The sequence below is a fragment of the Mustela lutreola genome, chromosome 11, assembly GCF_030435805.1.
Source record: "Mustela lutreola isolate mMusLut2 chromosome 11, mMusLut2.pri, whole genome shotgun sequence".
NCBI classification, from domain to species: Eukaryota; Metazoa; Chordata; class Mammalia; order Carnivora; family Mustelidae; genus Mustela; species Mustela lutreola.
Window position 1 is genome coordinate 80997939 of NC_081300.1, and position 72089 is coordinate 81070027.

Genomic DNA, 72089 nt, shown 5'->3' on the forward strand with positions numbered 1-72089 from the left:
AAATATGTCATATTTTCTCCAAAAATTTTATATCATCTGATAGGTCAGATATATATAAAATTACATTTAAAGTTTTAAAAATATCAGCAAATATTTTCATTTAAATTCAAATTTCAAAGAAAATCTACTTTTGCAAACACGACTTTTTATCCTATTTTTTTTAATTTTGTCGACAACTGACAAATTGTTTAGTGAGACTTTAAATGTTAGATCGAAAAAATGATTAATAGAGGTAGGTTCAAAATATTATGTTCCATTAAAAATGATTTAGTCTTTGATGAACATCTGTTTGGTAATATGTTGTATCCAGATATAGTAAATTAATGACATATATAAAATTATAGAGAATTGTCACCTTCCATTTTATTATGAGTAGAGCTTTTAAAATGCTATTTGTCACAACCTGTCTTCTTGTCATTATGTAGCATTATGTAGCATTTTAAAAATGTATTCTCTTCACTTTGAAGCCTTTTAGAAATCTAAAATATGACTTTCTATGGTTTGTGTTTCCATATTCCTTTATTGCCAGGTTGAACAAATCCACATGCTTTGATTCAAAGGTAATAAATTCCTCTTATTTGGAAAAATGATGTTTATTTTTGTTCTCTCAGCCTTAGCAGGTGGTTTCATTTTAGCAAACTTCAGAGTTATAATTTCATGCTTATTAAAAACATTTATTATGATCTACATAGATGAATGGAACTTTTATTTTATTAAATTATTTGCCAAAAAATCTGTTATTTTTAAAAATGTATTTCCTTTGAAGGGTTATTTTAGAGCATTCAGAGAGGATCTAGGAGTGTGGTATTATGCAATTTTTAAGTAGGTATGAAATGGTTATTTATATGATTGTTTCTTTAAGGCTTATGTATATTGTTCATTATATGCTATAAAATATTTTGAAAGTAAATTTAAGGTATGTTTTACATAGTTTATTTTTTGGAAAAAAATATTGAAATGACTTATGAAATTCAGTATACTCTCAACATTAATTTATTCTGAAATTTACCAATTGTCTATTGAACCTATTATATGGCAGATATTACTTCAGACTACACTGGTAAATGAAATACTTGGCTTTGTAGAACTTTTATTTTAATGGGTGAGACAATTAAAAGCTATAAACCTTAATAAAAATTGCATAGTGCATTCAATAATGATGAGTACAATGGGGAAAAAGAAAAATTAGATCAGGGTGAGAAAAATCAAGGTTGCTAGGCAGGGGATGGGGAGATAAAAATTTTAATAGGAAGATCAGGGTAGTTACAATGAAGCTGACAACGAACAAAGGTATGGAAATGTGATGAATTTGCCCAGAATAATCAGCAATAAGGTCACTCCAGACAAAGGAATTTGCTATCTTGAAGGCCATAAGGTTGGATCGTGCCTGGCATATCTGAGGAATAGCAAGGAGGCCACTGTGAGTGACTGAAGAGTAGCAGGGAAAGAGGTCACAGAGGTTAAATGAGTGGCTAGATCATGTAAAAGCTTAGAAGTCATTGTAAAACTCTGGCTTTTATATTTGGAAACTTACTGTGTGATAGAATTTCTGCTAATAACTGAGAGTTCAAATGTCGATAAAATTTCAAGGATTCTTTTTCTTGTAAGACAGAATAAAGAAAAAGAGTTCATATTTTCACATGGTGTAACAAATGCTCGGAGATCCAAGTGTAGGAAGCTATGGGAGCACAGAAGAAGGCACTAAAATCACAGCAATATATTTGATGACTGTGACTATATATAAATTTGTATTTTCTAGATTTTTTATAGTCATGGAATCACACAGTATATACTATTCATTGCCTGGCTTTTCTTTCTCAGCATCATTACTTTGAAAATCTCCAATTGTAAATAGATCATTTTGATGTTGAATAGTAATCTCTTTAATGAATAGATCATAATTTGTCTTTGCTCTATTGATGGACATTGATGAACATTTCCACTGTTTTCAATTCTTAAAAATAAAGCTGCTATGAAATTCATATACAAGTCCTTGTACGAACATAGGGTTTGTTTCTCTTGGTTAAATGCCTAGAAGTAAAATGACTATTTGTAAAACTGCTACATATTTTGCATTTAAAAATTTTTCAAACTATTTTCCAAAGTGTGGTATCATGATATATGCCAACAACTGTTTAGATTTTTTGTTGCTTCTCAATCTAGCTCAGAAGAAGTACAATTAGCCTTTATAATTTTAGCCATTCTAATAGATATGTAAGCATGTCTCATTATGATTTTAATTTGTATTTCTTTAATGTCTAAATGTTGAGAAATTTGTCATGTGCTTATAAGCCATCCATATCCTTTTGGTGACATGTCTCTTCAATAATTTTCTTCACATGTAAAATTCGATACTCTGTTTGGTTATTAGTAAGGTTTTTTTATTTTTATTCATTTTTTAATAATAAGAGTAGATGTCCATTATCAGATATATAATTTGCAAATCCCTTCTCCATCTTTATGGTTTCTCAATGGAGCTTTGATAGCTGTGTCTTTCAAGAAATATGCTACTTCTTTCCTGGTACACGGAGATATGACTAGAACATTATCAGTGTTGACCTGTGCAAAGAAAATCATGGCTTAAGATATATGTAGTCTGCGGTTGTTGGGAGTGTTCTGTAATATCAAGCATATCTAGTTAGTTGATAATTATGTTCAAGTCTTACATGTCTTACCAATTAGATGATAATTTGTCTATATAATCTTAAAATAAAGGTATTGAAATTTTTTTCCATTTCTCTTCTAAGGTAGAAGTTATGATTTTTGTTCTTAGTTTTTCCCTATATATCCCCAAATCTGTTATTAAGTATTAAAAGTCAAGAATTATTATACTCCCTGAGGAATTCATCCTTTTACTCTTCTGTAATTTTGACTTGATCTTTATGTCTGATAATGAAATTTGCTTTAAAATCACTTTTCATTATCTTGATATAACCACCAAAGTTATAGCGTGATTAGTGTTAATATAGCATATTTTTTCATTTACTTTTTAAAGCACTTCTATATTTAATCCTGACAAAAAAACAAAACAGCTTTTTAGCTCTGGAAGCATCTTTCTAAGTTATCTCTTTTTTTTTTTTTTTTTTTAATGAAGCACTAGCAATTTTTGTTAAGGGACCTAAACTGAAAGTAGGTTTAGAAATTTATTTATTTATTTATTTATTTAGTAAAAGATTTTCTTTTGTTTATTGACAGCAAGAGAGAGATAGAGGAAGCGCACAAGCGGGGGGAATCACGTGCAAAGGGAGAGGAAGAAGCAAGCTCCTTAGGGTGCAAGTAGTCCCATGCACGGCTGGATCCCTGTACACTGGAATCATGACCTCAGCCAAAGGCAAACATCTGCTTAAACAACTCAGTCATCCAGGCACCCCTAGAAAATTTAAAAAAATTTTATAAACATTTTGTTTCTTTCTTTCATTTTTAATATTTTATTTATTTGATAGACAGAGAGACAGGAAGAGGAATTATAAGCAGGGCAGAGGGAAAAGGGGAAGCATATTTCCCACTGAGCAGAGAGTATGGTGTGGGGCTCCATCCCAGGACCCTGGGATCATGACCTGAAAAGAAGGGACACTTATGGAGGAAGCCACCCAGACCCCTCTTTTATTTGTTTTTAATATATGGCAACTGATGCTTCCCAGCCACGAGGATCATATTATCCATTGATTAAATCTTTGATAACAACCTATTTAAAAAGGTGTGTAAATATATACTTACTCAGATTTATACACTTTGTGTTTTCTTCATAGTTTGGGGCTGGACCCCATGGTCACAACACTGCTTCCAGTCTTTGCCTTCCCGTCTTTTGATACCCGGTATTTGGTCAGAAAAGCAAATTAGTATCAAAATTAATAAGCCCTTGGCACCATATCTCTGGAGCAGGGGTTGCTCTTAGCCATGGCCCAGAGCAGTTGACCTCCCCTCGCTAGTGCTATAGCCCCAAGGACTAGGAACCTGCCACCAGAACTCAGTCTTACATGTTATGCTAAGCAGACAAAACCAAAACAGGAAAGCTCCGACAGCTTTCACTCGCATGCCTCATCTCCCACTCCCTCGACGTCCAGGCAGTACCAGATGCCAGGGAGGGGACTTGGTCCAACATATGGGAGGGAAGGAAGTGGCCACGAGCAAGTACCTGCCTCCCTGTGCCTTTCTTTCATGAGCAGGTTGTAAGGAGGAGGAAGAGGTAGGGGAAGAGCGGTGAACTTAAGGGGTGAAGGCCTCAGGTAGGCAGCTGGCTCCTGCCAGTAGGAAAGGGAGAAAGGAGAAGGCAGTGAGTCTTGCAGGGAGGGTGGGGGTAAGGGTTACATCTTATGATGGAATCTGGACAGGAGTAACAGGGATACTAGTCATTTGAGTCCACCATTGGCAAGCTGGCCTGGGTGTCAGGGCAGATAGGCCTCTCTGGGCAACGGCACATGAGAGAAGGTGGAATTCTTCTCAGGAGCAGGTGAAGCTTTGGGTATTGGGAAAGCATAGACAGTATTGTTCCAGGGCCAAGGACAGGTCCGGGTACTCCTGGGTGGAGGTCAAGGCCACAGTATGATCCAGGTCTTCTACCAGCAGCTTGAAGGTACCACATGCCAGCCACCCCTCATTATTGTGTATACCTCTCTGGTGCACTTATTGGCTTATCCTTCAAATGATTCCTTCAGCAGCTTGAAAACCACGTCCACAGGCACTCCAGGTCATGGGAGGCTTCCAGAGTGAAGATTCTGCACAGGATCACCCCAAAAGACCAGAAGTCACTCTGGTGGATGTAGATCTGGTCAAACATGGCCTTAGGGACCATCCACTTCACAGGCAGTCCACTGTTGGTTGCCTTTTTATAGTAACTGATGTGTTGATATCTCTGGCAAGGCTGAAGTCTGAGATCTTCATCATGTTGTCCTTTGCCACCATCACTTCCCTGGTGGCCAGGTCTTGGTGTATGCACTTCTTGGAGGCAAGGTACTCCATGCCTCAGGCTACATGATAGGCACAGGATACCAGGTCCTTGGAGGAGAGTTGCTCTGCTGCCTTGTGGCTGATATTGTAACAGTACTCCCGGTCAGGAGGCCTCTGGGCCTGCAGGTAGTCCTGTATGTTGTCTTTGGAGGCATACTCCATGAGAGTGTATGAAGGACCGTCCTGTGTGCAGGACCCAGCAGGTTGATGGTGTCCTTGTGCTGTCTAATCATCTTCATCATCTCAATTTCTGAGATTAGGTTTGACAGGTCTTTCTCTGTTGCATCTGACTTCAACATCTTCACAGACACTTAGTCAAATGGTTGGATTTGTCTTTGTCCAGCCCAATGGCCTCCTCCAACACCACCTGCCCAAAGTAGGCCTGTCTTAGGGGTCTGCCTAACCTGCCTACAACCAGCCTGCCTCAAGGCAGTTATGAACTCTAGATTATCCTCAAAAACATTAAACCACAAGCTAAAAATTCTCTTCACTAGGTCTCTGTCGCAGGTCTCATTTTCTTATCCTTCATCATTTATCTTTATCCTAATTCTTATTTTCAGTATAGTTTATTTCGCTTCCAGGTGTTTCCCCTGGTTTCTGTATGCTGTTTCATAGGGAAGTGTTATCCTGTCATAAAATTATTTCTTGAGCATTCATTACATCTCTCAGTTAAAATGGGTTCTTTTATGGTATTGATTCATTTGAGTTTTCTCAAAATGGGAAGAATTTTCAAAATGTTGTTTTCCTCAAGGTTCAGAGTATGTCTTAGCCTCATCTTTACTCTTTTTGAAATTCACTGTTTAAAATTCTTGTCCCTCTTTTATCTTTTTAAATTAAAATATTTTATTTTTACTATTTTTTTATTTGAGTATAGCTGATATTCAGTGTTACATTGCTTTCAGGTTTTCAATATCTCCATACATTATGCTATGATCACTACAAATATAGCCACCATCTGTCACCATATAACCCTATTATAATATCACTGACTATATTCTCTACACTGTTTCATATCTCTTTTTAAAATCTCTGATTTTTATGTTTTCTGTTATTCCAATTTTATACCATCATTTTAATTGGTTACTTTAATAAAATATGCCTGATTACAAACTCTTCGCTGAAAACCATAGCATTTGATTTATAGTAGTCTTCTTCTTCTTCTTTTTTTAAATTAACATATAATGTATTATTAGCCCCAGGGGTACGGGTCTGTGAATCGCCAGGTTTACACACTTCACAGCACTCGCCACAGCACATACACTCCCCAATGTTCATAAACCCACCACCCTCTCCCTACCCTCCCCACCCCCCTGGCAACTCTCAGTTTGTTTTGTGAGATTAAGAGTCTCTTATGGTTTGTCTCCCTCCTGATCCCATCTTGTTTCATTTACTCTTTTCCTGTCCCCCAAACCCCCCACATTGCACCTCCATTTCCTCATATCAGGGAGATCATATGATAGTGTCTTTCTCTGATTTTCTTATTTTGCTAAGCATAATACCCTCTAGTTCCATCCTTGTCATCACAAATGGCAAGATTTCATTTCTTTTGATGGCTGCATAGTATTCCATTGTGTATATATATCATTCATTTGTTGATGGACATCTAGGTTCTTTCCATAGTTTGGCTATTGTGGATATTGCTGCTATAAACATTTGATGCACGTGCCCCTTTGGATCATATAGTAGTCTTCTTTACCTCTATCAGAACCCCAGGAGGCTTTATTTATTTATTTACTCACATAAACAGATGATCCAACACAACGTTTTTTGTTGTTCAAATGTATTATAATGTCTTACCGCTTAACACTATGCTTACTGTTCTCTTTCACTGTCTGACTAAATCCTCATCATCACCATGCCATTTAATCAGAAAGAACATTTGAAATCAGAGTTCTCTCCATATCAGGGAATGAAGACTCCACCCTTCTGTTTGTGCAGGTAAAATAAATGTTGATATTGTCTGTCCTGCACATACTCCATCCTGTTCACCAGACTATTCACCATCAAAATGTATACAAAATAAAAACCATACCTCACCACTTCTATTACCACCCAGCATGCTAAAAACACCCTCATATATTCCTGAATTATTGACTTGATTGATAGCCCCACTTCCACTGTTGTCCTTTCTCCCTGCAAATTTATTTTGGTACAGCAACTTAACCTAAAAATCAAGTCAGATGATGTTTTTCTGCTGTTGAAAGTCTTTTGGTATCTTCCCCTTTCATATTAAATAAAAACTGAAGGCGTTTCAATGTACTAGAAGGTCATGCATCAATATGTTCTTCCTCTCTCCACCACTATGAACTCCTCATTGGCCTCCTTGCTTTTCCTAAGAGTAACAGACCAGCTGTTCACACAAAGTCTATATACTTACTTTCTCTGCCTAGAGCAATCTTTTCCTTTAATATTTGTATAACACCCTCCTTCACTTCCTGGGTCTTTGTGCAAATAACATCTCATAAATGAGATATAACCACCCAACACAAAATAAAATTAACTTTCATCCCAGCATTCTCCAATGGCCTTTACCTTTCTTGTATTTCTTTTTAACACTTATTACCATCAACCATCAGTCTTTATTCTATTACTGGTTTCTTTTCTTATTTGAGACACAGAGAGAGAGAGAATTGGGAGGGGGGCGCAGAGGAAGAAGAAAACACCCCACTGCCTAGAAAGCCTGCTGGGGAGTTACATCCCAGGACCCTGAGATCATGACCCAAGCCAAAGGCAGTCACTCAATGGACTGAGCCACCGAGGTGCCCCTCTATTATTGGTTTATTTCACTATTATATTTCAAAAGAATGTAAGCTCTTTGTGGTCAGGTAATTTATATGTTTTATTAATTAAAGTATTCTCAGAAAGGTAGCTGGCAGATTGTAAGGGCTCACTAAACTGTATTTTGTTGTTATTATTGGGCTCCTTTATGGGCTTTACCTCTTACGCTAGAAGTCTATCCTTCAGATGTAAGCAATAAGAATAGAGCCGTGCTGCCTGTTCAAATGAGTAAAAAGCCTGTATTAAGTGGATATTTTAAAAGCTAAATGAATGGCTTAATAGTTGTATATAGGGGGAAAGGGAACATATTTTCCACAGTTTAGAAGTGGAGTTCTTTTATTGAGTTCTTGTACAAGCCTACACTATTGAACGATAATGGGCAGTTGTACATTACAATTATACAAACACTGTGGTAATTTATATCCTTTTTTTGTAATTCATGACTGGATCATTTAATTCCTTAGGAGCATTACAGCATTTCAACTTTTCATGTTCAATAAATTTATTGGGGTTGCTACCTATTTTATTCAAATGGAGAAATAGTCTTGATTTAATCTAAATAAAGTGTTATTGATTGTGTTATTTTCTAGGAATGAGTCGCACATGCTAGTTTAAAAGTTTTGTTAAATTCCCATCTTAACTCTATTTAAGACAAGTCATCGCCAGATGGCTTTCTGGCATTGATTGCATGATATGAAATCTAGTATAACTAAAAGTTTTTGGTTTTAGTAGCATATAAATCAATTTAGAAAAATATATGTATTTGAAGATAAGATAAAGTTTTAAATTATTTGGCAACAGTAAACTAAACCTTTTTTGTAAATTTTTATTTTCTAAAATTTCATTGAGCTCTTTTGCAATAAGAAACAAGTTACAAAAAATTAAGGTTTATTTACCCCAATTCAAAATTATTAGGAATATAATCATAGACGTTGAAGTATTTAAAATATTGAGCCCAAAATATTTTATTAGGTCAATTCATGAATGCTGAGCATTCCCTGTTAAAATGTACTAATACTATTGATAGACTGGTAGAAGCCTAAAATCAAATATTTATTAAATATTTATATCCATATCGTTTCATGGCTTGGTAATTCATTTCTCTAGCATTAAATAATATTCCATTGTTTGCATGTACTACACTTTATTTGACCTTTCACCTATGGAAGGATATCTTGGTTGCTTCCAAGCTTTTGTCAGTTATGAATAAAACTACTATAGACATCTTTGTGGGTATAGAATTCATCTTCTTTGGATAAATACCAAGAACTGCTACTGCTGAATCATCTGGCAAGAATATGTTTAGTTTTGTGAGAAACTGCCAAGTTGTTTTCCATTCTTTATTCTCAATAGACATGGAAGAACATTCCTGTTGCTCCACATCCTCACCAACATTTCCTGTTCTGTTGTCAGTGTTCTGGATTCTGGGTATGTATGGGTGTCTCTTTTTTGTTTTAATTTGCATTTTCCTGATGACATATGATGTGAAGCATCTTTTTATATGCTTATTTGCCATCTGTAATATTTTCTTTTGTGAGGTATCTGCTAAGGTCTTTGGCTCATTTTTAATCAGGTTTTTCCCCCATTGTTGAGTTCAAAGGGGTCTTTGTGTAGTTTTGATTAACAGTCCTTTGCCAGATGTGTATTTTGCAAATTTTTTCTCATAGTCCGTGCTTTGCTTTTTCATTCTCTTGGCATTGTGTTTCACAGAGTAGACATTTTTAAATTCAGTGCTCGTGTTTTGTAGCTCAAGTTATTGTCAAAACCAAGGTCATTTAAATTTTCTTCTATATTACCTTCTACATGTTTCATGTTTAGGCTTATAATCCAATCTGAGTTAATTTTTGTGAAGAGTGTATGATATCTGCCTGGATTTATTTTTATTTTATTATTTTATTTTATTTTTATTTTATATTTTTACATTTAGCTTCACCATTACTCCAGAACCATTTGTTTAAAAGATTGTATTTTGCTCTCTTGTATTGCTTTTGCTTTTATATTAAATATAAAATATAATTGATAATATATATTCTGTTCCTTTAATCTAGTCTTTCTGTGGTATTACAATATTTTGCTTACAATTATCGTTATGGTAAACTGTTTTTAAAAATTTTATTTATTTATTTGACAGAGAGAGAGATCACAAATACGCAGAGAGACAGACAGAGAGAGAGATGAGGAGAACTAGGCTCCCTCCTGAGCAGAGAGCCCAATGCGGGACTCGATCTCAGGCCCCTGGGATCATGACCTGAGCTGAAGGTAGAGGCTTAACCCACTGAGCCACCCAGGCGCCCCATGGTTATGGTATACTTTGAAGTCAGTCCTCAGTCTTTGTTCTCCTTCAACACTATGTTGACTATTGTGAGTCTTTGCCTCTCCATTTAAACTTTAAAATTAGTTTATTAATATTAAAAAAAAAAAAGAACTTGTTGGGGCGCCAGGGTGGCTCAGTGGTTTGGGCTGCTGCCTTCAGATCGGGTCATGATCTCAGGGTCCTGGGATCGAGCCCCGCATCAGGCTTCCCTCTCTCTCTCTCTCTCTCTCTGCCTGCCTCTCTGCCTACTTGTGATCTCTGTCTGTCAAATAAATAAATAAAATCTTTTAAAAAAAGAAAAGAAAAGTAAAACATTTAAAAAAATTTTAATTTAAAAAAATTATGTAATTTTTTAAAAAAGGTTAAAAATAGCAGAACCATTTTTCTTATAACTGGAAAATACATTGTATATATATCTATCAAAAATCACTTGTCATGGGGGCGCCTGGGTGGCTCAGTGGGTTAAAGCCTCTGCCTTCAGCTCAGGTCATGATCCCAGGATCCTTGGATCAAGACCCACATGGGCTCTCAGCTCAATAGGGAGCCTGCTTCCTCCTCTCTCTCTGCCTCACTCTGCCTACTTGTGATCTCTGTCAAATAAATAAATAAAATCTTTTATAAAAAAATTTAAAAAAATTAACTTCTCATGTCTGGAATCAGGAGCATATGGAAAAAAATAATATCTGAGGACAATACGTCTACCATGTTTTGTGCCTTGTTAATATTTTTAAACAGTCAGGCAACTTTTAGCTTTATTGAAATACCTGCTAAGATACCAGCAGTGCCTTTTGGAGCCCTATGACTATAAAAATTAATTGCAAATATTCAAAATGTTTACAATGGTGTCACTATATAGGGCCACCACCAAGTATGTTTCAGAAGTAAGCATAACTGTTACTCTTCTGTAAGGCAAAAGGGCATGTTTTCAGGAGTTCCATCTGCTGTACTAGGAGGTGAATCAAGTAATGATTTCTGTCTATAAAATAATTCACTTTTCAATCTAACATTCCTCATTCCACATTATAATAATAAAAACTAGGAGGAGACTAAAACAAACAAACAACTACAACTACAGCAACCAGCTTTTCCTTCAGTGGAATAGTAAATATAACCTTATGAGTAGTCTGAAAATTATTTTTAAATATTTTTAAGATAAATGTTTGGTTAGAAAACCATATATTTTATATTACTAAGAAATAACAGGTGAAGTTTTATTAACTTCTAAAAAGTCTAGTTACTTCTATTTATCTATTAACTCACCTCTTTATGAAGTAGAACATGATCACACCTATTGTATCTACCCAAGTTTGTATGCTTTGGTTATTTTATGTTTGCTACTTCCTTGCTTAATTTTTACAATATTTGATACATAATAGTATCTTTAAGTCCATCTATGGTTTCACAGAATTTGTTTGAACTTCATAAAAATGTACCATACTTTTTGCACTGTCCTTGTTTTACTTCTCTATTAACTTTCCAAGATTTATTCACTTTAGAGTGTGTAGCAATCATTATTTTTTATTCCTCCATAATGCTATGTTTACAAATTTGTATTTATCTGTACTTTTAAAAATATCTTAATTATATACCATTTCTCATCTCACGTAACACTCATGTTACTTCTACACTTATCAGATATTATGTAACTGAAAACCACAACTCAGCAACAATATAGCATCATTTTTCAAAATTAAATGGCTTACCAGAATTCCTTAATTCTATCCTTTATTTGTATTAGATGACCCTTTATTCTGGTATTTGGCATTGTTCATATGGAGGAAAGCTTATAAGTTGATATTCCATAAATAGAAGGATTTACTATGATTGATTATTTTCATTTAGAATGCATAGAATATGGTTGATTTAATATTTCTTTCTTACTCTCTGCCTGGAACATAGTGCTATCTATGTAATAGCCACTGAAATATTAAGTTAATTACCTAGACTTTAAAGTGCATATTAATAGGAATAACATACAGAACTCTTCTCAGATTGGGACACCTGGGTGGCTCAGTCAGTTAAACGCCTGAGCCTTTAGCTCAGGTCATGATCTTAGGGTCCTGGGACACAGTTCTGCAACAGATTCCCTGCTTAGCCGGGAGTTTGCTTCTCCCTCACCCTGCTGCTCCCCCTGCTTGTGCTCTCTCTCACTCACAAATAAATGAAATTAAAAAAATAAATTCTTCTCAGATAGCTAATATAGAATATCGTCTTTGTATTCATCAAAGGGAAAGGGCCATATAATAATGAAATTCAGACTACTTCAAATTCATTTTTTAACCAGTAAGAAAGTACTGGAAACAAGCCAAAAATGTCTTTAATGAGTTAAAGAAATAGATTGATTTTCAATATCTTAATGTTTCTAAAATAAATTGCAAGATTTTTATACTAGATATCAGTGTAAATATTCATTATACAAGGATATTCTAAAAATAAACGTGAGAAAACTACTTGACATATATGATGACAAAAACGAGTTTGACAAAAGTCAGTTTGGGTAAAACTTACAACACCTACCACCTGAATCTCTTGTTCTATAATTTAATTATTTTAATTTACAAAAATAAAAAAATAATATATCAGAGTAAGTCTATTGATAGCTTTGAAGGTATGCTCTGGTTGTGCACTGTTTACTAATTAAAGGGGAATCAAATATGTGATGCTTATGGTGTGACTATATTAAAATTCAACAAGTTCAGAAGCATACGAGGAATAGAATAAAGACAAAAGATGACCCTTACTTATCCTAAAGATAGACAATGGTATATATGTGCTAGTTGGGAAGAGAATCCAGTCAGTAGATGGAGGATGTGGTAGTGGAAAAAAAAAGACACAACGTTTTGGTTGAACGTTTAGCACTATATTTAACAAAGTGAAATTGTGTGTTAATAGCCTTGAATAAAATCCAAAAAATATTTTCAATTCATTGAAGATTATTTAGGAAAAACTTGAAAAGTACAACTTGATAAGGATTCCAATAAAAGATTCATAAGCAATACAAGTTTCAGAATTTTTAGTATATTTTCCCTAAAAAGCCATTTGATTTAAATTAAAAAGAATTCTATTTACCTGCCACTTAAATAAGAGGAAATTATTTGGTTTTGTAATAAGTCAATAAAATAAATTAACATATCTTTAGAAAACAGATATGCACACAAATTTAAAAATATTAGTGCTTAAGCTGTTCAGCAAACATTTGTAAAATTCCTTGCCATCAGCTAGCTCTGGAGTTCTGCTAGGTGAGTAAGGCCATGTATGTTACTGCTCAGAGTACTGACGCAAAGCAATTGTCCCCTTCACATCCATTTTTTGCTGTTGATATGTCATGCTATGTTGTTTAGAGATACATAGATGGCCCTACATGAAGGCCTTTTTTGTGTGTATATGGGTGACTGTGATTTAACTTTCAAGTAAGATGGCTCCTGATTTACAATGATTCAACTTACGATATATTTGGCAATGATGTGAAAGTGAAAGTGATTCAGAAGAAACTGTACTTTGAATTTTGAATTTGGGTCTTTATAAAAAGGGCCAGTGACATGTGGTATGGTGCCGTCTTGTGATGCTGGGCAGGGGCAGTGAGCCACAGCTCCCAGTCAGCTAGAAGGTTACAGGGGTGAACACCTGATATTCTTACAACCATTCTATATATAACCATTCTTCTTTTTTTTTAGTGTAATATTTAATAAATTGCATGTGATATTTGATACTTTGTTATAAAAGCGGCTTTGCTTAAGATGATTTTGCCCAAATGCAGGCAAATGTAAGTGTTCTGAGTATGTTTAAATAAGCTTAAGGTAAGCTATGATATTTGATAGTTTAGGGGTATTAAATGCATTTTCAATTTTTTATGTGTTTCTCTGTACATAGCCCCCTTGTAAGCTGAGGAACATCTCTATATGTATATGTAGCCTTGGTATGGCTTACATATTATTGGCATGAAACATCTAGAACAGTACGTGTACCATATAATTGTCTACAACATCAAACAAGTTTCTTGAAAACTTGTGCCAAAGGGGTTATGACTTTAAGGATTCTTATTTCAGAAGGGTTCTCTCAAACGTAGGATTTTTCAGAAGTTAAGTGAAAATCTGACCAAACTAAACATTTTTCCATTTTCCCTAGTGAGCAAAGATAGCTAAAATCTATCTGCCATTATCAACACTGTACTCAACGATTGTAATGCTAATTTAAGAACAGATTATTTATATCAAAACCATATGTTGGCCTAATCTTATACAATATTCATAAATCTCACTCAGAGCCTTGGACACTTTTATTTGTTGAGTCTATATGGTACTACGGACATTCATCTTTTTTGACCTCATAGCTTCATGTATGTCTATACTTTAGAAAATACATCCATCAGAGTTCCATTGTAAAATGTCTGGGTCATAAAATGTGCTATGCTATCAAAATGGTAAGAAGAACATACAAATGACCTGATGTAATGAACTGGACCAGATTGCCAGATATCACATTTCATACCAGAAAAATTCAGTGGTAAGTTTAAAATGGCCATCTATACTTCGACTGAATTATAACTCATTTAACTTCTTTCTTTGTGTACAGTATTATACATTAGTCAGTATTATAGTAAATAAGTACTTTGGACAGATGTAAATATGCTGTAATAAAAAATGTTTTTCTTCTTTCCTTTAGTCCTTTTTACTTGTAAGACTAGCCACAAATACCATGCCTCCCCCAAAATAAATTGCAATCCAAATTTATCTCTAAATGAATTTATTGCACAGAAAAAAAAAATATATATATATGTATACACTTACATTAGACATGTTCAAAATAGTTACACAACAGCAGGGCCCTAAATGTAAGCAGTATAGTTGTTTTGTTTTGTCTTGTTTTTTTCTTTAAGAAAAAAGAGGTTATGTGAAATATTGGAATTTTATTTTGAGGCCTAGTATTTCAAGACAGTTAACTACACTTACGGTGTCAACAGCCTCTTGTTGGCAGTATGATTTTATTGGCTCCATGGAATAACAGCAAGGATTTACTATTGCTTCTTTCTTTTATGACACACACAGAAAAAAAAATTGACACATTTGCTCAAGACCAACCAGAATCATTTTAACGTATCAAAATTGATGGGAGGCCTTCACTGCCAAAGTCCCTGCTGGGTTTTCACAATTCATTGCAGACAATCTGCTACTCCTATTATGATAAAGGAGAGAAGAGTCATAATCAGGGAAGAAAGCTAGATTAATACTTGTAATTATCATTGAATTATTTAGACTGCTATAGGATTATTATTATTAGTGTCATTTGATAATTTTCTCTCATTTTATTAAACACAACTGTGAGTAATAACCCTACCTAATATTTCTCTGTATTGGCTGACTAGCTAGCAAACATTCATGAAAATATCCATTAGCCACACATATAAAAAGCTGCATTATGATGCTGTGAATCAGAACATACCACTACCTGATCCTGTAGCTCTTTGAGGATTTGCAAACCAATTAATTCTATGTGTCTTGGATTCTTTCCATACAATTAGAAAATTTATAATAGTGTCCATGAACATTATTAGTTTTACCATTTTAAACCAGCAATCACACTTTGATTTTTACAACAAAAGCAGAAATATAAAAACACACATTTGGATCTGTTTTCTGTTAGTCTGTCCGGACTTCAAAATCCTATTCCTCAAGATAATGCACACCAAAGTTCTGGATTAAACAAGAAATTAGATGGCACCTGAACACGTGGTTTAATATTCTCAAAAGCACTATGCAACTTATTTCTTACATTATGACATTGTTTTACAAAGATCCACACTTTTATAATGTTAGTATTTTTAATAATCAATAAAGTCAATTAATCATGATTAAAAATCAAACATAAAAATTTCTACCTTTTGCTTTTGCCCCCTCCATTTAGAACTTATTTATAGCCTGATAATTCAAAGGTCCCTATGTTTATGAAAATCTGGACAGTAATAGCTCTAAGATCCCATTCAGAACTTGATATTAATCTAAGTCTTTTGGCTCCATTTATCCTGAGAGCAAAGAGTAGGACAAAGGATTTGAGTACTGTTAGTTTATCTGGGAGATTATCCAAGGTAGAAAAGAATGGGAAAGTGATACAGTGAAGAAGCAACTTTGTCAAAGAGGTACATTGTTGATATAATTGTTGTGGATAGAAAATAAAGGCTTGCTTTTACTGAAAGGTCCTGAGAAACTTCTTTAAGTTGTCCTCATGAAGACCTGAAAACTGACAATTTTATCTATGGTTCTTATTTCCACTTCACTGAGAGCTGTCCTCAGAGGACATTAACTCTCCTACACTTTTGGGTTGTGTTGGAGACATTCTAAAATGAGAGAGAGGACATGAGATGCTATCCGTGTTAAGTAACTGCAATTTCCCATGGAACTATCCACCACAGGTTTGGCTATAATCAGGTGTTGGGCCTTGATATCAGAGGGATTTGAGGCAGTATCATTTTAGGTTAATCATTATATCTGAAATTTCCAAAAACTTCAACTGATGAAACTTTGATTATAAATCTATAAATATAACAATAAATCTACAGTATTCAAATTATTTTCTAAGAAATACACAGACAAAGCATCAATTGATTAATATTTAAATGTTACAAAATACCGAACTGAAAGAATATGGTCATATAACAACGTGTAAGAAGTAGAACTTAGGTTTAGGTTAGAACTCAGGATGCATTTGAGACTCATTTAAGAAATTGAATGGAGGGACACCAGGGTGGCTCAGTGGGTTAAGCCACTGTCTTTGGCTCAGGTCATGATCCCAGGGTCCTGGGATCGAGCCCCAAACCGGGCTCTCTGCTCAGCAGGGAGCCTGCTTCCTCCTCTCTCTCTGCCTGCCTCTCTTCCTGCTTGTCATCTCTCTCTGTCAAATTAATAAATAAAATCTTAAAGAAAGAAATTGAATGGATGTCTGACTATCTTATAGGTTTGCTAAAAATCAGTGACTTTGTGTTCACGTGTGGCTATGTAGGAATTTTTAACTTTCTATAAGAAATTATTAGATTTGATTATATAATGGCAGTAAAGGATGGGGAAAAGCAAAGTACGAACCCCATAAAGGCAAAGACACTGAGTATGAGAAAAGAGTAATAAAGAAGAATCAATGCCTTTGAGGAAAATGGGAATTGAAATACACAATGATTGCTGATTTTTTTAGATGGAGAAAACAAAACTAGCTTGCAAGAAGGAAATAAGAGAAGAAATGTTTTGATGTGATACAGAATCCTGGAAAAGGCAGTAACGTGGAATAAAGGAGGAGGGAGAGCATATCAGGTAATTTGGATAGGAAGGAGTTAGGAGATAATTGCTTGATAAATTTTATATGGCCCACTTAAATGCACAGATTTCTCTTCTTTACTTTATATGGAGAACAGGGTGTCCTTTCTCTTCCCTTTCAGAGCACCAGAGGTGTACTCTTTCAGACTGAAAACCTGAAAAGCTCAGGACTCAGTTGCTTAAGCACAGCTGAGAGGACATATTTCAATTAAGATTTACATTTTGCTGTATAGTAGAATTTCAAAAGTGGTTTAACCATATTTTTTTTCATTTAATAAGAAGACTACAGAGAGTGTTTTCTGGTGTTAGTTCAGAGTCTTAAGAAAGTCAAGTGAACTATCTTAGAGGTTTTCATTGCAAAAATTGCTGTTGGAGTTCTCACTATTAAGCCCACATTTCTGGCAGAAAGATAGAGTTAAAAGAGAATGATATCTTGTACGACTGATACTTTGTCATATGGTTACAATATAACTAGAAAAGAGACAATAAAATATTTGATGTTGTTTTAAGTTTCCTTGTTGTCAATCCCTCAGTGCTTTCTGAGATTAAAGGAAAAAGTAGATGGATATTGACCTGGCAACTATCAACACCTGTCAGTCTCTCTTGGATAACCAGTATCTCTATAATCTCTTCTTCCCAGTAAAAAAAATATATATATTCATAACCCACACTGTGCCATCTCAAGTTACTCCACCAAGATAAAATTACAATGATTTTCAATTGTTCCAAATGGACAGAATACACTTCCTTATGATATCATGTCTTATAAGATAGATAATTGGCTTGCTACCAATATACCCAGAGGTGACTGTGGAAGAGACAGGAAAATAAATAATAATATTTATTTATTCCTTGGGTTGACCCTGTTTACACAGATGCATTACTATTAGAAAAGTTTGGTTTGGGACATTGGAATGAATTTACTTAATGGGTCTGTATGTAATTGGGTTGGAGGAAATTTTTAATTTCTACAAAAATTATTAGAATTCTATCTTATTCTCTTTTGTTAATTTTCACATGTTAACAAAGCCAACGCTTTTGTCTAGCAGACCAGATCTTAAATCCTAACAAAACTCAATTTTTTCCTTTATTTTTTTTATGTTTGAGAGCCTCATGTTTTCTCATGCTGCTTTAAATACAACTCAAAAAAAAATGGGGCAGTAAGACCAGACTTTATATTTTATTTTATTTATCTTATTTTTAATTAAAAAATTAAAGATTGTATTTATTTATTTGCGAGAGAGAGCATGAGTGGGGTAGAGGGAGGTAGCTGCAAGAGAGACTGAAAAGTATACTCCCTAATGAGCAGGAAGCCCGATATGGAGCTCAATCCCAGGATCCTGACTGAGATCATGACCAGAGACAAAGGCAGATACATGTGCAAAATCCCTTTTTTTCTGGGAAACAATACTTTACAAGAGATGTTTGAAAAAGTACTGGGGAATCAACTTTAATCGGAGATACAAAAATTTAATTGACTTTTGTAAAGCTACAGGGATCCAAATGATGGGAATCCCAGCCCATTTAGGTTGTGGACCACAGAGTATTCTTCTCTGTAATATTTTATTTTCTTCCATGTCTACTAACTCCAGTCCAAGTTCACTGATCTCTTTTTAGATAGTGAAAAACATGGCAAAGAATACCAAACGAGTGCCCAATATTCTACAATTATTCCATCATTTCTAACATATAGAAGTGTGTTATCAAGGCTGGTTTTGTGAACGAACATAGTTCTGCTAAAGTGTGTTTTGTTCTCCAAGAAATTAAATGCATGTTTATCACACAATTATAAAATACTTGTGTCAAGAATTTTTATTCAAAAATTAATAAGAGAAGCAGATATTAAAACTAGTTCACATGGTTATTTGGAATATAAGCAGAGTTGTGCAGCAGAAGTGCTCTGGGCCCATAATTTGGGTTATACAATTTATGTTTTCTAATGAAAAATCATTAACTTGCATTATAGTTAACAAGAATCTTGTGCATTACCATCAGTTTTCTACATTATAACCTCTTGCTCTACAGTTTGTAAATACTTTGTCAATAGTAAGCTAATAAACGGGGTGACTCCAATGGATTGAGATAATCTCCAGAGTTTCTGCTACATAATGCCCAGGACTCCATTGAAAGGACACCTAAGAATTTACTTTGCCCAAAAATTAGATCATTTTTTTCACTGTCCTTACCTATTTTCCAAACCTAGTCCTTTTGCTTCAGCTTTCAGTCTACGGACAACCCTGTATCTGACTGACTTGAATGTCTTGCAGATTAATTTGCTTGCCAGAGGTGGTTCCTCTAATTGATGTCTAAGAACCCTAATTAGTTAAGAAAACTTTTTTTTAACATTTTCATTGCTATTTATTATTATTATTATTATTATTATTGCTAATATCTCTATTACAAATAATTCACAAGGGCATCTTTCTGACAAAAAAAGAGCCAGCTACTAGTAGAAAAAGTACATTTGACTCCGTCAATGAAAGTGGTAAAGGGATTTGAGAAAATAAGGCAAAGCATGGAATTATGTGTTAAAACTTTAAATATTATAGACACATTTACTTAATTTCTAATACTGCTGTTGCTTATAATTAAATAAGATGTTTTCCATGAACCACACATTACAGAAAATATATTGTTTATACAGATTAAATTTTCATCAAAAGGGACGCCTGGGTGGCTCAGTTGGTTAAGCAGCTGCCTTTGGCTCAGGTCATGATCCCAGCATCGTGGGATCGAGTCCCACATCGGGCTCCTTGCTCAGCCGGGAGCCTGCTTCTCCCTCTGCCTCTGCCTGCCATTCTGTCTGCCTGTGCTTGCTCTCTCGCCCACTCTCTCTGATAAAGAAATAAAATCTTAAAATAAATAAATAAATTTTCATCAAAAACTTGTAAGTGTATTTTATTGTAGGATCATGATCAGCATTTTGCAGATGAGAAAAGTAAAATTTAGAAAAGTGTGTCTCTTCAAATCCCTCATACAATATCTGGCCTACATAGAAGGATATACTATCACAATTGAGGAAGATAATTGAGATTACTTAAAATGATAAACTTTACTGTATAGGGTTTTTTAAAAGTTTGCCACAGATTCAGATTCTTTTAAAATATATATCTATTTTATGTAGAGAGAATGCACTAAGAAGTAAGAAGAAAGTGATATATCAGTGCTACCAAATAATGGCTATAATATCATCACCTTATTTATGAACAATGAAACAGTGTGCAATATTTAAATAAATTTAAATAAATTCCTCTTTATTTTATATATTTATAAATTTAAATAAATTCCTATTTATTTATTATTAAAGAAATTCCTCTAACAAACAGTATGTTTTGAAGGTTGCTAGCAGGAAAGTGTTGTACTACATGGAAGTAATCAGAAAATATGATCTAAAATTCTGCTTTCAAGGGCCCTGGGTGGCTCAGTGGTTTAAGCCGCTGCCTTCGGCTGGGGTCATGATCTCAGGGTCCTGGGATCGAGTCCCGCATCGGGCACTCTGCTCAGCAGGGAGCATGCTTCCTTCTTTCTCTCTGCCTGCCTCTCTGCCTACTTGTGATCTCTCTCTGTCAAATAAATAAATAAATCTTTAAAAAAAATGAAATGTACATTTGAAACTAATGGTACACTATATGTTAACTAATTGAATTTTAAAAAGTTAATAAAAAAACCCACTATTTTATAAAACAATATTCCCAACAGGCTCTTTTGCTTTAAAATACTCACTTTGTGTGTCTCAACACCAAAAGAACAAATAATCCAATCAAGAAATGGGCAGAGGACATGAACAGACATTTCTGCAAAGAAGACATCCAGATGGCCAACAGACACATGAAAAAGTGCTCCATATCACTCGGCATCAGGGAAATACAAATCAAAACCACAATGAGATATCACCTCACACCAGTCAGAATGGCTAAAATCAACAAGTCAGGAAATGACAGATGCTGGCGAGGATGCGGAGAAAGGGGAATCCTCCTACACTGTTGGTGGGAATGCAAGCTGGTGCAGCCACTCTGGAAAACAGCATGGAGGTTCCTCAAAATGTTGAAAATAGAACTGCCCTATGACCCAGCAATTGCACTATTGGGTATTTACCCTAAAGATACAAATGTAGTGATCCAAAGGGGCACATGCACCCAAATGTTTATAGCAGCAATGTCCACAATAGCCAAACTATGGAAAGAACCTAGATGCCCATCAACAGATGAATGGATCAAGAAGATGTGGTATATATACACAATGGAATACTATGCAGCCATCAAAATAAATGAAATCTTGCCATTTGCAACAACATGGATGGAACTAGAGCGTATCATGCTTAGCGAAATAAGTCAAGCAGAGAAAGACAACTATCATATGATCTCCCTGATATGAGGAAGTGGTGATACAACATGGAGGCTTAAGTGGGTAGAAGAAGAATAAATGAAACAAGATGGGATTGGGAGGGAGACAAACCATAAGTGACTCTTAATCTCACAAAACAAACTGAGGGTTGCCAGGGGGAGGGGGTTTGGGAGAAGGGGGTGGGATTATGGACATTGGGGAGGGTATGTGATTTGGTGAGTGCTGTGAAGTGTGTAAACCTGGTGATTCACAGACCTGTACCCCTGGGGATAAAAATATATGTTTATAAAAAATAAAAAATTTAAAAAAAAAAAGAAAGAAAGTCAATATCTGATTGTTCATCACTGGAATATAGAAATACAATTGAAAAAATAAAATAAAATAAAATAAAATACTCACTTTGTAATGAGAGTCATTACTTTTGTCTAGTCAATTCTTACATCACTGTTTATCCCTTCCCTCCTTTATCCCTTCCCAGTATCAATAAAGGCTCACTTGGCTTACCTAGAAGCCATGAGAAAGCTTGTAGTAGATCTGGCTGGTTTTCACCAGCGATTTGACCACCATGTGCACAGGGAAGTCTATTGATAAAGGCTTTATTGCAATAAATTGTAAATACATGGATGATTTTGAATTCTCTTTCTTGAGGTCTTGTTTCATGATAATAAATTTAGGGTGGCTTCTTGGAATGGATGTTATTAACATATTTTCATAGTTCTAAGTACATGGAATTGTAAAATAGATTAATGAATGTGGCATTACTGACAACTGTCCTCATTTTGAAATCAAATTACAGTGTACTAAGCTGAGGAAGCAAAGCAGATTTGGGTTTATGAGTGAAATAATTTTAAAAAGTCTTAGGGGTATGATCAGACTATTGGGTAATTCAGTAGAAAAATGTCAACTGATTGAGATTCTGTGTTCCCTGATTTCAGAGAGAAGTTAAGATAAGTAAGTAACACGAGGAGACTAGGAAGACAAACATAAGTGATAATTTTGTGCCAGGGTGTGTATACATCTGTTTATCTTCTTGCTTTACCACTAAGGTTGCTCCTAGAGGAGAGTTTAAATATGTGTTGGAGCTAATCTCTGTGGATTACACAAGAAACCACATCCTACAGCTCTCCCTGAAACACCCCTTGTGATTTCAATGTAATTTGGTTTTTGCATTTTTAGAAATAACAAAATACTTTGCAAACTCATCTACTTTATTACCACCACAAGTGAGTCAGCTGACTCCACATTTTAACACAGTGACAGTCACAGAGGAATGGAGGAATGAGTAGAGTTATCAATAAATGTGCTTTTAAGAAGTATGACAGGGTAGCAGCTATTTCCAGTAACCAAAACATGGGTCAGCAGCTGTGCAGGAAAAGTGATGGAATAAATAAATGACTCATTTCAGAGGAGTTCTATAACATATTAGTTCTATAATGTATCTTCAGGACCCAATTGCCCGCTTTGATCTAAAGATAAGGATTTACAGTTAAAGTCCCATTTATGATTTGACTGGTAGGGTCTGAATCATGTTTACTATTGTTTTGACTATTACTTGAAACCTATAGTAGTACATGGTATATTTGTTGTGTATTCAGTGAACATGTGCTATTTTTAGATTAGATAATTCCTGTCTCGAACCCCTGTTAATTTGATTGTTTTTGTTTATTTGATAGTGGTTTCAGTAAATGGATATATCTGAAAAATTGCAAAGCCACTATTAAAATAAGTTATTATTATATATAGCATGGAATTCCACATTCCACCTTTGAATCCGACAGAGCTTCACCATATCCTTAAAAATTTGGGAAAAACATGAGATTATTTTTCTTTATAAAATTTCTCCTGTTAGGCTGTGATGGTTGTCATCAGCAGTAACTCCTCTGAAGGCTTTGTCAAAAGAGTTGAAAAAATTGGAAAGGTGTGAATGAACCTGTTTGCTGAATATAAAGAAAAGAGCATTGAAGTACAATTCACACTCTTACTTCTCCTTCTATGCTTTCAGATGTTTGACATTTGAAAATTTTGCTTCTAGAAGAGATGCCCTATATAATTCTTACGTTAAGGAGCAAGTTGCTTTTATAATTTTTTAAAATATTCTACCATTCAAGTATTTCCATTTAAATTAAATTCAATACCATTTTTAAAAAATCAAAAGTGCAGCCAGTATTCAATTCCTGGGCTAAATAATTTTAGAAAGCTTTGTGTTATTGAACCTATGGGGTTTTTCTGTAGTTTTAACTCTTTCTTTCTGTGATTTTTCCCATTAGTCACGTAAGTGACTGCAATATAACAGACATTGAGGATAAAGAAGGACTGAATAGAACAATCCTTGGCCTCATGAAGTTGAGAATCTAGCAAGGGAGTCAAACAATTCAATCATTCAGAGACAATTTATTGAGTGCCTGGCCTAAGATGAGCACAACAAAACCCCAGCCCAGAGGAATCATTTTAATGGGAGAGATAGATAATGGGTAAGCCAACTTTAAAAAGAAAAAAATCGTACTGGTTTTTCTTTAATAGTGATGCATATTTGAACTAAATAAGCACATTTTAAAAAGAGCAGTGATTGAGAAGAGGTTTTGTAACTGAGTGGTCCAAAAGGGCCTCCCTGAAAAAGTCTGTTTTGAACAGATTTCTGAATAATATCAGCTAGGAAGCTGCATAAAAATCTCAGGGATGGGTTATTTTTCCAGTCAAAAAATTGTAAAGGCTCCAAAGTCACAATACAGCTCTAAGTTTCTCTAATAAAGTAACTTCTGACAAAGAATGAGAAGAAAGAACTAACCCAGGTTTGAAAGAAAAGGGACAGACTTTCTATGGAATTCATATTTAATTAAAGCTCTAAAGGACAAAAATACAATAGAGCAAAATTCTGGTGACGCTGATATACCTAATGAAAGTTCATAAACAAGGTGTGGGTAGCAAAGAGTGTGTGGGAATGTTGGTAAGAACAGTGGGGAAGAGTCATTCCTGAACATGTTCTTAAATGAAGCAATTCTTGTGTTGTTTTAAAGGGTAAATTGGAGTTTGCCTAAGTGATTAGAGAAGGATGCCTCAGCTTATGGAAGTTCAAAGCCATAAAGATGTGATAAACTACTGCAGATATTTTCATGTATATTTGTTGTTGCTTCTAGCAATGGTGATCTAAAAACTCTTTCTTAAGACAACAAAAAATCCAGACAAAATAGCTTTTAAAGTTAAAAATATAAGAATGATTATAAAAATAAGTGAGGGATTACTGGGCCAAAATAGGAAATACAATGAGAGCCTAGAGATATATGCCCTGAAGCCATTTTAGCTATGAGAGCAGTTGAAACTGCTAAAACACACTGAGCTGTGTTTTTAATAGGCTCTTGATACTAGAGACACAAAATTCAAAATCCAGCAGCAATCAAATTTGAGGACTTTGGTACAACCCAAATTTAAGTTGAGATCCCCAAAGCACAAGGAGAAGCAGAAATAAGACTAGAGCCTACCTTGCCTTCTGTGTAAACTGAGAAAGTCAATCACGGAATTTGGAGTATGATTGTCTTGTAGAGTCTCAGATATAAGAGAAAATCCTGCCAAGGAGGACCATACCATTATTATAGCTCTTAATTATCCCTACTCAATAAGAGTTTCAAATATAATGTCTTGAACATAGCAAAATGGAACAAAGCACACAAAGAAAAATCATTAACAAGATTTGATAGACAAAATGGGATTAAGTATGATGTTAAAATGATCCATAAAGATTGTAAAATGGCTTGATTACTCTGCTCAAAGAAATGAGAGGGGAAGGAAATTGAACAAAAAACTGAAACAAAAAATGATATTGAGAAAGATTTTTAAATGAACCAAATGGATACTCTAAAACTTTAAAGATATGACAGCTAATTTAAGATACCACAGGGGTGCCTGGGTGGTTCACTTAATTAAACCTCCAACTCTTTTTCCTTTTATTTTAACACCTTAATTTTATTTTATTTCTTTCATTTTGGCTGAGGTCATGATGTCAGGGTTGTGACAGGTTGGGCTCTGTGCTGAGCCTTGAGCCTGCTTAAGATTCTTTTCCCTTCTTTTTCTATCCCTCCCTGCGCTCTCACTTGCTCGCTCTCTCTTGCTTGCAAATAAATAGATAGATAGAAAGATAGATAGATAGATAGATAATATACAAAGCAAAATAAAAGCAGATTATGAAAATAAATATAAAGATTTTGAAATGAAAACAATTCAAAATAAATAGAGAAGACCTACACAGCTAAAAGTTCACTCAGAAAATCTACTATTAAAGAAGTCAGTATGATACAATGTTAAGATATCAAAAGATTTGAGCATGTACTTTACAGAAAGGGTAATCCAAATGGCCACTCATATATAAAAACTGTTTACCTTTATTATGAATCTGGAATTAAATTAAATTAAATTAAAAATAAATTAAAACCTAGAATGACATACTATTACACACTTACCATATTGGGCTACAGTGAAAATGTCTTGCAAGAATGTGAAGGAATGACAGTGGACATAATAAAAACATATGAGGTAAGTTGGACAATATTTAGAAAACTTAAAAATTAAAAAAAAAATTTGGTCCATTCCTAGAAATACAACATGGAACTAAATGAATATTTTCACCAGGAAAATGAAACAGATGATTATAGTTATTTCATTCATAACGGCAGATCAGTAGTGGTATATTTGCACAATGTTACATTAAATAAGAGAGAATATTAACAAACTGGGAGGAGGGGCTAGGTTGTTATCATAAACAGATCTTCTATGGTGCTAATTATGTTCTATTTCTCAAAATCTTTAAGTTAAAAAAGTTTTCAAATTTATATCTAGGTAGATAGATAGGTAGATGATAGATAGACAGATATCCCAGAAGCTGCAATGCTAGGCTAAGACCAGGCTTTAAAGGGCTTTTCTATGCTCTACTAAATACTTTAAACCATTCATTATATCATAGCTCAGTGTTCAAATCTCCATTTGTTTCCTCAGTTTCCTCATATTTATCTTAAGGTGACCTGATCCAGACTTTTGATCACCTTTGTCTAAATATTTCTATTTTAACAAAGTCCTTTTGAACCCTCAGAGACTAAAACTTAGAAAAATACTCTGATTGTTATCTCACTAGAGTGGAAAATATATAGTTACCCATTAACTAATGATATCCATGTCTACATTAGGTCCATGACATTTTTAATTCTTGGGAGCTTTTGGCTAAATGAATTTTTTGAGCTTCCTTTAAATGAAGCTTTAAGCCATCACCACATGAATAAAATTAAAGAACTAAATGAAAACAAGCCAAGTATTTACAGAGTAATAGAATGTGCAGTGGAAAGAGTACAATTCTGAAATCATAAAGCCTAAATTAGTGTGATGCATCTTTACCAGCCATGTAATCATAAACCAGTTATCTAAATGTGTTAGCCTCAGTTTTTTCACCCATGAAATGGTGATGATAATACTGATTATGCAGAGTTGTTGTGTGGATGTGATGAAGCATGGAGCATGAGAGTCTCATATTCCATGCTAAAATGATAGCTATTTTTATACTTATAATAATTCTAATAATAGTAATTAAATTGTTCAAAATGATAATATTCATTTATATTGAGGCATTGTATTGACTATTCATAGACACATTTACCAAAATAAATTTCATTTTATTTACCCCCTCTGAGGATATATATTCCCTAATTCAATATGAATCTCATTATAAATAATAATTATCATAATAAATATGCTGATTTTTCTTCTATTTATTTTTAGGGAGGTATCCTTTACTGTTGAACATAAAGAAACTTAAGCAAGTCTGTCTTATTCAAAATTTGCATGCTGCTTTCTTAGGAAACTAGATTATAGAGTTGTATGAAATAAATTCATGCAGTTAAGACATTTATGTTTGGAAAACTGGGTGGTCAGTTTAGTATTTCAAAGGAAGATTTTAAATTTAAACCTTAAAACTGAGCTCTTTCAGCCTTATTTATAGACCATCCTTCATGCTTCATAAGTACTCCTTCATTGTAAACTAAGTAATATTTTTTGTCACAGTGTCTATAACTAAAATGGATTTTATATTCTATTATTTCAGAGTTAGTTGCAGTTTCTACTTCCTTACTTCCTTTTTTGAAAAATTGATTAATTCTACAAAACGTTTTTTCCAGCTTTATTGAAAAATAATCGACATATTATAATTTGTAAATTTAAGAAATGATTTCTTATAACATTGCAAACTTTTAACATTGTGTAAATTTTGTACAATTTGATAAATTGGCATACATCTGTATTGCAATATAATCTACATAAAAATGTTAATACATCTACTATCTCATATAGTTGCCACTGTTTTTTATGCATGTATGGTAAGGAATTTTAGGATCTACTCTCTTAGCAACTTTTATGTATATAGTACAGTAGAGATAAACTTCAGAGGTCTTGTAGGTTTTGTTCCAGAGTGCCTCAATAAAGTGATTATCTCAATAAACTAAGTCAAATTATTATTATTTTTTTTGGTTTCCCAGTGCAAATAAAAAATTATGTTTCCCAGTGCATATAAAAAATAAACACTGTACTGTACTGTTCAAAAGCATTATGTCTTTAAAGAAAAACAATGTATATACTGTAAGTAAACTAGTTCTGAGTTTTCAGTGGGTCATAATTACTGATCACAGATCACCATAACAAATTCAATAATAATGAGAAAACTTGAAATATTGCAAGAATTACCAACATGTGACAGAGACACAAAATGAACAAATGTTGTTAGAAAAATGGTGGCAGCAGACCTATTTTATACAAGATTGCTATAAACTTTCAACTTGTAAGAATGTGATATATGCAAAGTTTAATAAAGGGAAGCACAATAAAAAAGTTTGTATATATTATTAACTATGATCATCGTGCTGTACATTAGATCCCCAGAAATTTTTCATATTATAGTTGCAAGTTTGTACCCTTTGACCACCTTATTCCACCCCAGGTTCACCTCTTGTCAAGTCAACTCTCTAAGTTTCCATTAGTTTGCTTTTTCTTCAGATTCTGTATGTAAGGGATATCATAATACATAAATTAAAAAATATATATAAAATCTTTGAAATATTTCACTTACTATAATACCTTCAAGATCCATCCATGCTGTTGTAAATGGCAGTATTTCTTAATCTTTCATTGTTAAGTAGTATTCCATAGTATATATTTACCATACTTATTTTATTCATTCATCCATTAATGGATACTGAAGTTATTTCCATCTCTTGCTTAGAGTTAATAATTTTATAATGAACATAAAAGTGCAGATATGTCTTCGAATAGTGACTTCGTTTCCTTTAGATATATACCTAGAGGTGGGATTACTGAATCATATGGTAATTTTACTTTTAATAATATGAATAATCTCCATACTGTTTTCCATCCAAATTTATATCCCTATCACAGTGCTTAAGTTCTCCATTTTCCCCAATATTTACCAAAATTTGTTAGTTTTAATTTTTTGGTAGTATATATTCTAATAGGTAGTAATATCTTGCTGTGTTTTTCAGAGGTAAACAACAACAACAAAAACAACATAATGACTTTGCCCTGAGTTTTTACGTTGAGCACTTTTAATGCTCCTGTTGGTCATTTATATAACTTTTTTGAAAAAAAAATCTATTGAGATCCTTTTGCTAATTTTTTAATTATATTTTTTTTCTATTTGTATCTGTTGGTTAGTAACCTCTTTTCAGATATAAGATTTGTAAGTATTTTCTTCCATTCTGTGGATTGTGTTTTCATTCTCTCTCTCTCTCTCTTTTTTTTTTTTTTTTGGCAATGCAGAAACTTTAGTTTAATGTAATACCTTTTATTTATTTTTACTTCTTTTGCTTGTGTTTTTGGCCTGGTATCCAACAAACTATTGGCAAGACCAATGTCAAGGAGAATTTTTCCTATGTTTTCCTTTAGGAAATTTAGTTTCATGCATCACATTTATTTTTTTTTTAAAGATTTATTTATTTATTTGACAGAGATTACAAGTAGGCAGAGAGGCAGGCAGAGAGAGAGAGGAGGAAGCAGGCTCCCCGCTGAGCAGAGAGCCCGATGCGGGACTCGATCCCAGGACCCTGAGATCATGACCTGAGCCGAAGGCAGCGGCTTAACCCACTGAGCCACCCAGGCGCCCCTCATGCATCACATTTAAGTCTTTAATGTATTTCAAGTTAAGATTTATGAGTGATATAAGGTTCCAGTTTCATGCTGGTTTTAAATATCATTTATTGAACAGACTATCTTTTAAATATCATTTATTGAACAGACTATCTTTACCCATTATATATGTTGGCCCCTGTCAAATATTAGGTGACTGTATGAAAGGATTTATTTCTGGACTCTCAATTCTGTTCTACTTGTTTATTGGTCTGTTTTTATGCCAGTATACTTTATTGTTTTGAGCATGAGGGCTTTGTAGTATAGTTTCAAATCAAGAAGTGTAATTTTGCTTCTTCATTCTTTCTCAGAACTGCTTTAATTATTTGTTGTCTTTTATGGTCTCATATAAATTTTAGGATTCCTTAGTAACTTCTGTAAAAAAATAATATTGGATTTTTTTAAAGATTATTTATTTATTTATTTATTTGACAGAGAGAGATGACAAGCAGGCAGAGGGGCAGGCAGAGAGAGAAGAGGTAGCAGCTTCCTGCTGAGCAGAGAGCCTGATGCAGGGCTCGATCCCAGGACCCTGGGATCATGACCTGAGCCGAAGGCAGCAGCTTAACCCAATGAGCCACCCAGGCGCCCCTAACATTGGATTTTTGATAGGAATTGAATTACAGATGGTTTTCGGTAGTATGGACATTTTAACAATGTTAATTCTTACCATTCATAAATATGAGCTATCTTTCCATTTATGTTTCCTTCAATTTCTTTATCAATGTCATAGTTTATGGGGTACAGATCTTTCATCTTCTTAGTTAAATCTTTTCCTAAGTATTTTATTAGTTTTGATGCTATTGTGAATTAGATTGTTCTCTTTATTTTTTCAGACAGTTCATCATTAGAGTGTTAAAATGCTCCTGTTTTGTGCTTACTTTGGCAGCACATATACTAAAATTGGAATGATGCAGAGAAGATTAGCTTGATCACTGAACAAGGATGACATGAAAAACTAGGAAGCATTCCATATTAAAAAAAAAGAAACAAAACAAAATTCTTGTCTTTTATTTATTGATCTTGTATTTGGCAGCTTTACTAAGTTTGTTAATTCAAAATTTTTTGTGAAGTTTTTAGGAGTTTTTTACATGTAAGTTCATGTTATCCAAAAAAAGAAAATTTTACTTCTTCCCTTTTTTTTTTTTTTTTGGAGTCTTTTATTTCTTTGTGTTCCTTGTTTCTCTGGCTACGACATCCAGTACTATGTCAAATGAGAGTAGTGAAAGTGGACACACTTGTCTTTTTTCTGATCTTTAAGGGGAAAACTTTCAAACTTTTTTGATTGAATATGAGATTACCTTTGGGCTTGCAATATGTGTTTTTTTTTAATGGATTTTTTAAATTATTATTTTTTAATTTTTTATTAACATATAATGTGTTTTTATCCCTAGGGGTACAGGTCTGTGAATCACCAGGTTTACACATTTCACAGCACTCACCATCACTCACCATAGCACCTGCCCTCCCCAATGTCCATACCCCCACCATCCTCTCCCAACACACCTCCCCCCAGCAACCCTCAGTCTGTTTTGTGAGATTCAGTCTTTTATGGTTTGTCTCCCTCCCAATCCCATCTTCTTTTATTTTTCTTTTCATACACCCGAAACCGCCTATGTTGCATCTCCAATTCATCATATCAGGGAGATCATACGATAGTTGTCTTTCTCAGATTGATTTATTTCGCCAAGCATAATACCCTCTAGTTCCATCCATGTCATCACAAATAGCAGGAGTTCATTTCTTTTGATGGCTGCATAGTATCCCATTGTACATATATACCACATCTTATTTATTGATTCATCTGTTGAAGGCCATTTAGGTTCTTTCCATAGTTTAACTATTGTGGACATTGCTGCTATAAACATTTGGGTGCGTGTGCCCCTTCAGAATGCCACATTTGTATCTTTAGGGTATATACCCAGTACTACAATCACTGGGTCATAGGCTAGTTCTATTTTCAGCTTTTTGAGCCACCTCCACGCTGTTTTCCAGAGTAGTTGCACCAGCTTGCCTTCCCACGTACAGTGTAGGAGGGTTGCCCTTTCTCCACATCCTCGCCAGCATCTGTCATTGACTGACTTGTTCATTTTAGCCATTCTGAAAGGTGTGAGGTGGTATCTCATTCTGGTTTTGATTTGTATTTCCCTGATGCCGAGTGATGTGGAGCATTTTTTCATGTGTCTGTTGGCCATTTGGATGTATTCTTTGCAGAAATGTCTGTTCATGTCCTCTGCCCATTTCTTCATTCGATTATTTGTTCTTAGGGTGTTGAGTTTGATAAGCTCTTTATAGATTTTGGATAGATACTGGCCCTTTATCTGGTATGCCATTTGCAAATATCTTCTCCCTGATAACTTCTGACAGTCATCTTTTGGCTTTGTTAACTGTTTCCTTTGCTGTTCAAAAGCTTTTTGATCTGATGAAATCCCAATAGTTCATTCTTGCCCTTGCTTCCCTTGCCTTTGGCGATGTTCCTAGGAAGAAGTTGCTGCTGCTGAGGTCAAAGAGGTTGCTACCTGTTCTCTCCTCAAGGATTTTGATGCATTCCTTTCTCACATTATGCTTCTTCATCCATTTCCAGTCTATTTTCATGTATGGTGTAAGGAAATGGTCCAATTTCATTTTTCTGCATGTGGCTGTTCAATTTTCCCAACACCATTTGTTGAAGAGGCTGTCTTTTTTCCACTGGGCATTCCTTTCTGCTTTGTTGAAGATTAGTTGACCATAGAGTTGAGGGTGTATTTCTGGGCTCTCTATTCTGTTCCATTGATCCATGTCTGTTTTGTGGACAGTTCCCTACTATCTTGATGATGACAACTTTGTAATAGAGCTTGAAGTCTGGAATTGTGATGCCAACAACTTTGGCTTTCTTTTTCAATATTCCTCTGGCTATTCGAGGTATTTTCTGGTTCCATATATATTTTAGGATGATTTGTCCCATTTCTTTGAAAAAAATGGATGGGATTTTGATAGGGATTGCATTAAATGTGTAGATTGCTTTAGGTAGCATAGCCATTTTCACAATATTTGTTCTTCCAATACAGGAGCATGGAACATTTTTCCATTTCTTTGTGTCTTCTTCAATTTCTTTCATGAGTACTTTAGAGTTTTCTGAGTATAGATTCTTTGTCTCTTTGGTTAGGTTTATTCCTATGTATCTTAGGGTTTTGGGTGCAATTGTAAATGGGATTCACTCCTTAATTTCTATTTCTTCAGTCTTGTTGGTATAAAAAAATGCAACTAATTTCTGTTCATTGATTTATATCCTGACACTTTACAGAATTCCTATACAGGTCATAGCAGATTTGGAGTGGAGTCCTTTAAGTTTTCCACATACAGTATCATATGATCTGCAAACAGGGATAGTTTGACTTCTCTTCTGCCAACTTGGCAAAATTTGGATGCCTTTAATTTCTTTTTGTTGTCTGATTGCTGAGGCTAGGAATTCTAGTACGATGTTGAATAGCAGTGGTGATAACGGACATCCCTGCCGTGTTCCTGACCTCAGCGGAAAAGTATTCAGTTTTTCTCCATTGAGAATGATATTTGCAGTGGGTTTTTCATAGATGGCTTTGATAATATTGATAATATGTGCCCTCTATGCCTACACTTTGAAGAGTTTTAATCAGGCAGGGATACTGCACTTTGCCAAATGCTTTTTCAGCATCTATGGAGAGTATCATATGGTTATTGTTCTTTCTTTTATTGATGTGTTGTATCACATTGATTGATTTGCAGATGTTGAGCCAACCTTGTAGCCCTGGAATAAATCCCACTTGGTCGTGGTGAATAATCCTTTTAATGTACTGTTGAATCCTATTGGCTAGGATTTTGGTGAGAATTTTTGCATCCGTGTTCATCAAGGATATTGGTCTGTAGTTCTCTTTTTTGATGGGATCCTTGTCTGGTTTTGGGATCAAGGTGATGCTGGCCTCAGAAAAAAAAGAGTTTGGAAGTTTTCCTTCCATTTCTATTTTTTTGGAACAGTATCAGGAGAATAGGAATTAATTCCTCTTTAAATGTTTGGTAGGATTCCCCTGGGAAGCCATCTGGCCCGGGGCTTTTGTTTGTTTGGAGATTTTTGATGACTGTTTCAATCTCCATACTGGTTATCGGTCTGTTCAGGTTTTCTATTTCTTCCTGGATCAGTTGTGGTAGTTTATATGTCTCTAGGAATGTATCCATTTCTTCCAGATTGTTGAATTTGTTGGCATAGAGTTGCTCATAGTATGTTCTTATAATTGTTTGTATTTCTTTGGTGTTGGTTGTGATCTCTCCTCTTTCATTCATAATTTTATTTATTTGGGTCCTTTCTCTTTCTTTATCAATCTTATTAATTGTTTCAAAGAACCAGCTCCTAGTTTCGTTGATTTGTTCTATTGGGTTTTTTTTTTTTTTTGGTTTTGGTTTTTTGTGTTTTTTTTTTGTTTGTTTGTTTCTATTTCATTGATTTCTGCTCTGAATATTATTCCTCTTCTCCTGCTGGGTTTAGGTTTTTTTTGTTGTTCTTTCTCCGACTCCTTCAGGTGTAGGGTCATGTTGTGTATTTGAGATCTTTCTTGTTTCTTGAGAAAGGTTGGTACAGCTTTATATTTTCCTCTCAGGACTGCCTTTGCTGTATCCCACAGATTTTGAACACTTTTGTTTACATTATCATTTGCTTCCATGAATTTTTTCAATTCTTCTTTAATTTCCTGGTTGACCAATTCATTTTTTAGAAGGATGCTGTTTAGTCTCCATGTATTTGTGTTCTTTCCAAATTTCCTGTTATGATTGAGTTCTAGTTTCAGAGCATTGTGGTCTGAGAATATGCAGGGGATGATCCCAATCTTTTGATAATGGTTGAGATCTGATTTATGACCCAGGCTGTGGTCTAGTCTGGAGAATGTTCCATGTGCACTAGAGAAGAATGTGTATTCTGTTATTTTGGGATGGAATGTGTTGAATATACCTGTGATGTCCATCTTGTCCAGTGTGTCATTTAAGACCTTTTTCCTTGTGGATCTGTTGCTTGGATGATCTGTCCATTTCAATGAGGGGAGTGTTAAATTCCCCTACTATTATTTTATTATTGTCGATGTGTTTCTTTGATTTTGTTATTAATTGGTTTATATAGTTGGCTGCTCCCATATTAAGGACATAGATATTTAAAATTGTTAGGTCTTCTTGTTGGACAGACACTTTGAGTATAATATAGTGTCCTTCCTCATCTCTTATTATAGTCTTTGGCTTAAAATCTAATTGATCTGATATAAGGATTGCCACCCCAGCTTTCTTCTGATGTCCATTAGCATGGTAAATTGTTTTCCACCCCCTCTCTTTTAATCTGGGGGTGTCTTCGGGTCTATGATGAGTTTCTTGAACAGCATATTGATGGGTTTTGCTTTTTATCCAGTCTGATACCCTGTGTCTTTTGATCGTGCATTTAGGCCATTTACATTAGGGTAACTATTGAGAGATATGAATTTAGTGGCATTGTATTGCCTATAATTTGACTGTTATGGTATATTGTTTCTGTTCCTTTCTGATCTACTACTTTTAGGCTCTCTCTTTGCTTAGAGGACCCCTTTCAATATTTCCTGGAGAGTTGGTTTGGTGTTTGCAAATCCTTTCAGCTTTTGTTTGTCCTGGTAGCTTTTTTTTTTTTTTTTAATATTTCTAATTTTTTATTTTTTTATAAACATATATTTTTATCCCCAGGGGTACAGGTCTGTGAATCACCAGGTTTACACACTTCACAGCACTCACTAAATCACATACCCTCCCCAATGTCCATAATCCCACCCCCTTCTCCCAAACCCCCTCCCCCCGGCAACCCTCAGTTTGTTTTGTGAGATTAAGAGTCACTTATGGTTTGTCTCCCTCCCAATCCCATCTTGTTTCATTTATTCTTCTTCTACCCACTTAAGCCTCCATGTTGCATCACCACTTCCTCATATCAGGGAGATCATATGATAGTTGTCTTTCTCTGCTTGACTTATTTCGCTAAGCATGATACGCTCTAGTTCCATCCATGTTGTTGCAAATGGCAAGATTTCATTTCTTTTGATGGCTGCATAGTACTCCATTGTGTATATATACCACATCTTCTTGATCCATTCATCTGTTGATGGACATCTAGGTTCTTACCATAGTTTGGCTATTGTGGACATTGCTGCTATAAACATTCGGTAGCTTTTTAATCTCTCCTTCTATTTTCAATGATAGCCTAGCTGGATATAGTATTCCTGGCTGTTTGTTTTCCTCATTTAACACTGAATATATCATGCCAGTTCTTTCTGCTCTGCCAGGTCTCTGTGGATAAGTCTGCTTCCAATCAAATGTTTTTACTGTTGTACAATACAGACTTCTTTTCCCAGGCTGCTTTCAGGATTTTCTCTTTGTTGTTAACAGTTGTAAATTTTACTATCAGGTTACGGCGTGTGGACCTATTTTTATTGATTTTGAGGGTCATTCTTTGCGTCTCCTGGATTTTGATGTTTGTTCCCTTTGCCATATTAAGGAAATTCTCTACAAAAATTCTCTCCAATATACCTTCTGCTCCCCTCTCTCTTTCTTCTTCTTCTGGGATCCCAATTATTCTAATGTTGTGTCGTCTTATGGTTTCACTTATCTCTCAAATTCTCTACTTGTGGTCCAGTATTTGTTTGTCTCTCTTTTGCTCAGCTTCTTTATTCTCCATCATTTGGTCTCCTATATCACTAATTCTTTTGCCTCATTTATCCTAGCAGTAATAATTTCCATTTTTTATTGCACCTCATTAATAGCTCTTTTGATTTCAAATTGGTTAGATCTTACTTCTTTTATTTCTCCAGAAAGGGCTTTTATCTCTCTGGAGAGGGTTTCTCTAATAACTTCCATGCCTTTTTCGAGCCCAGCTAGAACCTTGAGTGTTGTCATTCTAAACTCTAGTTCTGTCATATTACCAATGTCTGTTTTAATTATGTCCCTAGCCTTTGGTACTGCCTCTTGTTCTTTTTCTTGTGGTGAGTTTTTCCACTTTGTCATTTTGAGCAGATAAGAATACATAAAGGAGCAAATAAAATGCTAAAAGTGTGGTATAGACCCCAGGAAAATGTGCTTTAACCCCTTCAGAAGAGACCCAAGTTGTGGGAGAATGAAAGGAGATAAAAAAGAAGTTCAAGGGGGGGGGGAGGTTTAAAAAAAAGAAAACAAGGAAAAAATATTAAAAAAGAAAATATATATATATATATATACTAGACTTGTGACTAGAACAGAGTCACTCACTTAATTTTGGGAGTATTTTGGTCTCTTAGAAGAAACTACCTCCCAGGATTTTAAAGGATGAAAAACATATAAGGGTAGGCACAATGAAGGGATGGAATAAACCTATAAAAATGAGGAAAAAAGGGACGCCTGGGTGGCTCAGTTGGTTAAGCAGCTACCTTCGGCTCAGGTCATGATCTCAGCGTCCTGGGATCGAGTCCCACATCAGGCTCCTTGCTCGGCAGGGAGCCTGCTTCTCCCTCTGCCTCTGCCTGCCATTCTGTCTGCCTGTGCTCACTCTCTCCCCGCCCTCTCTGATAAATAAATAAAATTTTTAAAAAATGAGAAAAAAATGTAATTTCTAAAAAATAAGTTGATAGAGCAAGTTGGTTGGGACAATAAAGAAAAATAAACTGGTGAGAATTTGCTCAGGCTGGACACTAGAACAATCTTGGAGCTAGATTTAGGGTATATTTTGTTCTATTAGGAGAAGTTATACCCCAAATTTTTAGAAGAAAAAACCCTATGTGTAAAAAAATATATAGTTAGGTACAATGGATGATAAAATATGAGTATAATAATGAAGGTTCAAAATAGATTATTATTTTTTGTAAGGTATTTTAAAAATAAACTAGTTAAAAAACCATTAAAAGAGGAAAGGGTAAAAGTTAAAAAAAATTTGCAGAAGAAAAAAGAAAAAAAAATATAACTGCAAGACTAATGTATCATTGGGAGAAAGCCACGAATTCCTTGCTTTGCTTTCTCCTCCTCTGGAATTCCACTGTTCTCTTTACTATGTGAAGTTGATCTTGGCTGGGTTTCGTGTTGGTCTTCTGGGGAAGGGGCCTGTTGTATTGATTCTCAAGTGTCTTTGCCTGAGATGGATTTGTCCTGCCCTTACCTGGGGTAAGGCTAAGTAATCCAGGAGCTTTTGTTCCCTGAAGGCTTTCCGTAGAGTTCTGGATGATGGAATGATAATGGCGGTCTCACAATCCTGCCCAGAGGAGTGGAGAGCTCAGGGCCCCGCTCCTCAGTGCAGCCTTAGAGAAAAGTGCTTAATCACTCCCATCTTCCCGGTCTCTGGCCATGCTTGGAGAAAAGCGCTCTGTCACTCGTACTTGGAGAAAAGTCCTTGGTCATTCTCATCTCCCTGGCCTCTGGCCATGCTTGGAGAAAAGAGCTCAATTACTCCCATCTCCCTGGCCCTTGGCCGTGCTCCACGCTCATCCTGCCTATGCCTGGTTCAAAGTAACCCTGGGTTGAGAGCTCACTCCTCAGCTTTGTCTCTGTAGCCGGCTTCCCCACTCTAATACCTGTGAGTTCTGTGACACTCAGATACCCCTGGTCCTTCTGTGACCCTGAGGGACCTGGGACTATGCTGACCCCACTTGGGCTTCACTCTGGTTTAGCCTCTGGGGTGATATCCCTCAGTGGATCAAACTTTTAAAAAGTCCTGATTTTGTGCTCCGTTGCTCCACTGCTCGCCGGGTGCTGCCCCCCCCCCCCTGACGCGGTCTACCTTCCTGTTCTTCGGGTTCAATTTTCTGCCTGTTCTACCTTTCAGAAAGTGATCAATTTTCCGTTTCTAGAATTGTTTCTCTCCTTCTCTTTGATCTCCCATTGGATTTGTAGGTGTTTGCAATGGTTAGATAAACTATCTAGCTGATCTCCTGCTACCTGATGTCATCTCAGCCTGCTACTTCTCCGCCATCTTGAATCCTTGCCCGGAATATGTGGTTTTTATTATGTTGATGTGTATTCTTTCTGTACCCAGTTTGGTGAGTATTTTTATTATGAAAGGGTGTTGAATTTTGTCAAATGCCTTTTCTGAATATATTGAGTTGATTATATGAGTTTTTATTGATCATTCTTTTAATATAATGCATCACATTTACTGATATGTGCTGGTGAATTCAGTTTTGTAGCATTTTGTAGAGAATTTTTACATTTTTATTTATCAGGGATATTATCCAGTAGTTCTTTTTGTTGCTACTTTGTTTTTTGTTTGTTTGTTTGTTTTTGTTTTGTTTTGCTTTGCTTTTGTAGTGCTCCTGTCTGGTTTTGATATCAAGATAATGCTGGCTTGTAAAATGTGCCTCGGAGTATTTCAACCTCTTCAACTTTTTGGGAAGGGTTTAAAAATTATTTGTATTATTTTGCATTAAAATGTTTGGTAGAATTCACTGTGGAAATCATCTGATTCTGGACTTTTATTTGTTAGAAGGTTTTTATTACGGATTCAATCTCCTTACCCCTTATTGGTCTGTTCACATTTTTTATGTCCTTATGATTCAGTCTTGATAGGTTGTATGTGCCTAGGAATTTGTCCATTTCCTCTAGGCTTTTGATTCGCTGGCATTTAACTGTCTTTTGTCCTTTATATTTCTGTGGTATCTGTTATAATGTCTCCTTTTTCATTTCTGATTTTATTGAGTCTTCTCTCTTTTTTCTGAGTTAGTCTAGCTGTCTTTTTTTTATTTACCATTACCAAGTTTAATTTTATTTACCATTTAAAAAAAACTTTCTAGTTTTTTAATTCTATATTTCATTTATTTCTGCCCTAATTTTTATTTTTTTCCTTCCTTTTGCTACTTTTAAGTTTACTTTTTTCTTTTTGTAGTTTTTCTTAGCTGTTATAATAAGTTCTTTATTTGAAATCTTTTTTTATACATTTATAGCTATAAAATTTCCTTTTATAACTGCTTTGCTGCTTCTCATAATTTTTTGGTATATATTTTTTTATGTTCCTCAAGATGTATTTTTATTCCTACTTTGTCTTCCTATTTTGATTTTTTGTTTGTTTAAAAATGTGTATGTCTGTGTATTTGTAAATTTTCCAAAGTTGCTTCTGTATTGATTTCTAGTTTTATATTATTTTGGCTGGAAATATACTCGATATGCTTTCTATATTATTGATTTTGGGGGGACTCTTGTTTTGTGGTTTAAAATGTGATCTATCCTAGAAAATTTTCCACGTGTGTTTGAGAAGAGTATTTATTATGATACTATTGGATGGAATATCTTGTAAATATGTTAGGTTCATTTGACATAGTTCTTGTTTGTTTGTTTGTTTGTTTGTTTTGTTTGTTTGTTTGAGAGAGAGAGAGAGAGCAGGGCAGAGAGAATGAGCAAGGGGTAAGGGCAGAGACAGAGTGAGAAGACCCCCTCCTGAGCAGGGAGCCCAATGTGGGACTCTATCTCAGGACCCTGGGATCACGACCTGAGCCAAAGGCAAAGGCTTAACTGACTGAGCCACCCAGTTGTCCAGGCATAGTGTTTAAATTCACTATTTTCTTATTGATTTTCTGTCTGGATGATCTATCCATAGGTAAGAGTGGGGTATTATTGTCCCCAGATATTATTGTATTGCTATTTATTTCTCCTTTTTGTTTTGTTAGTATTTGTTTTATATATTTATGTGGCTCAATATTAGGTACATGATATTTACAATTACTCTATTGATGAATTGATGACACTTTTCTTATTGTATAAGGACCTTCTTTGACTCCTGTGGTGATTTTTAGCTTATATAAACCCTATTTTGTCTGTTATAGTTATTGCCACCCTTGTTTTCTTTTGTTATCATTAGCTTGGAATATCTTTTTCCATCCCTTTACTCTCTGCCCATGTGTGTCCTTAAAGCTAAATTGATTCTTTTATATGCAACATATTGTTGGATCTTGTGTTTTTCGTTTGTTTTTTTAATCTATTCTAGCCTTTCTATGTCTTCCAACTGATGATTCCATTCACTTACAGTTAAAGTAATTATGGATAGGTAAGGACTTAAATATTGCCTTTCATTCTTTTTATATTTCATGATTTATTTAAATTTTAGTTAATATATAGTGTAATAGTAGTTTCAGCAGTAGAATTTAGTAATTCACCATTTACATATAATAGTCAATGCTCATCACAATTGACCTCCTAATAATTATTACTGAGTTAGCTCATTCCCCTGACCATCTCCCCTCCAGAAACAGTTTGTTACTTATAGTTAAGTGTATTATGGTTTGCCTTCCCCTCCCTTTTAAAAATTTTTTTTCTTTCCCCAGTGTTTATCTGTTTTGTTTCTCTTTTGTAGATGCTCTGCTCTTTATTTCCTGTCTTGTTCTCTTTGTTTGTAATCTGATGACTTTTTGTGGCAGTATGTTTTAACTTCTTTATCAAAATCTTTTGTGTATCTACTACATATTTTTTTAAATTTACCATTAAGCTTATATAAAATACGTTAGTTATAATTTTCCATTTTATGTTGAAAACAACTGAACTTCAATAGTGTACAGAAAATTTATACTTCTCCTATAACAATAGGTTATTGATGTTTTTACATTTTAGATCATTTTTATATTGTACTTTCAATAACAAATGATTGCAGTTATAGTTATTTTTAATAGGCTTGTTTTTTTTAACTTTTAAACTAGACTAGTAAATGATTTATATATCACCATTACAATATTAGAGAATCTGGTTTTGACTATACATTTACCTTTCGCAATAAATAAGGAGCCATCCATGCATCCATGTTGCCATCTTGATGACATCACCATCCCCAAATCTCCAGTAAGTGTTACTTTTTATTTATCTTTTTTTTTTAAAGATTTTATTTGTTTATTTGACAGAGAGAGAGAGAGAGAGCTCAAGTTGGCAGAGTGGCAGGCAGAGGAAGATCGAGAGGCAGGCTTATTACCCAGAAGTGAGCCCGATGCAGGTCTTAATCCCAGGACCCTGGGATCATGACCTGAGCCAAAGGCAGCTGCTTAACCGATTGAGTCACCCAGGGAGCCCTAAATTTTACTTTAGTTAATATATGACTATTTTTTATTTCTACTAATAGACAGCAATTTTATTGCTTTTAATATTAAGGTCTTCTCCTTAACATCATCAATTTTATAAGTGTTGTTTACATTTGTGGTGGTAAGTATGTAATTCATGTATGAGGTGGTATGTAAGTAATTCAAATATGAATTTTAAACTCTAGATCATATGCTCCATTGTGGCAGATATTTGTCTTATTCATCACACCCACAAAAAGTTAGTACTAAATAGGTCTTTGTTGATTGACTGAATGAATTAAGTGTTCTGACACTAGCATAGCTGACCAAACCAGAGATAAAGGAGAAAATATAATGATTGTCAAATGGGTGAACCTGAGATAAAAAGACACTTTTAGCTTATTTAGTTTGATATACACTCTGGATAACATTCCAATTTTGCATGCATTTTCGGAAAGCAAACAACTCCTCTCCTAAATAATAAATTTATTAATTGCCTTCCTTATGAGTCCTGACAGCAGTCAGCTTTGTGGGTTTCTGATTCCATTCCAAGAGGTTGAATGTCTGTTTGATTTATGTAATAGGCAACAGTGTCATGAGGAAAGACTTGTAGGATAAAATTTCTTAAAGACAGGAACACAGATGACTGCCTATGGACTGTGAGGTGGGTGTTAATGAAAATGCATTGAGCAGTAAGGGAAGGGCAGCTCACAACCATAGGAAAGGTGCCCTGTGTTTTTGTTTTATTTTGTTTTGTTTTACAAACAGATACCATTTCCCCTCTCCATGGAAATTTTCAAATTTACTTTGCTCTAACAACCACAAATAGCATATTATGAACACAATATGGGCATTAAAGGATAAAAATAAACAAAAATTTAAGTAAATGTTAAGTGTTTTTCATTATTTCAGCCATGTTTTTCTATGCTTAACTGCTCAAAGAAATTACACATGTTTCTAAATATTATACCAGGCTGTTAAACTAATGCAAAGGGTTTTATGGAATTTTCTATAACATCATCTTGATTTTCTACATTGGCTGTCACTCCTGAAAATTCTCAGTTTATAAATGTGCATATATTTACTATAATAATATTCACTGGTTATTTACCTGGTTTATTACTGTATTTTGATCCTTTCTAATTGTTCACTTTCTTCCATGTTTCCTCCTTATTTCTACAAATGTCAATCCATCACATGTTATGTAAAGTGAAACAAAGAAGAACAGCTGTTAGTAGAAAGGATTAATAGGTGCTTTGATGTTACTCTGTGAGATATTAAGTACTAGGCAAGGTATTTCCATATCATCATTTTAATATATTTCAGGAATACAGCACAGTTGTTATGCTTTAATTAAACCTTCATTAAGTCTTTATATATATATTTTTTCCTAACTCACAAGTCCGCCCTTCATGTCCCATTCAAAACCCACTCATTTTATGGAATAATTGTTTTATCTTCCCAGTACAATCTTCATTTAACTTATTGCTCTGGTGTGCTTCTTTGGCAGCACATATATTAACTTATTGTTCTGGGTATACAAAAGGATAGGAATGGAATATTTTGTAATATGATATTTTGTCCTTTCTACACTACAGAGTCTGTGTAAGCATTCTTTGATCAGAGACCTAAGGAGGAGGTCCAAATTGAAGAAAAAATAGAAAAAAAGAAAATGTTCTCAGTCCTTTCTTGTAGTTTCATTTGCAGGAACCACAAAGGCAAAGACATTCAAATGTTTTTTCCTTATTTTTTAAAATTAATTTTAAATTTTTTATTGGATTATGCTCCCTTAAACTCATCTGATACCATGAATAGAAAATCAAAGCAATCCACCAAACCTTCTTTCATGATGTTGCCTTTAAACATGTTGCCTTTAAAAATTTTACAGTCTCATCTGTAGAGTAGATGAACCTTGACTCAAAAGTGTCATCATAGACTGTGGGGACACTTGTCTTGTCACCCGCCCGCTGTTCCTGCCATGGCAGGATCTCCTGCTTCACGACCGTTTCCCGACAACAAGGCCAATGGCTCCTTCTCTTCTCCCAGGGCGGCGTTGCTGCGCCTTTCCCAGACATGCTCCTGGGGAGGACAGTGACAGACGTGTCCCTTTCCTTAAGGCTGTTTCCACAGGCGCAACCACGCTTCTCTCTCAGGCAGAGGGGATGACCGGGCTAAGAGGATTTCACTCCATACGGGTTTCTCCCACCATGCTTCGGAGACTATGTTCAGGCAAGCGGCATCAGCATCCCACAGAACTGACACAGATTTCCCAACGAATGCTCTGCTTTCCCAGAGGGGATGCACAGTACAAAGAGGCTTTTGCTCTATGTGGGTTTCTCCCACCGTGCTGTGAATACTAGGTTAAGGCAAGCAGCAACAGCAGCCCACGGAACCGACTCTGATTTCCCAGCGCCTGCTCTGCTTTCGCAGAGGTTTTGGGCTTGGCATGAACTGCACTTCGCCTCTGCTTCCTCAGCAAGGCTTTGGGCATTAGCTCTGTCGCTTAAGAGAAGAAGAGCTACGGGAGAGCTGGTGCCTCTTGGGCCTTGTTTTCCTGGGCTCCATGTTCCCGCCCTGGGTTCACACTGCCAGGCCAAACTAAGCAGAACCACAACCCTGCAGCAGCATGTGTGGCCTAGGAATGCACTCTATGCACACTACCATCTTCCGGTGACTTGGCCTTTGGCTCTGGCGCGCAGGCAGACTCGGGGACTAGGCCAGTGCCTTCCCCACAGGAAAGGAGAGGCGACAGGATCCCTGAACACCGCCCATGCACTGGGATGGGGAGCTGTGGGAGACTGTCCCCCACTCCATCCCCGGAAACCCAGTGCCTCCGCGAACACTGCCACATCTTGGAGGAAGAAGGCCTCTGACTACCTGTTTCTCCAGGGAGCTGTTTCTGTGAGTTCCGGGTATTGCGCCTGGTGGCAAACCCAAGTTTGCCCTAGGGACAGGTGGCCAAGGAGATGCTGTCCCCTTGGGACCAGAGGCACAGGACAGGCCTGCCTTCTGCCCAGACTCCTTCCTCAGAGAGGATCACGTGTGCCTGCCCTAGTCGTCCCCTCGTGTCTCCTTAGCAGCCAGGCTTTATTTTATCCACACAGGGAGCGGGTGACACTTGTCTTGCCACCTGCCTGCTGTTCCTGCCATGGCAGGCTCTCCTGCTTCACCACCATTTCCCGACAGCAAAGCCAACGGCCCCTTCACTTCTCCCGAGGCAGCGTGCTGCACCTTATGCAGACATGGTCCTGGGGAGCGCGGTAGCAGATGTGTCCCTTTTCTTAAGGCTGTTTCGACAGGCTCTCTCTCAGGCAGAGTGGGATGCCCGGGCATAGAGGATTTCTCTCAATGCGGGTTTATTACAATGAGCTGTGGAGACTAGCTAAGGCAAGCAGCAGCAGCATCCCACAGACCCAACTCTGTTTTCCCAAAGAATGCTGTGCTTTCCCAGAGGGGATGCCCGGGCAAAGAGGCTTTTGCTCTATGTGTGTTTCTCCCACCCTGCTGCGAATACTAAGCTAAGGCAAGGAGCAAGAGCAGCCCACAGAACCGACTCTGCTTTCCCAGCGACTGCTATGCTTTCGCAGAGATTTTCAGCTTGGCGCGAACCGCACTTCGCTGCCGCTGCCTCAGCAAGACTTTGGGAGTTCGCTCTGTCGCGTCAGGGAAGAAGAGCTGCGGGAGAGCTGGTGCCTCTTGGGCTTTGTTTTCCCAGGCTCCACGTTAGCACCTCGGTTCACACTGCCAAGCTGAACTAAGACACAGTCACAACCATGCAGAATCGTGCGCGCCCTAAGATGGCACTCTATGCCCACTACCATCTCCTGGCATAGGCAAAGCTTGGCCTTTTGCTCTGGCGCGCAGGCAGACTCGGGGACCAATCCAGTGCCTTCCCCACAGTAGAGGAGAGGCATCACGATCCCTGCACACCGCCCGCGCACTGGGATGGGGAGCTGTGGGTGACTCTCCCCAATCCTTGCCTGGACACCCCGTGCCTTCGCAAACGCTTCCACATCCTGGAGGAAGATGGAATCTGACTGCCAGTTCTTTCAGGGAGCTGTTTTTGCGAGTTCAGGGTAGGCGCCTGGTGGCAAGCCCATGAGACAGGTGGGCAAATCTGCTGTCTCCGTGGGCCCAGAGGCTCAGGACAGGCATGCTTTCTGCCCAGACTCCTTCCTCAGAGTGGAGCCCTTTCCCCTGCCCTAATCTTCCCCTCGTGTCTCCTTAGCAGCCAGGCTTCCGTCGCTCTGCAGTGACAGACATGTCCCTTTCCTTAAGGCTCTTTCCACAGGCATAACCAAGCTTTTCTCTCAGGCAGAGGGGATGTTAGGGCAAAGAGTATTTTGCTTCATGCGGGTATCTTCCACCGTGCTACGGAGACTAGCTCAGGCAAGAAGCAGCAGCATCACCAAACCCAACTCTGATTTCCCAATGAATGCTGTGCTTTCCCAGAGGAGATGCCCGGACAAAGAGCCTTTCGCTGTATGCGAGTTTCTCCCACTGTGAGACTGGGCTCAGGCAACCAGCAGCAGCCCACAGTACCGACTCTGATTTCTCAGCGAATGCTGTGCTTTCACAGAGGCTTTGGGCTTGGAGCGAACCGCACTTCACCGCTGCATCCTCAGCAAGGCGTCGTTCGCATCAGGGAAGAAGAGCTGCGGGAGAGCTGGTGCCTCCTGGGACTTGCTTTCCCGGGCTCCATGTTCGCGCCCTGGGTTCACCCTGGCAAGCCGAACTAAGCAGACACAGCGACAGCACTGCAGCAGCGAGCGTGGCCTAGGATCCCACTGTATGCACACTACCATCTCTCGGTGTAGGCAACGCTTAGCCTTTTGCTCAGGCCCTCAGGCAGACTCGCGGACTAGGCCAGTGCCTTCCCCACAGGAGAGGAGAGGCGACAGGATCCCTGAACACCGCCCGTTCATTGGAATGGGGAGCTTTGGGTGATTGTCGCCACTCCTTGCCTGGACACGCCCTGCCTTTGCGAACGCTTCTACCTCCTGGAGGAAGACGGAATCTGACTCCTAGTTCTTTCAGGGAGCTGTTTTTGCGAGTTCAGGGTAGGCGCCTGGTGGCATCCCATGTCTCCACCATGGACAGGTGGCCAAAGCTGCTGTCTCCTTGGGCCCAGAGGCTCAGGACAGGCATGCTTCCTGCCCAGACTCCTTCCTCAGAGTGGAGCCCTTTCCCCTGCACTAAATTCCCCTCGTGTCTCCTTAGCAGCCAGGCTTCCATCGCTCTGCAGTGACAGACGTGTCCCTTTCCTTAAGGGTCTTTCCACAGGCGTAACCACGCTTCTCTCTCAGGCAGCGGGGATGCCCAAACAAAGAGGATTTCGCTCCATGCGGGTTTATTACACCGTGCTGTGGAGACTAGCTCAGGCAAGCAGCAGCAGCATCTCACAGACCCGACTCTGTTTTCCCAAAGAATGATAAGCTTTCCCAGAGGGGATGCCCAGGCAAAGAGGCTTTCGCTCTATGAGGGTTTCTCCCGCCTTGCTGCGAATACTAGGATAAGGCAAGCAGCAACAGCAGCCCACAGAACCGACTCTGCTTTCCCAGTGACTGCTAAGCTTTTGCAGAGGTTTTCAGCTGGTGCGAACCGCACTTCGCTGCTGCTTCCTCAGCAAGGCTTTGGGCGTCTGCTCTGTCGCCTCAGGGAAGAGAAGGCCTGGGAGAGCTGGTGCCTCTTGGGCCTTGCTTTCCCGGGCTCCATGTTCATGCCCTGTATTCACACTGCCAGGCCGAACTAAGCAGACACAGCCACAAACCTGCAGCCTCGTGCGTGGCCTAGGATGGCACTCTATGCACATTACCATCTCCCAGTGTTGGCAACGCTTGGCCTTTTGCACTGGCCCTCAGGCGGACTCACGGACAAGGCCAGTGCCTTCCACACAGGAGAGGAGAGGCGACAGGATCCCTGAACACCGCCCGTTCACTGGATTGGGGAGCTTTGGGGGATTGTCGCCACTCCTTCCCCGGCGCACCCCCTGCCACCGACAACGCTGCCACATCTTGGAGGAAGATGGCATCTGACTGCCCGTTTCTCGAGGGAGCTGTTTCTGCGAGTTCAGGGTAAGGTTCCTGGTAGGAAGCCCAAGTATGCCCTACGGACAGGTGGCCAAGGAGATGCTGTCTCCTTAAGAACAGAGGCACAGGACAGGTCTGCCTTCTGCCCAGACTCTTTCCTCGGAGTGGAGCACACGCCCCTGCCCTATTCGTCCCCTCATGTCTCCTAAGCAGCCAGGCTTCCATCTCTCCGCACAGGGAGCGGCTGACACTATTGTTGCCACCGGCTGCTGTTCCTGCCATGGCAGGCTATCCTTCTTTCCCACCTTTTACTGACCACAAGGCCAACGGCTCCTTCTCTTCTCTGGGGGCGGCGTGCTGTGCCTTCCCCAGACGTGCTCCATGGGACCTCGGAGACAGATGTGTCCTTTTCCTTAAGGCCCTTTCAGATGTGCAACCACGTTTCTCTCTCAGGCAGAGGGGATGCTAGGGCAAAGAGAATTTCGCTCCATGCGGGTATCTTCCACTGTGCTGTGGAGACTAGCTCAGGCAAGAAGCATCAGCATCCCCAAACCCAACTCTGATTTCCCAATGAATGCTGTGCTTTCCCAGAGGAGATGCCCAGACAAAGAGCCTTTCGCTGTATGCGGGTTTCTCCCACTGTGAGACTGGGCTCAGGCAACCAGCAGCAGCAGCCCACAGTACCGATTCTGATTTCTCATCGAATGCTCTCCTTTCACAGAGGCTTTGGGCTTAGAGCGAACCGCACTTCACCGCTGCTTCCTCAGCAAGGCTTCATTCGCGTCAGGGAAGAAGAGCTGTGGAAGAGCTGGTGCCTCTTGGGACTTGATTTCCTGGGCTCCATGTACGCGCCCTGGATTCACCCTGCCAGGCCAAACTAAGCAGACACAGCGACAACATTGCAGCAGCGAGCGTGGCCTAGGATGGCACTGTATGCACACCACCATCTCTCGGTGTAGGCAACACTTGGCCTTTTGCTCAGGCCCTCAGGCAGACTCGGGAACTACCGAGTGCCTTCCCCACAGGAGAGGAGAGGCGACAGGATCCCTGAACACCGTGCGCGCACTGGGATGGGGAGCTGTGGGGACTGTACCCACTTCTTGCCTGGACATCCCGTGCCTTCGCGAACGCTTCCATCTCCTGGAGGACGACGTAAACTGGCTGTCAGTTCTTTGAGTGAGCTGTTTCTACGAGTTCAGGGTAGGCGCCTGGTGGCAAGCCCATGTCTCCACCAGAGACAGGTGGCCAAAGCTGCTGTCTCCTTGGGCCCAGAGGCTAAGGACAGGCATGCTTTCTGCCCAGACTCCTTCCTAAGAGTGGAGCACGCGCCCTGCTGTACTCATCCCCACCTCTCTCCTTAGCATTCCAGGCTTCTGTCTCTGCACTGAGAGCGGGTGACACTTGTATTGCCACCGGCCATTGTGCCTGCCAGGTCCGGCTCTCCTGCTTCACAACCGTTTCCAAACCAGATGGCCAAAGGCTCCTGCTCTTCTCCCTGGGCAGCGTGCTGCACCTTCCACAGACATGCTCCTGGGGAGCGCAGTGAAAGATGTGTCCCTTTCCTTAAGGCTCTTTCCACAGGTACAACCGCGCTTCTCTCTCAGGTAGAGGGGATGCCCAGGCAAAGAGGATTTCGCTCCATGAGGGTTTATTTCACCGTACTGTGGAGACCAGCTCAGGCAAACAGCAGCATCCCACAGACCCGACTCTGATTTGCCAAAGAATGCTGTGCTTTCCCAGAAGGGATGTCCGGGCAAAGAGGCTTTTGCTCTATGCGGGTTTCTCCAATCGTGCTGCGAATCCTAGGCTAAGGCAAGCAACAACAGCAGCCCACAGAACCGACTCTGATTTCTCAGCGACTGCTATGCTTTCGCAGAGGTTTTCAGCATGGCGCGAACCGCACTTCGCTGCTGCTTCCTCAGCAAGGCTTTGGTCGATCGCTCTGTCGCGGCAGGGAAGAAGAGCTCCAGAGAGCTGGTGCCTCTTGGACCTTGCTTTCCAGGGATCCAAGTTCACACCCAGGGGTTCACCTTGCTAAGCCGTACTAAGCAGACACAGTCACAACCCTGCAGCAGCCTGCGTGGCCTAGCATGGCACTCTATGCCTATTAGCATCTCCTGGGGTAGTTATGGCTTTGCCTTTTGCTCCGGCGCTCAGGCAGACTCAGGGTCTAGGACAGTGCCTTCACGACAGGAGAGAGGAGGCGACAGGATCCCTACACAGGGCCCGTGCACTGCGATCGGGAAATGTGGGGGACTGTCTCCACTCCTTCCCCGGCACACCCCCTGCCACCCACATAGCTGCCACATCTTGGTGGAAGACAGCATCTGACTGCCCGTTTCTCCATGGGGTTGTTTCTGCGAGTTCCGGGTATGGCACCTGATGGCAAGCCTAAGTTTGCCCTTGGGACAGGTGGCCAAGGAGATGCTGTCCCCTTGAGAACAGAGGCACAGGACAGGCCAGCCTTCTGCCCAGACTCCTTCCTCAGAGTGGAGCACGCACCCCTGCCCTAGTCGTCCCCTCATGTCTCCTTAGCAGCCAGGGATCCATCTCTCCACCCAGGGAGCGGGTGACACTTGTCTTGCCATCGGCCTGCTGTTCGTGCCACAGCAGGCTATCCTGCTTCCCGTGAGTTTCCCGACCCCAAGGCCAACGGCTTCTTCTCTTCTCCGGGGACGGCGTGCTTCGCCTTCCCCACACTTGGCTTCTCTCTCAGGCAGAGGGGATGCTAGGGCAAAGAGTATTTTGCTCCATGCGGGTATCTTCCACCGAGCTGCGGAGACTAGCTCAGGCAAGCAGCAGCAGCATCGCCAAACCCAACTCTGATTTCCCAAGGAACGCTGTGCTTTCCCAGGGGAGAAGCCCAGGCAAAGTGGCTTTCGCTGTTTGTGGGTTTCTCCCACCGCGAGACTGGGCTCAGGCAAGCAGCAGCAGCCCGCAGAACTTTTATCAGCGAATGCTGTGCTTTCGCAGAGGCTTTGGCTTGGAGCGAACAGCACTTCGCCGCTGCTTCCTCAGCAAGGCTTCAGAAGAAAGCTGGGGTGGCAATCCTTATATCAGATCAATTAGATTTTAAGTCAAAGACTATAATAAGAGATGAGGAAGGACACTATATCATACTCAAAGGGTCTGTCCAACAAGAAGACCTAACAATTTTAAATATCTATGTCCTTAACATGGGAGCAGCCTACTATATAAACCAATTAATAACAAAATCAAAGAAACACATCGACAATAATAAAATAATAGTAGGGGAATTTAACACTCCCCTCATTGAAATGGACAGATCATCCAAGCAACAGATCCACAAGGACAAGATGGACATCACAGGTATATTCAACACATTCCATCCCAAAATAACAGAATACACATTCTTCTCTAGTGCACATGGAACATTCTCCAGACTAGACCACAGCCTGGGTCATCAATAAGATCTCAACCATTATCAAAAGATTGGGATCATCCCCTGCATATTCTCAGACCACAATGCTCTGAAACTAGAACTCAATCACAACAGGAAATTTGGAAAGAACACAAAAACATGGAGACTAAACAGCATCCTTCTAAAAAATGAATTGGTCAACCAGGAAATTAAAGAAGAATTGAAAAAATTCATAGAAGCAAATGATAATGTAAACAAAAGTGTTCAAAATCTGTGGGATACAGCAAAGGCAGTCCTGAGAGGAAAATATAAAGCTGTACCAACCTTTCTCAAGAAACAAGAAAGATCTCAAATACACAACATGACCTTAAACCTAAAGGAGTCGGAGAAAGAACAACAAAGAAAGCCTAAACCCAGCAGGAGAAGAGGAATAATAAAGATCAGAGCAGAAATCAATGAAATAGAAACAAACAAACAAATAAAAACCACAAAAAAAAAAACAAAACAAAACCAAAAAAACCCAATAGAACAAATCAACGAAACTAGCAGCTGGTTCTTTGAAAGAATTAATAAGATTGATAAAGAAAGAGAAAGGACCCAAATAAATAAAATTATGAATGAAAGAGGAGAGATCACAACCAACACCAAAGAAATACAAACAATTATAAGAACATACTATGAGCAACTCTACGCCAACAAATTCAACAATCTGGAAGAAATGGATACATTCCTAGAGACATATAAACTACCACAACTGAACCAGGAAGAAATAGAAAACCTGAACAGACCCATAACCAGTATGGAGATTGAAACAGTCATCAAAAATCTCCAAACAAACAAAAGCCCCGGGCCAGATGGCTTCCCAGGGGAATCCTACCAAACATTTAAAGAGGAATTAATTCCTATTCTCCTGATACTGTTCCAAAAAAAATAGAAATGGAAGGAAAACTTCCAAACTCTTTTTTTCTGAGGCCAGCATCACCTTGATCCCAAAACCAGACAAGGATCCCATCAAAAAAGAGAACTACAGACCAATATCCTTGATGAACACGGATGCAAAAATTCTCACCAAAATCCTAGCCAATAGGATTCAACAGTACATTAAAAGGATTATTCACCACGACCAAGTGGGATTTATTCCAGGGCTACAAGGTTGGCTCAACATCTGCAAATCAATCAATGTGATACAACACATCAATAAAAGAAAGAACAATAACCATATGATACTCTCCATAGATGCTGAAAAAGCATTTGGCAAAGTGCAGTATCCCTGCCTGATTAAAACTCTTCAAAGTGTAGGCATAGAGGGCACATATTATCAATATTATCAAAGCCATCTATGAAAAACCCACTGCAAATATCATTCTCAATGGAGAAAAACTGAATACTTTTCCGCTGAGGTCAGGAACACGGCAGGGATGTCCGTTATCACCACTGCTATTCAACATCGTACTAGAAGTCCTAGCCTCAGCAATCAGACAACAAAAAGAAATTAAAGGCATCCAAATTTTGCCAAATTGGCAGAAGAGAAGTCAAACTATGCCTGTTTGCAGACGATATGATACTGTATGTGGAAAACTTAAAAGAATCCACTCCAAATCTGCTATAACTTGTATAGGAATTCTGTAAAGTGTCAGGATATAAATCAATGAACAGAAATTGGTTGCATTTTTTTTATACCAACAAGACTGAAGAAATAGAAATTAAGGAGTGAATCCCATTTACAACTGCACCCCAAACCCTAAAATACCTAGGAATAGGAATAAACCTAACCAAAGAGACAAAGATTCTATACTCAGAAAACTCTAAAGTACTCATGAAAGAAATTGAAGAAGACACAAAGAAATGGAAAAATGTTCCATGCTCCTGTATTGGAAGAACAAATATTGTGAAAATGGCTATGCTACCTAAAGCAATCTACACATTTAATGCAATCCCTATCAAAATCCCATCCATTTTTTTCAAAGAAATGGGACAAATCATCCTAAAATATATATGGAACCAGAAAATACCTCGAATAGCCAGAGGAATATTGAAAAAGAAAGCCAAAGTTGTTGGCATCACAATTCCAGACTTCAAGCTCTATTACAAAGTTGTCATCATCAAGATAGTAGGGAACTGTCCCCAAAACAGACATGGATCAATGGAACAGAATAGAGAGCCCAGAAATACACCCTCAACTCTATGGTCATCTAATCTTCAACAAAGCAGAAAGGAATGACCAATGAAAAAAAGACAGCCTCTTCAACAAATGGTGTTGGGAAAATTGAACAGCCACATGCAGAAAAATGAAATTAGACCATTTCCTTACACCATACATGAAAATAGACTGGAAATGGATGAAGAAGCATAATGTGAGAAAGGAATGCATCAAAATCCTTGAGGAGAGAACAGGTAGCAACCTCTTTGACCTCAGCAGCAGCAACTTCTTCCTAGGAACATCGCCAAAGGCAAGGGAAGCAAGGGCAAGAATGAACTATTGGGATTTCATCAGATCAAAAAGCTTTTGCACAGCAAAGGAAACAGTTAGCAAAGCCAAAAGATGACTGTCAGAAGTTATCTGGGAGAAGATATTTGCAAATGACATACCAGATAAAGGGCCTGTATCTATCCAAAATCTATAAAGAGCTTATCAAACTCAACACCCTAAGAACAAATAATCGAATGAAGAAATGGGCAGAGGACATGAACAGACATTTCTGCAAAGAATACATCCAAATGGCCAACAGACACATGAAAAAATGCTCCACATCACTCGGCATCAGGGAGATGCAAATCAAAACCAGAATGAGATACCACCTCACACCTTTCAGAATGGCTAAAATGAACAAGTCAGTCAATGACAGATGCTGGCGAGGATGTGGAGAAAGGGCAACCCTCCTACACTGTACGTGGGAAGGCAAGCTGGTGCAACCACTCTGGAAAACAGCGTGGAGGTGGCTCAAAAAGCTGAAAATAGAACTAGCCTATGACCCAGTGATTGTAGTACTGGCTATATACCCTAAAGATACAAACATGGCATTCTGAAGGGGCACACGCACCCAAATGTTTATAGCAGCAATGTCCACAATAGTTATACCATGGAAAGAACCTAAATGTCCTTCAACAGATGAATCAATAAATAAGATGTGGTATATATGTACAATGGGATACTATGCAGCCATCAAAAGAAATGAACTCCTGCTATTTGTGATGACATGGATGGAACTAGAGGGTATTATGCTTGGCGAAATAAATCAATCTGAGAAAGACAACTATCGTATGATCTCCCTGATATGATGAAGTGGAGATGCAACATAGGCGGTTTCGGGTGTACGAAAAGAAAAATAAAAGAAGATGGGATTGGGAGGGAGACAAACCATAAAAGACTGAATCTCACAAAACAGACTGAGGGTTGCTGGTGGGAGGTGTGTTGGGAGAGGATGGTGGGGGTATGGACATTGGGGAGGGCAGGTGCTATGGTGAGTGATGGTGAGTGCTGTGAAATGTGTAAACCTGGTGAATCACAGACCTGTACCCCTCGGGATAAAAACACATTATATGTTTATAAAAATTTTTAAAAAATAATTTTAAAAATCCATTAGAGAAAAAGCACATATTGCAAGCCCAGAGCTAATCTCATATTCAATCAAAAAGTTTGAATGTTTTCCCCTTGAAGATCAGAAAAAAGACAAGTGTTTCCACTTTCACTACTCTCATTTGACATAGTACTGGATGTCCTAGCCAGAGAAACAAGGAACACAAAGAAATAAAAGACTCCAAAAAAAAAAAAAAATAAAGGAAGTAGTAAAATTTTCTTTTTTTGGATAACATGAACTTACATGTAAAAAAATCCTAAAAACTTCACAAAAAATTTTGAATTAACAAATTTAGTAAAGCTGCCGAATACAAGATCAATATATAAAAGACAAGAGTTTTGTTTTGTTTCGTTTTTTTTTTAATATGTATTGCCTCCCAGTTTTTCATGTCATCCTTGTTCAGTGATCAAGCTAATCTTCTCTGCATCATTCCAATTTTAGTATATGTGCTGCCAAAGTAAGCACAAGACAGGAGCATTTTAACACTCTAATGATGAACTATCTGAAAAAATAAAGAGAACAATCTAATTCACGATAGCATCAAAACTAATAAAATACTTACGAAAAGATTTAACTAAGAAGATGAAAGATCTGTACCCCATAAACTATGACATTGATAAAGAAATTGAAGGAGACATAATTGGAAAGATAGCTCATATTTATGAATGGTAAGAATTAACATTGTTAAAATGTCCATACTACCGAAAACCATCTGTAAATTCAATTCCTATCAAAAATCCAATGTTTGGGGCGCCTGGGTGGCTCAGTGGGTTAAGCCGCTGCCTTCGGCTCAGGTCATGATCCCAGGGTCCTGGGATCGAGCCCTGCATCAGGCTCTCTGCTCAGCAGGAAGCTGCTACCTCTTCTCTCTCTGCCTGCCCCTCTGCCTGCTTGTCATCTCTGTCTGTCAAATAAATAAATAATCTTAAAAAAATTCAATTTTATTTTTTACAGAAGTAAGTAAAGAATCCTAAAATTTATATGAGACCATAAAAGACAAATAATTAAAGCAGTTCTGAGAAAGAATGAAGAAGCGAAATTACACTTCTTGATTTGAAACTATACTACAAAGCCCTCATGCTCAAAACAATAAAGTATACTGGCATAAAATGGACCAATAAACAAGTAGAACAGAATTGAGAGTCCAGAAATAAATCCTTTCATACAGTCACCTAATATTTGACAGGGGCCAACATATATAATGGGTAAAGATAGTCTGTTCAATAAATGATATTTAAAACTGAATAGTCACATAAACCAGCATGAAACTGGAACCTTATATCACTCATAAATCTTAACTTGAAATACATTAAAGACTTAAATGTGATGCATGAAACTAAATTTCCTAAAGGAAAACATAGGAAAAATTCTCCTTGACATTGGTCTTGCCAATAGTTTTTTGGATACCAGGCCAAAAACACAAGCAAAAGAAGCAAAAATAAATAAATGGTATTACATTAAACTAAAGTTTCTGCATTGCCAAAAAAAAAAAAGAGAGAGAGAGAGAGAGAATGAAAACACAATCCACAGAATGGAAGAAAATACTTACAAATCTTATATCTGAAAAGAGGTTAATAACCAACAGATACAAATAGAAAAATATATATAATTAAAAAAATAGCAAAAGGATCTCAATAGACTTTTTTTTTCAAAAAAGTTATATAAATGACCAACAGGAGCATTAAAAAGTGCTCAACGTAAAAACTCAGGGCAAAGTCATTATGTTGTTTTTGTTGTTGTTTACCTCTGAAAAACACAGCAAGATATTACTACCTATTTGAATATATACTACCAAAAAATTAAAACTAACAAATTTTGGTAAATATTGGGGAAAATGGGGAACTTAAGCACTGTGATAGGAATATAAATTTGGATGGAAAACAGTATGGAGATTATTCATATTATTAAAAGTAAAATTACCATATGATTCAGTAATCCCACCTCTAGGTATATATCTAAGGGAAACGAAGTCACTATTCGAAGACATATCTGCACTCTTATGTTCATTATAAAATTATTAACTCTAAGCAAGAGATGGAAATAACTTCAGTATCCATTAATGGATGAATGAATAAAATAAGTATGGTAAATATATACTATGGAATACTACTTAACCATGAAAAATTAAGAAATACTGCCATTTACAACAGCATGGATGGATCTTGAAGGTATTATACTAAGTGAAATATTTCAAAGATTTTATGTATATTTTTAAATTTATGTATTATGATATCCCTTACATACAGAATCTGAAGAAAAAGCAAACTAATGGAAACTTAGAGCTGAGTTGACAAGAGGTGAAACTGGGGTGGAATAAGGTGGTCAAAGGGTACAAACTTGCAACTATAATATGAAAAAGTTCTGGGGATCTAATGTACAGCATGATGATCATAGTTAATAATATATACATACTTTTTTATTGTGCTTCCCTTTATTAAACTTTGGATATATCACATTCTTACAAGATGAAAGTTTATAGCAATGATTATAAAATAGGTCTGCTGCCACCATTTTTCTAACAACATTTCTTCATTTTGTGTCTCTCTGTCACATGTTGGTAATTCTTGCAATATTTCAAGTTTTCTCATTATTATTGAATTTGTTATGGTGATCTGTGATCAGTAATTATGACCCACTGAAAACTCAGAACTAGTTTACTTAAGGTATATACATTGTTTTTCTTTAAAGACAAAATGCTTTTGAACAGTACAGTACAGTGTTTATTTTTTATATGCACTGGGAAACATAATTTTTTATTTGCAGTGGGAAAACAAAAAAAAAATAATAATTTGACTTAGTTTATTGAGATAATCACTTTATTGAGGCACTCTGGAACAAAACCCACAAGACCTCTGAAGTTTATCTCTACTGTAGTATATACATAAAAGTTGCTAAGAGAGTAGATCTTAAAATTCCTTCCCATACATGCATAAAAAACAGTGGCAACTATATGAGATAGTAGATGTATTAACATTTTTATGTAGATTATATTGCAATACAGATGTATGCCAATTTATCAAATTGTACAAAATTTACACAATGTTAAAAGTTTGCAATGTTATAAGAAATCATTTCTTAAATTTACAAATTATAATATGTCGATTATTTTTCAATAAAGCTGGAAAAAACGTTTTGTAGAATTAATCAATTTTTCAAAAAAGGAAGTAAGGAAGTAGAAACTGCAACTAACTCTGAAATAATAGAATATAAAATCCATTTTAGTTATAGACACTGTGACAAAAACTATTACTTAGTTTACAATGAAGGAGTACTTATGAAGCATGAAGGATGGTGTATAAATAAGGCTGAAAGAGCTCAGTTTTAAGGTTTAAATTTAAAATCTTCTTTTGAAATACTGAACTGACCACCCAGTTTTCCAAACATAAATGTCTTAACTGCATGAATTTATTTCATACAACTCTATAATCTAGTTTCATAAGAAAGCAGCATGCAAATTTTGAATAAGACCGACTTGCTTAAGTTTCTTTATGTTCAACAGTAAAGGATACTTCCCTAAAAATAAATAGAAGAAAAATCAGCATATTTATTATGATAATTATTATTCATAATGAGATTCATATTGAATTAGGGAATATATATCCTCAGAGGGGGTAAATAAAATGAAATTTATTTTGGTAAATGTGTCTATGAATAGTCAATACAATGCCTCAATATAAATGAATATTATCATTTTGAACAATTTAATTACTATTATTAGAATTATTATAAGTATAAAAATAGCTATCATTTTAGCATGGAATATGAGACTCTCATGCTCCATGCTTCATCACATCCACACAACAACTCTGCATAATCAGTATTATCATCACCATTTCATGGGTGAAAAAACTGAGGCTAACACATTTAGATAACTGGTTTATGATTACATGGCTGGTAAAGATGCATCACACTAATTTAGGCTTTATGATTTCAGAATTGTACTCTTTCCACTGCACATTCTATTACTCTGTAAATACTTGGCTTGTTTTCATTTAGTTCTTTAATTTTATTCATGTGGTGATGGCTTAAAGCTTCATTTAAAGGAAGCTCAAAAAATTCATTTAGCCAAAAGCTCCCAAGAATTAAAAATGTCATGGACCTAATGTAGACATGGATATCATTAGTTAATGGGTAACTATATATTTTCCACTCTAGTGAGATAACAATCAGAGTATTTTTCTAAGTTTTAGTCTCTGAGGGTTCAAAAGGACTTTGTTAAAATAGAAATATTTAGACAAAGGTGATCAAAAGTCTGGATCAGGTCACCTTAAGATAAATATGAGGAAACTGAGGAAACAAATGGAGATTTGAACACTGAGCTATGATATAATGAATGGTTTAAAGTATTTAGTAGAGCATAGAAAAGCCCTTTAAAGCCTGGTCTTAGCCTAGCATTGCAGCTTCTGGGATATCTGTCTATCTATCATCTACCTATCTATCTACCTAGATATAAATTTGAAAACTTTTTTAACTTAAAGATTTTGAGAAATAGAACATAATTAGCACCATAGAAGATCTGTTTATGATAACAACCTAGCCCCTCCTCCCAGTTTGTTAATATTCTCTCTTATTTAATGTAACATTGTGCAAATATACCACTACTGATCTGCCGTTATGAATGAAATAACTATAATCATCTGTTTGCATATCCTGGTGAAAATATTCATTTAGTTCCATGTTGTATTTCTAGGAATGGACCAAATTTTTTTTTTAATTTTTAAGTTTTCTAAATATTGTCCAACTTACCTCATATGTTTTTATTATGTCCACTGTCATTCCTTCACATTCTTGCAAGACATTTTCACTGTAGCCCAATATGGTAAGTGTGTAATAGTATGTCATTCTAGGTTTTAATTTATTTTTAATTTAATTTAATTTAATTCCAGATTCATAATAAAGGTAAACAGTTTTTATATATGAGTGGCCATTTGGATTACCCTTTCTGTAAAGTACATGCTCAAATCTTTTGATATCTTAACATTGTATCATACTGACTTCTTTAATAGTAGATTTTCTGAGTGAACTTTTAGCTGTGTAGGTCTTCTCTATTTATTTTGAATTGTTTTCATTTCAAAATCTTTATATTTATTTTCATAATCTGCTTTTATTTTGCTTTGTATATTATCTATCTATCTATCTATCTTTCTATCTATCTATTTATTTGCAAGCAAGAGAGAGCGAGCAAGTGAGAGCGCAGGGAGGGATAGAAAAAGAAGGGAAAAGAATCTTAAGCAGGCTCAAGGCTCAGCACAGAGCCCAACCTGTCACAACCCTGACATCATGACCTCAGCCAAAATGAAAGAAATAAAATAAAATTAAGGTGTTAAAATAAAAGGAAAAAGAGTTGGAGGTTTAATTAAGTGAACCACCCAGGCACCCCTGTGGTATCTTAAATTAGCTGTCATATCTTTAAAGTTTTAGAGTATCCATTTGGTTCATTTAAAAATCTTTCTCAATATCATTTTTTGTTTCAGTTTTTTGTTCAATTTCCTTCCCCTCTCATTTCTTTGAGCAGAGTAATCAAGCCATTTTACAATCTTTATGGATCATTTTAACATCATACTTAATCCCATTTTGTCTATCAAATCTTGTTAATGATTTTTCTTTGTGTGCTTTGTTCCATTTTGCTATGTTCAAGACATTATATTTGAAACTCTTATTGAGTAGGGATAATTAAGAGCTATAATAATGGTATGGTCCTCCTTGGCAGGATTTTCTCTTATATCTGAGACTCTACAAGACAATCATACTCCAAATTCCGTGATTGACTTTCTCAGTTTACACAGAAGGCAAGGTAGGCTCTAGTCTTATTTCTGCTTCTCCTTGTGCTTTGGGGATCTCAACTTAAATTTGGGTTGTACCAAAGTCCTCAAATTTGATTGCTGCTGGATTTTGAATTTTGTGTCTCTAGTATCAAGAGCCTATTAAAAACACAGCTCAGTGTGTTTTAGCAGTTTCAACTGCTCTCATAGCTAAAATGGCTTCAGGGCATATATCTCTAGGCTCTCATTGTATTTCCTATTTTGGCCCAGTAATCCCTCACTTATTTTTATAATCATTCTTATATTTTTAACTTTAAAAGCTATTTTGTCTGGATTTTTTGTTGTCTTAAGAAAGAGTTTTTAGATCACCATTGCTAGAAGCAACAACAAATATACATGAAAATATCTGCAGTAGTTTATCACATCTTTATGGCTTTGAACTTCCATAAGCTGAGGCATCCTTCTCTAATCACTTAGGCAAACTCCAATTTACCCTTTAAAACAACACAAGAATTGCTTCATTTAAGAACATGTTCAGGAATGACTCTTCCCCACTGTTCTTACCAACATTCCCACACACTCTTTGCTACCCACACCTTGTTTATGAACTTTCATTAGGTATATCAGCGTCACCAGAATTTTGCTCTATTGTATTTTTGTCCTTTAGAGCTTTAATTAAATATGAATTCCATAGAAAGTCTGTCCCTTTTCTTTCAAACCTGGGTTAGTTCTTTCTTCTCATTCTTTGTCAGAAGTTACTTTATTAGAGAAACTTAGAGCTGTATTGTGACTTTGGAGCCTTTACAATTTTTTGACTGGAAAAATAACCCATCCCTGAGATTTTTATGCAGCTTCCTAGCTGATATTATTCAGAAATCTGTTCAAAACAGACTTTTTCAGGGAGGCCCTTTTGGACCACTCAGTTACAAAACCTCTTCTCAATCACTGCTCTTTTTAAAATGTGCTTATTTAGTTCAAATATGCATCACTATTAAAGAAAAACCAGTACGATTTTTTTCTTTTTAAAGTTGGCTTACCCATTATCTATCTCTCCCATTAAAATGATTCCTCTGGGCTGGGGTTTTGTTGTGCTCATCTTAGGCCAGGCACTCAATAAATTGTCTCTGAATGATTGAATTGTTTGACTCCCTTGCTAGATTCTCAACTTCATGAGGCCAAGGATTGTTCTATTCAGTCCTTCTTTATCCTCAATGTCTGTTATATTGCAGTCACTTACGTGACTAATGGGAAAAATCACAGAAAGAAAGAGTTAAAACTACAGAAAAACCCCATAGGTTCAATAACACAAAGCTTTCTAAAATTATTTAGCCCAGGAATTGAATACTGGCTGCACTTTTGATTTTTTAAAAATGGTATTGAATTTAATTTAAATGGAAATACTTGAATGGTAGAATATTTTAAAAAATTATAAAAGCAACTTGCTCCTTAACGTAAGAATTATATAGGGCATCTCTTCTAGAAGCAAAATTTTCAAATGTCAAACATCTGAAAGCATAGAAGGAGAAGTAAGAGTGTGAATTGTACTTCAATGCTCTTTTCTTTATATTCAGCAAACAGGTTCATTCACACCTTTCCAATTTTTTCAACTCTTTTGACAAAGCCTTCAGAGGAGTTACTGCTGATGACAACCATCACAGCCTAACAGGAGAAATTTTATAAAGAAAAATAATCTCATGTTTTTCCCAAATTTTTAAGGATATGGTGAAGCTCTGTCGGATTCAAAGGTGGAATGTGGAATTCCATGCTATATATAATAATAACTTATTTTAATAGTGGCTTTGCAATTTTTCAGATATATCCATTTACTGAAACCACTATCAAATAAACAAAAACAATCAAATTAACAGGGGTTCGAGACAGGAATTATCTAATCTAAAAATAGCACATGTTCACTGAATACACAACAAATATACCATGTACTACTATAGGTTTCAAGTAATAGTCAAAACAATAGTAAACATGATTCAGACCCTACCAGTCAAATCATAAATGGGACTTTAACTGTAAATCCTTATCTTTAGATCAAAGCGGGCAATTGGGTCCTGAAGATACATTATAGAACTAATATGTTATAGAACTCCTCTGAAATGAGTCATTTATTTATTCCATCACTTTTCCTGCACAGCTGCTGACCCATGTTTTGGTTACTGGAAATAGCTGCTACCCTGTCATACTTCTTAAAAGCACATTTATTGATAACTCTACTCATTCCTCCATTCCTCTGTGACTGTCACTGTGTTAAAATGTGGAGTCAGCTGACTCACTTGTGGTGGTAATAAAGTAGATGAGTTTGCAAAGTATTTTGTTATTTCTAAAAATGCAAAAACCAAATTACATTGAAATCACAAGGGGTGTTTCAGGGAGAGCTGTAGGATGTGGTTTCTTGTGTAATCCACAGAGATTAGCTCCAACACATATTTAAACTCTCCTCTAGGAGCAACCTTAGTGGTAAAGCAAGAAGATAAACAGATGTATACACACCCTGGCACAAAATTATCACTTATGTTTGTCTTCCTAGTCTCCTCGTGTTACTTACTTATCTTAACTTCTCTCTGAAATCAGGGAACACAGAATCTCAATCAGTTGACATTTTTCTACTGAATTACCCAATAGTCTGATCATACCCCTAAGACTTTTTAAAATTATTTCACTCATAAACCCAAATCTGCTTTGCTTCCTCAGCTTAGTACACTGTAATTTGATTTCAAAATGAGGACAGTTGTCAGTAATGCCACATTCATTAATCTATTTTACAATTCCATGTACTTAGAACTATGAAAATATGTTAATAACATCCATTCCAAGAAGCCACCCTAAATTTATTATCATGAAACAAGACCTCAAGAAAGAGAATTCAAAATCATCCATGTATTTACAATTTATTGCAATAAAGCCTTTATCAATAGACTTCCCTGTGCACATGGTGGTCAAATCGCTGGTGAAAACCAGCCAGATCTACTACAAGCTTTCTCATGGCTTCTAGGTAAGCCAAGTGAGCCTTTATTGATACTGGGAAGGGATAAAGGAGGGAAGGGATAAACAGTGATGTAAGAATTGACTAGACAAAAGTAATGACTCTCATTACAAAGTGAGTATTTTATTTTATTTTATTTTATTTTTTCAATTGTATTTCTATATTCCAGTGATGAACAATCAGATATTGACTTTCTTTCTTTTTTTTTTTAAATTTTTTATTTTTTATAAACATATATTTTTATCCCCAGGGGTACAGGTCTGTGAATCACCAGGTTTACACACTTCACAGCACTCACCAAATCACATACCCTCCCCAATGTCCATAATCCCACCCCCTTCTCCCAAACCCCCTCCCCCTGGCAACCCTCAGTTTGTTTTGTGAGATTAAGAGTCACTTATGGTTTGTCTCCCTCCCAATCCCATCTTGTTTCATTTATTCTTCTTCTACCCACTTAAGCCTCCATGTTGTATCACCACTTCCTCATATCAGGGAGATCATATGATAGTTGTCTTTCTCTGCTTGACTTATTTCGCTAAGCATGATACGCTCTAGTTCCATCCATGTTGTTGCAAATGGCAAGATTTCATTTATTTTGATGGCTGCATAGTATTCCATTGTGTATATATACCACATCTTCTTGATCCATTCATCTGTTGATGGGCATCTAGGTTCTTTCCATAGTTTGGCTATTGTGGACATTGCTGCTATAAACATTTGGGTGCATGTGCCCCTTTGGATCACTACATTTGTATCTTTAGGGTAAATACCCAATAGTGCAATTGCTGGGTCATAGGGCAGTTCTATTTTCAACATTTTGAGGAACCTCCATGCTGTTTTCCAGAGTGGCTGCACCAGCTTGCATTCCCACCAACAGTGTAGGAGGATTCCCCTTTCTCCGCATCCTCGCCAGCATCTGTCATTTCCTGACTTGTTGATTTTAGCCATTCTGACTGGTGTGAGGTGATATCTCATTGTGGTTTTGATTTGTATTTCCCTGATGCCGAGTGATATGGAGCACTTTTTCATGTGTCTGTTGGCCATCTGGATGTCTTCTTTGCAGAAATGTCTGTTCATGTCCTCTGCCCATTTCTTGATTGGATTATTTGTTCTTTTGGTGTTGAGACACACAAAGTGAGTATTTTAAAGCAAAAGAGCCTGTTGGGAATATTGTTTTATAAAATAGTGGGTTTTTTTATTAACTTTTTAAAATTCAATTAGTTAACATATAGTGTACCATTAGTTTCAAATGTACATTTCATTTTTTTTAAAGATTTATTTATTTATTTGACAGAGAGAGATCACAAGTAGGCAGAGAGGCAGGCAGAGAGAAAGAAGGAAGCATGCTCCCTGCTGAGCAGAGTGCCCGATGCGGGACTCGATCCCAGGACCCTGAGATCATGACCCCAGCCGAAGGCAGCGGCTTAAACCACTGAGCCACCCAGGGCCCTTGAAAGCAGAATTTTAGATCATATTTTCTGATTACTTCCATGTAGTACAACACTTTCCTGCTAGCAACCTTCAAAACATACTGTTTGTTAGAGGAATTTCTTTAATAATAAATAAATAGGAATTTATTTAAATTTATAAATATATAAAATAAAGAGGAATTTATTTAAATTTATTTAAATATTGCACACTGTTTCATTGTTCATAAATAAGGTGATGATATTATAGCCATTATTTGGTAGCACTGATATATCACTTTCTTCTTACTTCTTAGTGCATTCTCTCTACATAAAATAGATATATATTTTAAAAGAATCTGAATCTGTGGCAAACTTTTAAAAAACCCTATACAGTAAAGTTTATCATTTTAAGTAATCTCAATTATCTTCCTCAATTGTGATAGTATATCCTTCTATGTAGGCCAGATATTGTATGAGGGATTTGAAGAGACACACTTTTCTAAATTTTACTTTTCTCATCTGCAAAATGCTGATCATGATCCTACAATAAAATACACTTACAAGTTTTTGATGAAAATTTATTTATTTATTTTAAGATTTTATTTCTTTATCAGAGAGAGTGGGCGAGAGAGCAAGCACAGGCAGACAGAATGGCAGGCAGAGGCAGAGGGAGAAGCAGGCTCCCGGCTGAGCAAGGAGCCCGATGTGGGACTCGATCCCACGATGCTGGGATCATGACCTTAGCCAAAGGCAGCTGCTTAACCAACTGAGCCACCCAGGCGTCCCTTTTGATGAAAATTTAATCTGTATAAACAATATATTTTCTGTAATGTGTGGTTCATGGAAAACATCTTATTTAATTATAAGCAACAGCAGTATTAGAAATTAAGTAAATGTGTCTATAATATTTAAAGTTTTAACACATAATTCCATGCTTTGCCTTATTTTCTCAAATCCCTTTACCACTTTCATTGACGGAGTCAAATGTACTTTTTCTACTAGTAGCTGGCTCTTTGTCTTTTGTCAGAAAGATGCCCTTGTGAATTATTTGTAATAGAGATATTAGCAATAATAATAATAATAATAATAATAATAAATAGCAATGAAAATGTTAAAAAAAAGTTTTCTTAACTAATTAGGGTTCTTAGACATCAATTAGAGGAACCACCTCTGGCAAGCAAATTAATGTGCAAGACATTCAAGTCAGTCAGATACAGGGTTGTCCGTAGACTGAAAGCTGAAGCAAAAGGACTAGGTTTGGAAAATAGGTAAGGACAGTGAAAAAAATGATCTAATTTTTGGGCAAAGTAAATTCTTAGGTGTCCTTTCAATGGAGTCCTGGGCATTATGTAGCAGAAACTCTGGAGATTATCTCAATCCATTGGAGTCACCCCGTTTATTAGCTTACTATTGACAAAGTATTTACAAACTGTAGAGCAAGAGGTTATAATGTAGAAAACTGATGGTAATGCACAAGATTCTTGTTAACTATAATGCAAGTTAATGATTTTTCATTAGAAAACATAAATTGTATAACCCAAATTATGGGCCCAGAGCACTTCTGCTGCACAACTCTGCTTATATTCCAAATAACCATGTGAACTAGTTTTAATATCTGCTTCTCTTATTAATTTTTGAATAAAAATTCTTGACACAAGTATTTTATAATTGTGTGATAAACATGCATTTAATTTCTTGGAGAACAAAACACACTTTAGCAGAACTATGTTCGTTCACAAAACCAGCCTTGATAACACACTTCTATATGTTAGAAATGATGGAATAATTGTAGAATATTGGGCACTCGTTTGGTATTCTTTGCCATGTTTTTCACTATCTAAAAAGAGATCAGTGAACTTGGACTGGAGTTAGTAGACATGGAAGAAAATAAAATATTACAGAGAAGAATACTCTGTGGTCCACAACCTAAATGGGCTGGGATTCCCATCATTTGGATCCCTGTAGCTTTACAAAAGTCAATTAAATTTTTGTATCTCCGATTAAAGTTGATTCCCCAGTACTTTTTCAAACATCTCTTGTAAAGTATTGTTTCCCAGAAAAAAAGGGATTTTGCACATGTATCTGCCTTTGTCTCTGGTCATGATCTCAGTCAGGATCCTGGGATTGAGCTCCATATCGGGCTTCCTGCTCATTAGGGAGTATACTTTTCAGTCTCTCTTGCAGCTACCTCCCTCTACCCCACTCATGCTCTCTCTCGCAAATAAATAAATACAATCTTTAATTTTTTAATTAAAAATAAGATAAATAAAATAAAATATAAAGTCTGGTCTTACTGCCCCATTTTTTTTTGAGTTGTATTTAAAGCAGCATGAGAAAACATGAGGCTCTCAAACATAAAAAAAATAAAGGAAAAAATTGAGTTTTGTTAGGATTTAAGATCTGGTCTGCTAGACAAAAGCGTTGGCTTTGTTAACATGTGAAAATTAACAAAAGAGAATAAGATAGAATTCTAATAATTTTTGTAGAAATTAAAAATTTCCTCCAACCCAATTACATACAGACCCATTAAGTAAATTCATTCCAATGTCCCAAACCAAACTTTTCTAATAGTAATGCATCTGTGTAAACAGGGTCAACCCAAGGAATAAATAAATATTATTATTTATTTTCCTGTCTCTTCCACAGTCACCTCTGGGTATATTGGTAGCAAGCCAATTATCTATCTTATAAGACATGATATCATAAGGAAGTGTATTCTGTCCATTTGGAACAATTGAAAATCATTGTAATTTTATCTTGGTGGAGTAACTTGAGATGGCACAGTGTGGGTTATGAATATATATATATTTTTTTTACTGGGAAGAAGAGATTATAGAGATACTGGTTATCCAAGAGAGACTGACAGGTGTTGATAGTTGCCAGGTCAATATCCATCTACTTTTTCCTTTAATCTCAGAAAGCACTGAGGGATTGACAACAAGGAAACTTAAAACAACATCAAATATTTTATTGTCTCTTTTCTAGTTATATTGTAACCATATGACAAAGTATCAGTCGTACAAGATATCATTCTCTTTTAACTCTATCTTTCTGCCAGAAATGTGGGCTTAATAGTGAGAACTCCAACAGCAATTTTTGCAATGAAAACCTCTAAGATAGTTCACTTGACTTTCTTAAGACTCTGAACTAACACCAGAAAACACTCTCTGTAGTCTTCTTATTAAATGAAAAAAAATATGGTTAAACCACTTTTGAAATTCTACTATACAGCAAAATGTAAATCTTAATTGAAATATGTCCTCTCAGCTGTGCTTAAGCAACTGAGTCCTGAGCTTTTCAGGTTTTCAGTCTGAAAGAGTACACCTCTGGTGCTCTGAAAGGGAAGAGAAAGGACACCCTGTTCTCCATATAAAGTAAAGAAGAGAAATCTGTGCATTTAAGTGGGCCATATAAAATTTATCAAGCAATTATCTCCTAACTCCTTCCTATCCAAATTACCTGATATGCTCTCCCTCCTCCTTTATTCCACGTTACTGCCTTTTCCAGGATTCTGTATCACATCAAAACATTTCTTCTCTTATTTCCTTCTTGCAAGCTAGTTTTGTTTTCTCCATCTAAAAAAATCAGCAATCATTGTGTATTTCAATTCCCATTTTCCTCAAAGGCATTGATTCTTCTTTATTACTCTTTTCTCATACTCAGTGTCTTTGCCTTTATGGGGTTCGTACTTTGCTTTTCCCCATCCTTTACTGCCATTATATAATCAAATCTAATAATTTCTTATAGAAAGTTAAAAATTCCTACATAGCCACACGTGAACACAAAGTCACTGATTTTTAGCAAACCTATAAGATAGTCAGACATCCATTCAATTTCTTTCTTTAAGATTTTATTTATTAATTTGACAGAGAGAGATGACAAGCAGGAAGAGAGGCAGGCAGAGAGAGAGGAGGAAGCAGGCTCCCTGCTGAGCAGAGAGCCCGGTTTGGGGCTCGATCCCAGGACCCTGGGATCATGACCTGAGCCAAAGACAGTGGCTTAACCCACTGAGCCACCCTGGTGTCCCTCCATTCAATTTCTTAAATGAGTCTCAAATGCATCCTGAGTTCTAACCTAAACCTAAGTTCTACTTCTTACACGTTGTTATATGACCATATTCTTTCAGTTCGGTATTTTGTAACATTTAAATATTAATCAATTGATGCTTTGTCTGTGTATTTCTTAGAAAATAATTTGAATACTGTAGATTTATTGTTATATTTATAGATTTATAATCAAAGTTTCATCAGTTGAAGTTTTTGGAAATTTCAGATATAATGATTAACCTAAAATGATACTGCCTCAAATCCCTCTGATATCAAGGCCCAACACCTGATTATAGCCAAACCTGTGGTGGATAGTTCCATGGGAAATTGCAGTTACTTAACACGGATAGCATCTCATGTCCTCTCTCTCATTTTAGAATGTCTCCAACACAACCCAAAAGTGTAGGAGAGTTAATGTCCTCTGAGGACAGCTCTCAGTGAAGTGGAAATAAGAACCATAGATAAAATTGTCAGTTTTCAGGTCTTCATGAGGACAACTTAAAGAAGTTTCTCAGGACCTTTCAGTAAAAGCAAGCCTTTATTTTCTATCCACAACAATTATATCAACAATGTACCTCTTTGACAAAGTTGCTTCTTCACTGTATCACTTTCCCATTCTTTTCTACCTTGGATAATCTCCCAGATAAACTAACAGTACTCAAATCCTTTGTCCTACTCTTTGCTCTCAGGATAAATGGAGCCAAAAGACTTAGATTAATATCAAGTTCTGAATGGGATCTTAGAGCTATTACTGTCCAGATTTTCATAAACATAGGGACCTTTGAATTATCAGGCTATAAATAAGTTCTAAATGGAGGGGGCAAAAGCAAAAGGTAGAAATTTTTATGTTTGATTTTTAATCATGATTAATTGACTTTATTGATTATTAAAAATACTAACATTATAAAAGTGTGGATCTTTGTAAAACAATGTCATAATGTAAGAAATAAGTTGCATAGTGCTTTTGAGAATATTAAACCACGTGTTCAGGTGCCATCTAATTTCTTGTTTAATCCAGAACTTTGGTGTGCATTATCTTGAGGAATAGGATTTTGAAGTCCGGACAGACTAACAGAAAACAGATCCAAATGTGTGTTTTTATATTTCTGCTTTTGTTGTAAAAATCAAAGTGTGATTGCTGGTTTAAAATGGTAAAACTAATAATGTTCATGGACACTATTATAAATTTTCTAATTGTATGGAAAGAATCCAAGACACATAGAATTAATTGGTTTGCAAATCCTCAAAGAGCTACAGGATCAGGTAGTGGTATGTTCTGATTCACAGCATCATAATGCAGCTTTTTATATGTGTGGCTAATGGATATTTTCATGAATGTTTGCTAGCTAGTCAGCCAATACAGAGAAATATTAGGTAGGGTTATTACTCACAGTTGTGTTTAATAAAATGAGAGAAAATTATCAAATGACACTAATAATAATAATCCTATAGCAGTCTAAATAATTCAATGATAATTACAAGTATTAATCTAGCTTTCTTCCCTGATTATGACTCTTCTCTCCTTTATCATAATAGGAGTAGCAGATTGTCTGCAATGAATTGTGAAAACCCAGCAGGGACTTTGGCAGTGAAGGCCTCCCATCAATTTTGATACGTTAAAATGATTCTGGTTGGTCTTGAGCAAATGTGTCAATTTTTTTTTCTGTGTGTGTCATAAAAGAAAGAAGCAATAGTAAATCCTTGCTGTTATTCCATGGAGCCAATAAAATCATACTGCCAACAAGAGGCTGTTGACACCGTAAGTGTAGTTAACTGTCTTGAAATACTAGGCCTCAAAATAAAATTCCAATATTTCACATAACCTCTTTTTTCTTAAAGAAAAAAACAAGACAAAACAAAACAACTATACTGCTTACATTTAGGGCCCTGCTGTTGTGTAACTATTTTGAACATGTCTAATGTAAGTGTATACATATATATATATTTTTTTTTCTGTGCAATAAATTCATTTAGAGATAAATTTGGATTGCAATTTATTTTGGGGGAGGCATGGTATTTGTGGCTAGTCTTACAAGTAAAAAGGACTAAAGGAAAGAAGAAAAACATTTTTTATTACAGCATATTTACATCTGTCCAAAGTACTTATTTACTATAATACTGACTAATGTATAATACTGTACACAAAGAAAGAAGTTAAATGAGTTATAATTCAGTCGAAGTATAGATGGCCATTTTAAACTTACCACTGAATTTTTCTGGTATGAAATGTGATATCTGGCAATCTGGTCCAGTTCATTACATCAGGTCATTTGTATGTTCTTCTTACCATTTTGATAGCATAGCACATTTTATGACCCAGACATTTTACAATGGAACTCTGATGGATGTATTTTCTAAAGTATAGACATACATGAAGCTATGAGGTCAAAAAAGATGAATGTAGTACCATATAGACTCAACAAATAAAAGTGTCCAAGGCTCTGAGTGAGATTTATGAATATTGTATAAGATTAGGCCAACATATGGTTTTGATATAAATAATCTGTTCTTAAATTAGCATTACAATCGTTGAGTACAGTGTTGATAATGGCAGATAGATTTTAGCTATCTTTGCTCACTAGGGAAAATGGAAAAATATTTAGTTTGGTCAGATTTTCACTTAACTTCTGAAAAATCCTACGTTTGAGAGAACCCTTCTGAAATAAGAATCCTTAAAGTCATAACCCCTTTGGCACAAGTTTTCAAGAAACTTGTTTGATGTTGTAGACAATTATATGGTACACGTACTGTTCTAGATGTTTCATGCCAATAATATGTAAGCCATACCAAGGCTACATATACATATAGAGATGTTCCTCAGCTTACAAGGGGGCTATGTACAGAGAAACACATAAAAAATTGAAAATGCATTTAATACCCCTAAACTATCAAATATCATAGCTTACCTTAAGCTTATTTAAACATACTCAGAACACTTACATTTGCCTGCATTTGGGCAAAATCATCTTAAGCAAAGCCGCTTTTATAACAAAGTATCAAATATCACATGCAATTTATTAAATATTACACTAAAAA

General features: G+C 36.6%; 2 non-coding genes across 2 annotated transcripts; one reads left to right on the plus strand and one right to left on the minus strand.

The window, feature by feature from the left end:
* The first annotated feature begins 30723 nt into the window (after positions 1–30723).
* Positions 30724–30830, plus strand: LOC131811945 (U6 spliceosomal RNA). Its single transcript, XR_009346185.1, has one exon. It is a non-coding gene; the product is annotated as a U6 spliceosomal RNA (small nuclear RNA).
* A 24369-nt stretch (positions 30831–55199) lies between these two features.
* Positions 55200–55306, minus strand: LOC131811950 (U6 spliceosomal RNA). The gene has a single exon (XR_009346190.1). It is a non-coding gene; the product is annotated as a U6 spliceosomal RNA (small nuclear RNA).
* Positions 55307–72089: the final 16783 nt, after the last annotated feature.